General features: G+C 33.1%; 1 protein-coding gene across 1 annotated transcript; it reads right to left on the reverse strand.

Moving 5' to 3' along the window:
* Window positions 1–35,675: 35,675 nt before the first annotated feature.
* LOC149538099 (uncharacterized) lies at window positions 35,676–41,281 on the reverse strand. Its single transcript, XM_089802419.1, has 9 exons — window positions 41,056–41,281; window positions 38,930–39,728; window positions 38,607–38,689; window positions 38,359–38,367; window positions 38,112–38,200; window positions 37,922–37,995; window positions 37,475–37,525; window positions 37,267–37,343; window positions 35,676–36,912 (listed from the first exon to the last, which is right to left on the reverse strand). The coding sequence occupies exons 1-9, from the start codon at window positions 41,279–41,281 to the stop codon at window positions 36,053–36,055; spliced, it is 2,268 nt and encodes a 755-aa protein (XP_089658545.1). The 3' UTR covers window positions 35,676–36,052.
* Between the last annotated feature and the right edge of the window lie 30,808 nt (window positions 41,282–72,089).

Raw genomic sequence — 72,089 nt, forward strand, 5'->3', positions numbered from 1 at the left:
CCTCTAACAAGGTCACATTTAATAGTGTGTTGTAAGCCTTTAACAGGGCAGACTTTTAATAGGGCATCACTTTAGAAGAGTGAAAATCAAGTAGCATGTTACCGGTGGTTTTTTCCAAATTGGGTTTCCACATAAATCATTGTGTTATGTGTTGATCTTGCATGTTTTATCCCTGCATATTGATTTACTGTAATTTGCTAAGATGATTGATTTAAGCTTGGATGGATGAAAAGTTTATGGATTCACTATAATTTGAGAAAAAGTATTATTAGGGCATTTGGACCTTCAATAATTGATTCACCCCCCCCCCTCTCAGTTATTCTAAAGAATTCTAACATTTTATGCCCATAGTAATTAGTACTTTGGTGGTATCTATTGTGGGCCTTCCTATTAGGACCTCCTTGATTTTATAATAATTAGGAGTCAAATCCTTAGTGTTAGAATGTGGAAGATAGATCGCTATGTGTGCAAGCAAGTCCTAATGTTGGTTCTTCATAATGAAGGTCAGTGGTTGTGCATCACCTGTAGGTAGCTTAGGTTTCTTGATGGATTTTACTACCACATACATTCCCTCCTCAATAGTTATATTCAGCTACCTCTTTTTTCAAACCATGATCTCCCTCTTTAGCCAAGAAGGTGTAGTGCCCATTAGAGAAATATATTTGACTGAATAGGGGCTTTGCACTGCAAGTCCCTTTCCCTTATTAGTCCTCTCTGAAGTATTTTCTCATTGAGAGAGATCACTATTTTAAGCCTTTGTACTTTCTTAGGCTAAGGTCCTAGCCTGAGTATCATGAGGAGTTTGTTGAGGTTCCTCGTGTATTTTCTCCTCCTCTAATCCTTCATGAGCTTGAAATTGTTGGGGCTCTTCTTCCTCCGCTACCTATTCTTCCAAGTCTATCATGGGAGGAAGTAGTGTTGCTGAGCTTTTGTCTAGGAATGAAAAATCTTGATATGGTAGTTGTGGTAGGCCTAGAGGTACTTGAGGCAGGGGTAGTAATTGGTTCTAGTCCTCTCCTAGGGATCGACTCGTAGGAGCATCTCATATCTTCTCCCCCACCATCTATGTGCCCACTAGCATGAAATCAAAATTAGAGAGGTCAAAGACATATGTCTTTTGACCCTCCATGTTTGTGATCCACTATTTTTGCTCACCCTCTAAAGTAGTCACCTAAATAGGTTCTTTTGGAATCAATGGTGGAGTTACAGTGGACCTTCTTCTTCCTTCCTCTTCTGTGGCCCTAGATGAGTGAGTCCTTTTACTCAAGGGGACATATTCAATTTTTTCCCCTTCTTCTTCTACTTCAACTTCAGGAATGGTCATGTACCTATCAGGGAGGAGTATTATTTTTCTTCACTCTTCTCCTACGTGTCCCTCCTACAATAGTCTCAACCCTAGCCATTTTAGGAGCTGAGGAGGATGCTTCTTGCTCTTGACCTATTTGTGGAACCCTTTGTTCTTCCTCTTCTTGTTATGGTTCATGTTCCTATACTGGTGGAGGCACTTGCTCTGTCTCTTGGACTTGAGTTATTGGCTCATCTTGAGGCTTCACTTGATCAATATTTTTTTGTGGTTGTTGAGGTGGTTGGATCTATGTTGTTTTTTTCTTACACTTCTCCATTCTCTTCCTTTTCAATCCTCTATCTTCTTCAAAATACTGAACTTTCCACTCATGTTGATGATTTTTTCTAACCTCACTAGTTATTAAGCTAGGAAAGTTGGTATTGTAGCTTTTATACCTTTGCCTTTAATAGGTCATGTTGTGGCTTGTAGAGGAATAACATATGGAATAGGATCAAGTTTGAAAGGCTTTTTGATCCATTCCCTCATATGTTGGACTATGTAGCAAGCTCTATTGTTGATTTCTGCATTCTCGTCCCTACTAATCTCTGCATCCATGATTGGTCTATCGTAGATTTTATCACAATTATATAATGGATCCAATATGTCTTTAGTGTCATTCTTAATAGCATTGAGTAGGATCTTCATTTTTAAGGCCTTTTCTACTAGATATAGAGTCATTCTATGGTAATCCCTTACTTGGATATCATAGTTGTGTATTAGATTCATCTAGTGGTCCTCCAATGCATCTTCATGTATGAACTGCTTCCCTTCTAGATGCATGACCATCCCTATGTTCTCAAAATAAGGGCAAGGGGAGTTTTACACTTCTAAGGGATTTGATCCCATTCAAAATCCAAGGTCATGATGTCTTGCTTCTACTTTACCTTGAAAAAACCTATGGTTATTGTTAATACCCATGTCTTCTTGTGTTGTTTCCTCACTGTCATATGTAGATGTGAGTTTCATGAAAATCTCCAACAAAATGTGCCTATATGATGGATATCTTGGGCACTTCTTCAAGTTCACTTGTATGCCTACAACCTTGTGGTATGTAAATATTTTCAACTGAATGTAATAGACATCAATCTCTATGATTCCAGTTAGTACATCTACTAACATACATTTAGCATAATCACCCTCTATGAATCAGATGACTGCAAATGTAAAGTTGTCATCTACTATCCTAAATTATTTTCTCTGATCTAAGATTTTGCTTCTTCACCAGTTGAGGATATACCACATAGGGCCATGTATTAGCATTTTTTATGCTACCTTTTTTTGTAAAGTCCTAGGTAATTGGTTGTTCTTTCCACCAATAAGTACACCAAATATGATGTCATATAGAATTTAAGGTCAACATTAATAGCTACTAGCTTCTCATCTAGGTTATCACTCGGCATTGTAGCCCAGTCAATTGGTATCCTTGTCATTCGGATGGTTTCTATGAAATGGACCATCTAGATATTAAGATGTCCGACTATAGGTAGGCCCATGACTCTACTTAAAAGCATGATGGCATATCCTACATCATCCTTCATGTATCCCTGAGTCATGTCTACTTTGTCAACTATGCAGCCCACTAGTGTTCTATCAATCAAAAATGATGATTAAATTATCTCTTTGGATTCCATCTCATGTTTCTGATACCATCTTTCTACTCCTTCATAAGATTTTTGTACATATTGATTAGCTATAGGCAAGTGGAAAACTTTCTCAATATTTCAAGGTCAAAAGTTTAGGACTATCTCGCATCTCACACTCTTGACAACCTTTTCTTCAGTGAGATAGTTTTTGGTGAGAGCCATGATGAGTTCTAATGCAGGAGTGTCTAGAGGAATAAGGGCAATCTTGTGTCACCCAAAAAAAAATGTACTTAGACTTAGTTTCTATTTCATGTATTTTCATTTTTGGATACCCATTTGGGTCAAATAAAGGTTCCAACTCTCACAATTCCACTATCAGTGTTCTAGGTTAAAGTATTTGAGCACTCTGGGATACATGTAAATGTCAAAAAAATAGGACTATGTAATTGAACCATAATTTTGGTGGATTAGAAGGTTTAAATTAGAGGGATAATTAAAATTCTAATTTAGAATATTCCAGAAAAAGAATCAGGTCAAAAGGGCGCATGGTTTGAAAGTTATCGCAGTTTTTCAGTTTTTGGAGACCTCCTAAGAATGCTTCAAAGTTAGGTTCTAGGAATTAAATGACCTTGTATAGGGCCAAAAAATGGGGGATGAGAAAATCACATCATAGGGCTATAGAGCACATTGAGATCTTTCCAAAAATGTAAATGTTTCGTCAATCAGAGCTACGGTTCAAAAGTTATGCCTCTCGAAAGTTCAATTACAGTTTCTAGATTCTTCTAATTTTGCGCCAACTTCTAACGCGGCTATTGGAGCCTTCTATTTGGTCGGTGGATGTCAACTAGAACTTTCTAGAATGTATTCCTAATCCTTAACCCTATGGGGTCTATTTAAGGACATTTTTGGGATTGTAAAAGGCAGTTCGGAGTGGAGTTTAAGAGATGGTACTGGGAGAAGAAATCATCTCCAGATTTATGCTATTGTATGCCCATAGGGCATGTTTTGGAGTTTGTTTCTCTACACTAAGTGTACTAGCATATTTTCATAGTTAATAAAATTTTCCCTTTCCTATTGTGTCCATTCTATGCTTGGTTGTGTCCCCATCAAGTGGTATCAAACTGGGTTTTCCTGAGTGTGTAGATAGAGCGTCAACTATGAGGCAGTTTGCACCAGGACTGTGTGGTTGTTGGTTTGAGTTAAGAACATGCCTCCATGAAGAGAGTGTGGTGGAAGGGTTGGAGCTATTAGTCCTAAGGAGGTTAGAGCCCTCTAAAGGTAGGTTCAAGCGTTGCAGGAGGAGCTTCGTAGAGGAATAAATGTTACTGCAGGTGACGAAAGTGAGGATGATTATGAAGAAGAAATTGGACCAAAAGGGGAAGTTCTGAATCAGGTAGAGGAGAGGCTTTTTAGGGCCATTACTAAGTTTGGAAAAAGACCTACAATTGATGTGGGTGTATTTTTAGGAAATCTAAAATTAGATGAGTTGATCGACTGGATTAATGAACTAGAAGAGTACTTTGAGTATGAGGATATTAGGGATCTAGATAGGGTTAAGTTTGCAAAGGCCAAACTAAAAGGCCATGCCAAAATTTGGTGGTAACAGGTTCAATTGGAGAGAAATAGAAGAGGAAAGGAGAAGATCACAAGGTGAGATCGCATGGTGGACAAACTAAAGAAGCACTTCATTCCTGTTGACTACGAACTTGATTTGTTTAAGAAGATGCATGGGTTAAAGCAAGCAGGAAAATCAGTCCAGGAATATACGGAGGAGTTTTATCGACTTCTAATTAGAGAAGGGCATGTAGAAGCAAATAAGGAGAAGGTTGCTCATTATATCAATGGGTTAAGACCTAGTATCCAGGAGGAATTAAGTCTGGTAAGAATGACCAACATTGAAGAGGCATACTAGTTTTCCCTACAAGTTGAAGAGAAGCTAAATAAAAAGTTTGAAGGGAGACAAAGAGGGCGCGGTCAAGGAGGAAGGGGCAATGGTAGGTCATCTAGAGGTCAAAATGAGACCCAAAATAAAAATGAAGATGTGCGTACTAGAAAGAACCAGAGGAATGAGGATTTCAACCACTCCCGTGATGAAAACTTTGGAGATTAGAGACAAAGAGGTAGAGGACATGGACAAGGTTTAGGAAGAGGAGGTTTCTGTGGTACCTATTTCCATTGCAATGAACAAGGCCATCGTGCCTTTGAATGCCCTCAATGAAAAGAAAGAATAGATAGGAGAGCTAAGGGCCAAGCTAGGGTTGCTCATGTGGATGAGGATGCATAGTCATCACATTCAAAGGATGTAGAAAGAGGAGAGACTTTAGTAAATAAAAGGGTTCTACTAAGTGGGGAGATTGAACTGGGACAAAGGAGGAGTCTATTTCATATCATGTGCAAATGTGAGAATAAATGTTGTGATGTGATCATTGATGGTGGTAGTACTGACAACTTGGTGTCAGAAGAGATGGCCTCTAAGTTGAAGCTCAAGAGGGAGAAACCCCCCCATCTCTATTGGATCGCTTGGGTGAAGGATGATCATAAGGTCCTGGTAAGTGAAAAATGTTTAGTGAAGTTCAAAATTGGGAGTTACCATGATGTTCTCTATGATATTATTCCAATGGATGCCTGCCATCTATTGTTGGAAAGAATGTGGCAGTTTGACAGGCATGCAGTACATGATGGTCATGCAAACAGATACTCTCTAACAAAGGATGGAGTTCATCACAAACTGAAGCCCATGGTAAAGGAAGGTGAAAAGGTATGCAGCAGTGTTGGGATCTCTCTTGTTGATGGAAGAAAAATTTTAGATGGCATGAAACATCAGTGTATGTGCTATGCTTTGATTCTTAGAAAAGATAAGGAAGGTAGTAGTGAAATACCACTTGAAGTTTTAGATTTATTAAGTGAATTTGGAGATATCATTACTAATAATGTTCTAGAAGGACTGCCACCAGTAAGGCAAATCAATCACTAGATATATTTAATCCCTAGAGCTAGTTTACCAAACAAGGCAGCTCATAGGATGACTCCTACTGAAACTAAGGAGCTAAATAAACAGGTTCAAGAGCTATTGAAGAAGGGTTTGATTAGAGAGAGCTTGAGTCCATGTGCAATACCTATAGTACTAGCACCAAAGAAGGATGGAGAGTGGAGAATGTGTATGGACTCTCGAGCTATAAATAGGATAACCATCAAGTATCAATTTCCTTTGCCAAGAATGGCTGATCTTATGGACTGCTTGAGTGGAGCTTAGTACTTCACAAAGATAGATCTCAAGAGTGGCTATCACCAAATACTGATTCAAGAAGGAGATGAGTGAAAAACTACCTTCAAGACCAAGGAGGGTCTTTATGAGTGGCTAGTCATGCCCTTTGGATTGATGAATGCCCCAAGCACCTTAATGCAGCTTATGAATGAGGTACTTAAGAAGTTCTTGGGAAAATTTGATATTGTCTATTTGGATGATATTTTAATTTTTAGCAAGACTTTGGAAGAATATTTATTGCATATTCATAGTGTCTTTGAAAGGTTAAGGGAAGAGAAACTATTAATTAATCTGAAGAAGTGTATCTTTTCTAAAAAAGAGTTAGTCTACCTAGGGTTTGTTATATCACTTGAACGTCTCAAAATGGATCCAAAGAAGGTAAAAGCCATCTTGGAATGGCCTACTCCAAGGTCGGCTACTAAGGTGAGATCATTTCATGATCTGGTTAGTTTTGAAAGGAAATTCATTAAGAATTTTAGTGGCATATGTGCACCCCTAACTGACACAATAAGAGGGGATAGAAAAGAGTTCAAATGGATTGTGGCAGCTATGAGAAGTTTTGAATTGTTGAAGAAGAAGGTGACAGAACAACCTATGTTGGCACTTCCTGATTTTAGCAAGGTGTTCTAGGTGGATTGTGATGCTAGTGGCAGCGCTATTGGGGTTGTATTAAGCCAAGAAGGTAAGCCTATTGCATATTTTAGTGGAAAATTGAATGATGCGAAAAAGAAATATTATGTTTATGATCAAGAGTTATATGCAATAGTTTAGGCCTTAAAGAAATGGAGGCATTATTTATTGCCAAAGGAATTTTTTTTATATACTGATCACCAGGCATTACAATATCTAAATAGCCAAGGTAAATTGAATCAGAGGCATATGAAGTGGGTACAGTTCTTGCAGAGCTATACATTTGTGTTGAAACATAGAAGTGGAAAATCTAATAGGGTTGCAGATGCATTAAGTAGGAGACAATTGTTGCTTACAGTAATGCAGGTTGAAGTAGTTGGGTTTGCTGAACTCAAGAATTTGTACCCTAAGGATCTTGACTTTGCTAAGGCATGTAAAGCTTGTAAAGAACTTGTTGCTGTAGACAGAACTAAGTGGTTAGACTATCTGATTCAAGATGGTATGTTGTTCAAGGGCAATCAATTGTCTATTCCAAGGAGTTCCATGAGCGAAAATTTGATTAAGGAGAAACATAGTGGAGGGATGGTAGGACATTTTGGTTGAGATAAGACCATTTCCATTCTTAGAGAACATTATTTTTGGCCTCAGATTTCATAGAATGTGAAGAAGTTTGTACAGAGTTGTTAGATTTGTCAAGTGGCCAAGGGATTTAGTCACAATACTAGAATCATCAGCCATTACCTGTCCCATCAAAGCCATGAGAGGACATAAGTATGGATTTTGTTCTTGGATTGTCGAGGAAACAAAGGGGTAATGACTCAATATTTGTGGTGGTTGATAGGTTCTCCAAAATGGCACATTTCATTCCATGCCATAAAACTCATGATGTTGTCCATATTGTAGACTTGTTTTTCAGAGAGGTGGTAAGACTACATGGCCTCCCAAAGAGTATAGTTTTTGATAGAGACACTAAATTTGTGGGGTATTTCTGGAGAACATTGTGGAAAAAGTTGAGAACAGACTTGGAATTTAGTTCCACACATCATCTGCAGAATGACAGCTAGACAGAAGTGGTAAACAGAAGTCTGGGCAATTTGCTAAGATGTTTGGTTGGGTATAAGCCCAAAGGATGGGATTTGATTCTACCACAAGCAAAATTTGCTTACAATAACTCTATTAATAGGAGTACTAGTAAATCACCATTCCAAATTGTATATGGTAGTAGCCCAAGGACTGCACTAGAATTGAGGAAGATGGAGCAAGGGGAGAGGACAAGTGATAAAGTAGAAGAGTTTGCTAAACATATCAAGTGCCAACATGAGGAGTTCTAGGCACACATTATCAAGATGAATCAATAGTATAAAGCTAGGGCTGATCAAAGGAGAAGACATAAGGAGTTCCAAGTAGGGGATCTAGTCATGGTACACTTAAGAAAGGAGAGCTTTCCAGTAGGTGCTTACAACTAGCTGAAGATGAAGAAATTAAGCCCCTGTAAAATTCTAAAGAAACATGACTCAAGAAATGCATATGAGGTGGAGTTGCCAAATGGAATTCACATTTCTCCTATCTTCAACATTGCAAACTTGATAGAGTATTATGATGATGGTAGAGATGAGGATTTGATGTTAGAGCCATGTCCAATTCTCGCTTCTAAGAAGGAGGAGATAGAAAAAATTCTAGATCATCGTGTGGGCAGGAGTACCAAAAATAGGCAGTATGAAGAGTATCTGGTTAAGTGGAAAGGTCGATCAATTGAGGACTCAACTTGGATATCAACAGCTAAGGTTTCTCATTTTGGATTTCCTCTACTATCCATAAAGTGAAAAGGCCACTTTTCAATCTACCCTGGGTGTCTGATGCAAGAGCATCCAGAGGTATAAGGGCAATCCTATGTCACCCAAAAAAAAAATGTACTTAGACTTAGTTTCTATTTCATGTGTATTAATTTTTGGATACCCATTTGGGTCAAATAAAGGTTCCAACTCTCACAGTTCCATTATGTTCTATGTTAGAGTATTTGAGCACCTTGGGATATGTGTAATTGCCAAAAAAATAGGACTATGTAATTGAACCATAATTGTGGTATTTTAGAAGGTGTAAATTGGAGGGCGGATTAAAATTTTAATTTAGAATATTCCAAAAAAAGAATTAAGTCAAAAGGTCACACAGTTTGAAAGTTATCACAATTTTTTGGTTTCTGGAGACCTCCTAAGAATGCTTCAAAGTCAAGTTTAGGGCATTAAATGACCTCGTACAGGGCCAAAAAATGGGGGACAAGTGAAGCTCATCCATAGGACAATAGAGTGCTTTGAGATCTTTTTGAAAATGTAAACAGATCGTCAATCGAAGGTATGGTTCAAAAGCTATGCCTCCCGAAAGTTCGGTTACCATTTTTGGATTCTTCTAATTTTGTGACGACTTCTAATGCGGCTTCTAGAGCCTTCTATTTGGTCGGTGGATGCCAACTTGCACTTTCTAGAATGTATTCCTAATCCTTAACCCTTTGGGGTCTATTTAAGGATATTTCTAGCATTGTAAAAGGCAGTTCGGAGTGGAGTTTGAGAGAAGGTACTAGGGGGAGAAATCATCTCCAGATTTATGCTATTATAAGCCCATAGAGCATGTTTTGGAGTTTGTTTCTCTGCATTAAGTGTACTAGCATATTTTCATAGTTAATAAAATTTTCCCTTTCCTGTTATGTCCATTATGTGCTTGGTTGTGTCCCCATCAAGTTCTAAATATTACACATAACTAGGACGTGACATTACATGATCTAACCCTAACCAAATGAGTTTTGACACCATTGCAGGTCTTTCTCTTGGCTTATTGTAGATCATGACAAAGGCATTCCTATCAATGTTTCCAAGCTCAGTGTCTCTGATTTCGGAGTGTCCATCTTGAAAGTGAGATTTCCTCAATGTGTCTTGGTATTTGAAAACTACAAGTTTTGGAGAAATCTTTTTTGCTAGTGATGATGATAAAGATGACATTTTATCTACACAAAAAAGGAGACATTAGTTTAGAGAGGTAAAATTGACCAGAAACACAAACCCTAACTTACAAAGACATAGAAAAAATTCCCCAACAATAGTGAAAAAACTATTAATCCTACCTATAGCCCTGATATGCAAAATAGTGCATCTAGTGCACCTTAATAAGTGTGCTAGGTGCACTTAATGGATATTTTAATACCATTTTAGCACAGTTGCACACCTACGCACTTGTGTACCTAGGTGAGCTGTGCACATGCGCATGTGTGCAATTGTGCACATGTGCTATAGCAAGTGCTTTTTGAGTAGGGAAATCAACTAAGTCTTTATTCATTTAAGTGCATAAAGGGTGTGCACATGCACACATTTCCTTAAGTTTCTTTTTCTTAGTCTTTAGTTTCAAAAAGGTGCACACATGGGCACCTTGAATAGGTGTGCATGTTTGCACCTTTTCTTGACTTACTCTTATGTGTAAGGTTTTTTTTTAGATTTTAAATGAACAAAGGTGCACACGTGCACACCTTGAGGAGGTTTGCATGTGTGCACCTTTAGTTTCTAACATTTTATTTTTCTTGCTAGTATGCAGGGACAAGCACACCTTTAAGGGTGTAGAGATGTGGTTGATTAGGGAGCATGAAGATAAGTGAGTTAAGGGAGAGAGGTAATGGGTTTATATAGACCTATACCTAGGGTGTGCACCCTCCAGAGGTGCACACCTCTTCAGAGGTAGATGAATGCACACTTGCACACCAAGCACACCTACACACCCTTTTTGGGTATACATGTGCGCTAGTGTGCTAGTGCGCATTTTTGTATTAAAACCTTCAAAAAATCTCCAATTTCTCCCTAGCTTAGACACCCCAAGCTTTCCTAGTCAGAGACTGAGGCTTGACCCAGACTCGTGAAGAGCTCCAACATGACCCAAGTCCCAGACCAAGGTTATGGAAGACAAAAAAATTACTAGGGAGTCCCTATGTCTAGGAGAAATGGGGTGTACGTTGTGAAACGACAACACTTACTAACTACAACAATCAATGTTTATTTATATAATTAATTATGATTAACTTAATATCTAATTACTAATCAATAAATAAATCTAATCAAATTTAAATTAATTGTAGTTCTATGAAATACAATTTCATTATTATAATTATTATTATTATGAAAGAAAGTACAAAGCCATTACATGAGAAAAGAAACTTGTTAATACTCATCTAGTAAATTTGATCCATCTTATGAATGATATTTTAATTTTACACTTATTCATAACTATTTATTATATTTAATTTAACGTGATAACTATTAGATTATAATAAATCAATTTTGTGTAGTGTATCTATTAGGTATGTGTAGGATCATGATCAACCAAACTATGCCCTTAAGTGGCAATAAAAAATCAAAAAATCAGCATTATGTCAACTTGACATGCAATATTCTACTTGTTATTAACTTTATATCAAAAATTTAAGAGAAAAGAATCTCTAGAAAATTGAATCTAGTTTCTAAACTACTAGGACTTATCTCAAAAATATAAAAATTGATTAGTCAAAATTTTGAATTTTAATGCAATATTACAAAAACTTCAGAATAAAAATAAGAAGTAGACATTGTTTGACCACCTTAATCAAAATGAAATGATAATATATTTTAATAATATTCTAGATATAAGTAGTAGACTCATGCCTGGGTGTGACACATATTTTTGGGTATTTTTATTCTAAATAAATAATTAATAATTAATTTTTGACTTTAATATTTTTGGAATAAAAAACTCTCATGCCTAATGACCTTAACTAATTCAAAAATATACAAAATTCAATTTTTCATTTTTTTTCCCTATAGTAGAAGAAACATAGAATGTGATGGATCTTTTGGATTTAAAAAAAGTTGTACCATTTGAAAGTTATAGTTGTTTTTCAAGTAGTGTGTCAGTCAACACTTTATACATAACTCCATTAGAAAATAAGTAATAATTACTTACTAAACTCATAATTTGACAAACCTTACATTTATGGATTTAAATAAGAACATTCTTAAGAAACCCTTTTCATTTCATCAATTTTTAGTGAAAAAAAGTCATCAACTACATGTTTGAAGTAAAAATCACATAAAAATAGGCCAAAAGCACATTTTTATGTTGTTTTTAAAGTTGGTCATAGAGGTTTGGTATCAAAAGATATAGTAGACCTTATAAAGATATTAATTGTTTTCATTTAGTATTAGGGTGGGTGGGAAAAAAGTTGGAATAGATTTTGAAATTGTTTGAGATATTTCAGAACTATAGATTTTTCAAATCGCCACTTTTTGGCACACCATGGTCCTGCACATACCCTATTAGGAAAAATAAATCAAAACACTTCAAAACTCTTCTAAAAATTTCATACATAGCTAGTATATATAATCACTATTCATAATTATGTGGTAAATATCGTAGGTATAAGAGACATTTTCTTCATCTATAGTCTACAAAAAAGGGGAACGAACTGAGCACTATTGGATCAACAAAGGTCAATGTCTTGAGATGCATTTTAAGTTGATGTTAGTGACACTCAACTTTTTTCAAAAATTCCCTTAGAGAAATGATATGTGGCATACACATATTCAATGTACCTAATCAATATTGATAATGACCTAGTAAATATCATAGGGATATGCAACATCTACATTATCTAAAGTGTACAAAAGAGTTTATGCATTGAGTCACTGACCATCATTGGATCACCAATGATCAATGAGTATAGATGTATTTTGGTCCAATTTTTCCAACACTCGATTTGTTTTTCAAATGACTAGGAATAGGGTATTTATAGGATCATGTTCAACCAAACTATGCACTTAAGTGGCAATAAAAAATCAAAAAATTAGGGTTATGTCAACTTGATGTGCAATTTTCTACTTGTTATTAACTTTATATCAAAAAGTTGAGAGAAAAGAATCTCTAGTAAATTGAATCTAGTTTCTAAGCTACTAGGACTTATCTCAAAAAAATAAAAATTCATTGGTCAAAAGTTTGAATTTTAATGCAATATTACAAAAAAATTAGAATAAAAATAAGAAGTAGACGTATGTCCAATCACCTTAATCAAAATCGAATGATAATATTTTTTATTAATATTCTAGATATAAGTAGTAGACTCATGCCTAGATGTGACACATATTTTGGTGATTTTTATTCTAAATAAATAATTAATAATTAATTTTTTTACTTTAATTTTTTGGAATAAAATAGTCTCGTGTCTGACCACATTAACTAGTTCAAAACTCTATAAAATTCAATTTTTCATTTTTTTTTCCCTTATAGTAGAAGAAACATAGAATTTGATGCATCTTTTGGATTTAAAAGATGTTGTACCATTTGAAAGTTATAGTTATTTTTCAAGTAATGTGTCAGTCAACACTTTATACATAACTCCATTAAAAAATAAGTAATAATTTCTTACTAAACTCATAATTTGACAAACCTTACATTTATGGAAAGATAAGAAAATTCTTAAGAAACCCTTTTCGTTTCATCAAATTTTGGTGAAAAAAAGTCGCCAGCTACATGTTTGAAGTAAAAATCACATAAAAATAGGTCAAAAGCACATTTTTAGGATGTTTTTAAAGTTGACCATATAGGTTTGGTATTAAAAAATATAGTGGACCTTATAAAGATATTAAATGTTTTCACTTAGTATCAGGGTGGGTGGGAAAAAAGTTGGAATAGATTTTGAAATGGTTTGAGATATTTCAGAACTACAAATTTTTCAAATCACCACTTTTTGGCACACCATGATCCTGCACATACCCAAAGATGGTATGTATATGGCATCAGAGATGTCCCTTCACAAAAAAAACTTTGACTCTTCAGAAAGTAGCAATAATTATAAAAGTTAATATTGAATACATCACACATTTCTTCAAGAATAAAAATTATAAAATTTATAGTTCTACTAAATAGAAGTAACAAAAATTTAATATTAAACATAGTCTTGTGTTTGTATAATTTGTAAAATTTTCTCTATGTGTAGACTATAAAGTTTTGTTTTCAATGTTCAATCTTAGATTCATGTGTTTGAGTTCTACCTGTATATGAGCAATGCTAGTATGCTAATAGAAACCAAATTTAAATAAAGCTTCTACAAACTAAACAAAATTCATAAACTTCAAGATAGACTAAGATGAGCTCTTAATTGAGAATATGAGTCATTAATGGACTCTCTCAATAAGAAGCTCTCTTGTTGAGTAGCTTTGTCTAAATGGATAGGATGTATGCTCAATATGCTTCCAAAGGCTTCAATGGATGATTGTGGATTTTTGGTGTGGATAGATGGCTTTAGTATGGATTTGGCTCTCAAAATAGCATTATAACTTTACTTCATGGATTGTGTTATTTTGCAAAGGGGAAGGATCCAATTTATAGGCAAGAGGCTTGAGGGTTTGAGGGCTAAGATGCAAGGATGGGAAAAAGCTTATGGAGGGCTTAGATTGCATGAGAGGAGAGCACATGGATTGTGCTTCCTTACAACCAATCAAGGAGTGACACATGTCACATGGTGAGAGGATGGAGAAAAGGGGAAGGATGAGTTAACAAAGGAGGCTCAAGGGATAAAATCTTCATAAAGACCCTCATAATGACTTGTAAGAGCAATAAAAGGGCTTGTAAGAGTCATTTATGACCTAGTGGACTTCATAAAGTTTTATGGTTGAGATATTTTGAGGGTGATGAGAGAAAATTCGACTTGGACTTGATTAGGAAGGTCTTAAGCTTGCTTAGGCTTGTGCAAATGATTAGAGGATGGATTAGGATGGTTTAGGATTAGCTTAGGGATAGGCAAGTGGATGGCATTTAATGAGGGTGGGTGAAGGAGGAGATATTTGTTAACTTTGGCTTGGGTTAGTAAGTCTTAACCCATGTTTAGGGAATGTGACAAGGTTAGGAAGGGATTAGGATTAGGTTTAAAGACATCTTCTAGAAGAGTCTAGACTTTGGATGAGGATAAAGACTTTCTAGAATAGTCTAGAATTTCCTAGGATGAGGATGAAGACTTTCTAGAAGAGTCTAGAACTTCTTAGGATGAGGATAAATTAGATTTTTAGGAAATAAATAAAGTTTTATTTATTTCAAGGGTTTGGGTTGAGGAGATATTTATTAAAACTTTTTTAATAAACATGAGGATTAATATTTAACTTTAATTAAATATTTTGAGTTGGGATTAGGGGTAGGAAATGATGGGATTAGCCTTTAATCGAAATTAAAGAAGGATTAGAAGATTTTGGAAGAGGTTATTGGTCTTAAGGAAATTGGCCAACTTTTGGGCAAAAAATAATTTTTTAAATTTATTTTAGGATTTTTGGTCAATTTATTAATTAAATAATTAATAAATAAGGAAATAATGTTTAAATAAGATTTAAACATTTTTGGGAGGGATTCCTTAATTAAATATTTTTAATTAAGATAAAAGGATTTAATGGCATAAAAATTAATTAATTAATTAATTAATGATGATGTCATCAGGAATTTTTCAGAAAATAAAAATACTTTATTTTCTAAAGGATTTTTAGGTGTCTACACTACCAAGATTCACTAAAAGTAGTGGAGCATCATAAAGGGGTTACAATTTATGGCTTCTAAGTTGAGGTCCAAGGAATGAAAAATAATCTATAAATCTTCTAAGATACCTCTTACTTATAAATTTGAGTTTCAACTTTCTTAGTAAAACCTAAACAATTTTTTCTCACCATATTTTCTTACTATATGTGTACTATTGAATTTATATTTTAGGGTTTAATTTTTAATTTAACATGTATTATAAACCTAAATTATTTCATTCTAGCAACTAGATAATTTTATAACTAAATTATAAGAATTATAATTTAGGGTTCAATTTTTAATTTGTCTTGTATATTATAATTTGTGACTATGTGTAGTTATTTTAATTTTTTGAACAATGATAAGAAGATACAAGAGGAGTGAAATTTCATCCCAAATAAAAATATAGGGGAAATAGATAATACACTTCCACAAAGTGGTTAAATCAACATGTTTTACTAATGAATTCCACTATATTTACTATCCTATTATTTATGGAAAGAGTATCATGGAAATTAGAGTTTCACTTGAAAATAAATGAAAATATCCACAAAAGGAGACAAAATTTATCAAATTTAATAGTATGATAGGGTTCAATAAAAAAAAATTGCACCGTGCATTGTTGGATTGGCCCATATAATGTTACATTTAGTATTCCCTTGTCCAAAAGTTGTTACGGTCTATGTTGAAAAGTATGATGAAAATAGAAAGGAAATTGTCAATAAAAATACATAGTAGATAATTTTTTTGATAACATATAGTGAACTTTCTAGTCTATTGGACCTAGGCTCTGAAGCACAAAACTTAACCATGCACATTGGCCTTAGAAACCTGGTAGAAACATATGAGAACTTAACAATAGATGATTAGTAGACATATGCAATCTGGATTCTTATCGTAAGTCTCATTATGATTTTTTATATTTTGTGCAATGGATATAGGATAGTATATCCTTTCTAGCAATGTGTTCGATATTGGAAAGTAACCAAGAACTAGGTGTCACCATTCTGGAAATTATTAAATTAATATTTATTGTGCAAAAAAATTAATAAGATGTAATTTTATTGATAAAATTATTCTTCACATGCAATAATAACTATTAATTATTAAAAGAGGTTCATAGAATATATTTAGATTCATGTCCTGTGTGTGCTATCCTCTACTATCAAAGCATTGTCTAATATTTGAAATGAACAAGCTTCTTATTAGTGTTCATAATCCAATATATGAATGGAAACCTCTAATTAGGATGAGTGATAACATATGGAGCTACAACTTTTTTGTAGACTTATCTTTGGAACCCATGTATCAAAAAATTATAGGAACTTTAATGCCTAGATTACATGTACCTAGTAAAGATTGAATTCAACTAAGAAGTCAAATAAAATTGGTTGATTTGTATAAAGAGTGCATTGTATTAAAGTTTTATATTTAATTTGTAAAACCCTACAAAGTTCCAATACATGTGAATGGGGTATTTTTAGTATTGGAATATGTATGGAATATGGAGAGCACAAAAGTACTCTTTCATGGTTAGCCAAATAAAGAAATATTTCCTTCATTTCCCTTCTCATGTAGGGGGTTCACATTTGAGAGAAAACCATTCAAAGTGACACAATATTTTTTTACAATTTTAAAATTTGATGTTGACAGTCACTAGTAGTATGATCTACTAAACATAATTAGTACAATACTTATACAAAATTGGAACTCTATAACTAAATTTTAATATGAGAGTATTTCATTGATTGAAAAGTTTAAAAGTATAGACTCCTGTGAAGCAGCCAAAAAAGAGATGGTTAAATACACCAACAACAAAAAAATTAATAGAGGAATTATCAACAAAAATTATAGAATTACACCAATAGAAAACAAAAGTATAGCTTAGGGAAAGGACATCCTACAATTTCTACCAAAAAATAGATCGTTCACCTAAAATACTTATTCTAGATGCCATAAATTAAGACTATGAAGTTGATCATTTGCTCTAAAGAAAACTTATAGATTTTTGGGAAATGGGAAAGAATCTTGGCGAGTGAAATACTTTTGTAGAACTTAATTTTTTGGATATGGATATAATATTTAGCAAAAATGTGATAATTAGCATCTAGGTGAGTCAACAACACAATGCATTAATCTTGAGGATCAAGATAATCAGTAAGAGGCTTCTATAGATCTTGTATCCATTAGCACTAGTTCCACTTCCCAAGCCACTTCAAGTACATTTTCTTCACCATCTATTGTACTCAATAAGGATTCAAGGGAAGATTACAGAAAAGAAGGGAAAATGGTTATTCAAGTGGTTGTGGGTTGGTCTCAAAAGGTCAAGGAATTGGTATCCACCTCTCGCAATGGATCCACAAAAATATGTTTATAAACCATTTATTGGAGGTGACTCATTAAGTTCAATAAAAAAAGGTAAATCCATGTTAAGTTGACAAAATTCTAGAACCCAATGGTTAATATTTAGAAAGTTTTCATTGCTAGCAAAAAGGATATAAGAAAATGTTAAACATAAGGACATAATTGAGAAACTATCAACATAGTGTTATCCAAAAGCTTAAAATGTTATCAGAATCCTATTAGAAAGATTAAAGGTTATTGACAAATGAATAAGGTTATCAAAGAAGATAAGGAAAATTTACAAATCATTTATGGAAATATTGAGAAACCCTAATTAAGTTATGACATGGGAAAGTGATATAGGTGAACATGAGAGAGAGAGAGAGAGAGAGAGAGAGAGAGAGAGAGAGAGAGAGAGAGAGAGAGAGAGAGAGAGAGAGAGAGAGAGAGAGATGAAAAATAAATCCATGTGTATGGAATAGTCACTTGCATTAGGAGGGAAATACATCAAACCATCAAAAGGCGAGAAAACAAGCTATCAAAGGGAAGAGTAGAAAGTGCAAAACAAAGAGGATCTATCAAGTAATAAAGGGAGACTTATATAGGAAAAAATTAATTTTGTTTATACATAACAAGTTTCTCAACAATATTGTTAATTCCTTTAAGAAGGTGGTCTTTAACAAGACTTAGTAGTTTTTGTTTTAAATTTATTGTAAATCCTTTAACAAAGTGACCAATATATTAGTGGGATTAAATATCTTAACAAAGTAGTCTTTGATAGGACTATTGATACTCCAAATAGGATAATAGAAACTTTTCATAGGGTTTATTTGTTTAGAAGATGACACTATCGTAATCTCTTAATGGAGCACCTTATTACTATAGTGATTATTTTTGGATCTCATACCTACCACATTTTTTCCTATGACCAAGTATTTTTTGGGAGACAAAAATATCGTGTTATGTGTTTGTGATTTTGACATTTGTTTTATTTACTTTACTTTTCATTATAGTAAAAGAAATCAATAATTCCTACTATAATCACTTTAACCAATAATTCCTTTTGTAATCACTTTAACTGATAATTCCTACATCAATACAGATCCTATCAATATAGCTATCAATTACATTAGGGATTATCAATTAAAGTGATTAATAGTTTATCAATTTGTGTTATGAAAAGTGTTTAAAAATAAGATTTATGAAGTATGGACTCAAACCCACACCCCCCACCACCACCACCCCCTCGAACTCCCCTTAGGACCTTACTTGTAACTTACAAAAATTAGTATGAAAGGATCTAGTTCTTATATGTCTAACAACTTAATTAGGTTTAGGACAATGGTAAGATACAAGTATAAGAAGGAATTAGTAGAAGCACTAGAGCATGCTAATGAAAAAAAAGGAATTAAGGGATAAGTTGGAAGCATCCTTAGTAAAAGGAAAATAACTAACTAAGAAGTTATAAATGACTCTTCATGATCTAGATAGATTATTAGAAGATAATATCAACTTTGAAAATGATGATGTTGCAATCAAAGATCTATTAGAAAAGAATGACCTAGATTACAAGAAAAGAACATAGAATTGTAGGAAATGATGACAAAAATGAAGAAGGAACATGAAAGTCGGTCCATTGGAATGACTAATATAATGAATAGAATGAAAACTTTTAAAGATGACAAAGAAACTCTTTAGGTTAAATATCAAGAAGTTGTAGAGACAATTGATGGAAAAGATCTAGTCGCTGAAAGTTAATGAAATGAAATTTAGGCATTTGATGATCTATAAATGGCCTAACTAATATTCTAAAAGTGGACAAGGAATTGAAAATAAGACTTACAATTTTTGAAAAGAGTATGCTGAAATTTGATAAAATCCTAATAAGATAAAAGGAATGGTTGGACACTATGAATTTGGGATACATCAACAATAATACAAAAGAGAATTTTGAAACCTCAAAATTGGAACAACCAATGTCTGAAGATGATGAAATAGGGGAGATGAAACATGACCTTATATATCACTATTCTGGAATGTATGGTTAAACACAAAAAATATCTATAAATCCAAACAAGAGACTAATGCAAGAAGAATATCATTCAAAGGTCACTTTTATAATTGTAACTTATTTAGTCAAAAAGCTCATTAGTGTAGGTTTGAATCTTATTGCAAGACATTTGAGAATATTTTTTATGGATATTTACATAGGTGCAATCAATATGATCACAAAAATGAAGTTTATAGAGCTAGATCACCAAGAAATGGTAAAATAGGGTACTATTAGGAAATTGAAGTTAATGATACTGCAAAGTGCTACAAATGTGGAAACTTGGGAAACTTGAATACTAAAGGAAAGACATATTATTCGACCATGGGAATCACTTAGAAAACCATGTTATATATGTTCATAGTATGGGAACTCTTCCTATAGCTTCAGGTATCAATATTTCACTAATAATGATTAGAAAGGAAAAGGGAAAAACATTGTGGACAAAGAACAAGTAAGAGAACAAATTAAGAAAATATGTGTCATAAAGGAAGAATACAAAACTACAAGTAAATAATATTTGTCAAATGGAATTGGTGCTTCATCTACTAACTAAGAATGTTAGTAAATTCTTAGGAACATATAAATTTATCAAGCTCACATATACATAAGGTCTCACAAATCTATAAGTATTGAACTATACACTAGAATACTAAGATATAATGAAAGTTAAAATAAGTATGAATATTTTGTTACTAAAAAGGTAAGTCTATTATTTTAGTTATTGTTAGCATGCAATAAAAGATTTGGTAAAATAGTTATTGTATAATTCATCAATATATATAAAGAGTATTTTTCATAAACTAGTCACATCTGAGAAAGATCAATTCTAGAGAAGAAACTACTCTACGAACTACATACTTATTAGTTTGCAAATCATAAACTCAATTTATATAAAGATCTTGAGCTATAAAATGGATTCAATCACAGAACATTATGGAAAAATATAAATTTGTTAATCAGTAGACAAAGAGGAACTTGGATATTAAGTTGTGCTTGTTGAAGCCAAAAGATATAGCTAAATTAGGATCCCCATTGAGAATACTAAATAGAGTAATGTTGATTGGGGATGTGATTAAATTATTGATAGAGAGAGAATTGAAAGTGGAAATGGAGAGATAAGATTAAAATGTGAGGAATTTTTCAAAGGAAAGGAACCACATTTAAATGATGAGTATGGATTATCTCATATTGCACATATGCTAAAGAACTTTAAAGAAGATTGGATCAAAATTGATTTGAGTAGGGTACATGGATAATATTTATGGATGGAAAATTACAAACAAATAGATATTATTGGATCTATTACATTACTACCATAAAGTTTCTATAAATGCATAAAGGAAATGGACCCCAAACTACAAATTGGTAGATTGGTTGGATATAAAGAAGATCATAACACTTCTATTGTGAACAATATTATGGTTAGATGGATAGAGTTTGTGTCTATCATTATTAGATACAATATTTATTAGGTAAAGAAATTGGACAAGGTACCAAGAGGAATTGTATAATTTTCATATGTAACCATCATGGAAGGAAAGTAGATTGATTTGGCACAATTGTCAAGAGATGACCTAATGATGAATATGAGAAAAACTAGGAAATAAGGACTAAGGTATGGTGCATTACTGGTAGGTATGGTGCATTACTGGTGGGTATAGTTTTTTATGTACAAAATTACTTTCCTAGAATTGGCATAGTGATTTAGACATTTAGACATTCTATTGTACACTAGATTAATAGGTATATTGGAAGGTTAGATAGGAACTTCACTACTTTGATGTCGTTTTACTTTAAATAATTTCAAGAGAAGGTGAGTAGAAGGAATCATATTCCATCTTATTTAGTGGATAAATACAAGAAAATTTTAAGCTTTCTAGTTAGCATGCATTCATACCTAGTGAAATTAGTGGAGCCAAGAACATCTTGGCTATTATTATTTGGCTACAAAGTCACTGAAGGAGAATAGATATTGGATATAGAACATTTTTTAGGAGAACAAATAAATGTAGAGGTTAATTAGTATGGAACCTGTGAACAAATTTATAAGAGAATAATATCTAAAGAAAATAAATCTAAAGGTTAAGGAAGTAGTAGACAAAATTCAATTGATGCACCACTAACATGGTGGAAAAATATTAAAGAGCTATTGAACACAGCCTGAGAAGGAAAACACTATCAAGAATTATATAGGCATCCAAAAGAATGAGTGAAATTTCTAAAGGAGCAAGGCCTAGAACACAAAGAAGGAGGAATGACCCTCAACTAGCAATGAAAAAACAAATACAAAGAATAGAAACAATTGTAGAAGACTTTGCAAAAAATATAAGAAACTTAGGAACTAGTGTACATATCATAATTGAACTATATAAAAATGAACTAAAGAAGAGAAGAATATTGTAGAAGAAGAAATAATGTTTTTAGTACAAAATATTTCTTAATTTATAAGTCCATTAAAATGAAATATTCCAAAAAGTTACTTCATTTATTTTTATTAAAATGGAACAATGCAAAAGAATTGGAAAAGCAAAGTGGAGAAAGAACATCAAGATACTAATAAAGCCAAAGGAAACTCTTGCTGACATTGATAGGTTGGTATAAATTGATGCAAGAAAATTTTTAATCAAGCACAAAATAGTGAAGATCATGGTAGGTTTTGTTAGAGTAATAAGATATTGCCTTATTAATTAAATTATTTTGATTTAATTATTAAGTCAATTATCTCTAATTTACTTAAGCTAAACTTTAGGCATATAATAATTAATTCTTTTATTAATTATTATTATGCAACCTAGGATATTTACCTATTAGGGTTTTGATCTCCTTTATAAGGATGATCTCTCTTTGTAATTTATTAATTCACTTTTGATAATAGCAATCTCTCATTTTTCTCATCAAGAATGTCTCATCTATGTATCTAGCAATTTTAGCCTCTTAACTTTTTGCTTCTCTCTTCTATGACAGGTATTTGCATGCAAGTGATTCTTGGGAGCTATGGGGTTAATCTTTCATCAACTTCAACATAGTATTAGAGCTTCATGTCTTCATGCCCATGTTCTATTTATGAGAGGTTTGGCTTGGCTTTCAGATTTGTACTTTTACGTTTAGAGGGTTTCATTGTTTTAGAGATATTTTGTATTGAATCTAGGGGATCATTGATTTCTTGTATCACTTTGAGCCCAAATAGACATCACCGTTGAGCTCATAGCACCCAAAAACCCATGTTTTCATATAAAATTTGTCTAATTTGGAAATAGTTGCAATCTAAGAAAAAATAATATTGCTTCTAGCTTGGGCATGTTTCTCAAGGTGATGAATTTTTATTCTTTTGGCACATTTTCTTGGACATTAATTTTCATATTTTTTTGCAAAAATTGATATTTTTGTGCGAAAATTGATATTTTTGTGTTTGAAATATGATATTTTGGCACATTTCTTGAGGCAATAATTTTCTCAATTTTCATACGCAAATTGAGATTTTGCGCATTCCCTAAGGTGGCAATTTTATGATTTTTGGAATAAAATTTGAGAGTTATAGGGAATAGAAATCGAGATTTTTGGCCATGCAAATAAAGATTTTTTTGGTACCCAGATCGAGATTTTTTGTATGCAAATCAAGATAATTTTGGTACAAAATTGACACATGTCCTAAGGTAATTTTTGGTACTAGTGGGCACACTTTTTGAGGCATTTTGGCATGGATTCTAAGGTGGTAAAATATATTTTTCCCTTCTAGCACTTTTTTGATCTACATGTGGTTTTCTGGCCATAACTTGATCTACATATTGTTTGATAATAGCAATCTCTCTTTTTGCTCATCAAGAATGTCTCATCTATCAATCTGGCAATTTCAAGCTCCATAACTTTTTGCTTCTCTCTTCTATGATAGGTGTTTGCATGCAGGTGATTCTTGGGAGTTGTGGGGTTGATCTTCCATCAACATCTTCAACAGGTTTGTTGAAGATGTTGAAAAAGATAGTTTAAGACTATGGAGCATAATCTTTCATCCTATAAAGGCTACAATAGAAGAATCAACACCTATCATACCAATGTATGAACTATATGAAAGAATAAAATAGAGTGAACACATTGATCTAGACAAAGAAGAAATATTTACAAATATTGGAAGTGATTATTAGATGCGATTAACACACACAAATGTTGAGCCTAAAGAAGAAGTTGAAGAAGATGAACAATCAGAAGAAAAGAGAGAAAAAGTTCAAATCAAAGTTATGGAGGTAAAACCAAAGAAGATGCACCATCCACCAAGAAGGACCCTACTACTAGTGAAATGGAAATCATAGCTATAATAGAAGAATAGACATAGACAAAACAAAAGTTGTAGAAGACAGAGAAGAATTGTTGGACATCCAAGTAGCTAGAATGCCATGCAAGACATGACATTAGTAGAAATAGTGCAAGAGAAATGGAAGAGAGAAAAAGATGATGAGGAGTAAGGATTGAATAACAGATCTAAACTTTTCTATTTTTGAGATGATTTATACAAAGCTAAGTTCTGAAGAATGAAAACGATATGTCCAATGACTACAAGAAAGAACTAAACTATTAAATAGAATGGAAGATAAACAAGGAATTTTGTGCTTGTAAAAAGAACAATAAGTACAATTTCTATTTATTTCCTAAGGTAATGATTGATAAGGATAAATCAAGCTATAAATATTTTCAAATATATAAAGAGATAATTAGTAATAATCAGCATACCAACAATGAATTGAAGACAAAGTTGTAGAAAATATCAAATCAAAAAAGGTTAGTAGAAGCTACAGAAACATTATAGATAAAGAAAAGAGAATTGAAGGAATCAGTAATTGAAGGATCAGAACTATTAGAGCTAATTTTTAAGTAAATTAAAATCATCATTGAAGGGTCATGTCAACTATAATTGTATATGGGTCTTATGCAAAAATAGTTGAATAGGATGGAAATACTCCTCAATATACTTTAGTTTATGAAAGAGGAAGATATTGTTGACAACATAATATAGGTAAAGAGTCACAACACTAGCATCTAAATTTTAATGGATGAATGGAGTTAAAGTTTTGATGAAATTTTATGTAAAGTAGTAACATATACCTAAAGATAGAGATAGCTTTCTCACTTTGGTATTGTTGCCAAAGGGGGAGAAGTAAAGATAAGGAGAGTATAAGGGAGAGAATGTATGTAGAAGAAAAAAATAGATAGAGAATGTATGGAGAAGAAATATAAATAAGGAGAAGTGAGAGAAAAGGGGGAGATTGATAACTTGACAAAATCCTAGAACCCTATGGTTAATATTTTGAAGGTTGTCATTGCTAATTAAAAGGAAAAAATGGAAAAAGTTAAACATAAGATCTCAATTGAGACACTATTGACATAGTGTTCTTAGAAAGATTTAAGTTGTTTTGGAACCCTATAGGAAAGCTTAGAGATTATCAACAAATGAAGAAGCTTATTAGACAAACCAAGGAAAAGGTATAAATGATTTATGTTAGAAACATTGAGAAATAGTAATTAGGTTATGAAATTGGAAAAGGATATAAGTGAAAAAGAAAAAAGGAAAGAAAAAGAGAGAGTAATGAATAAGTGAAGAAAGAGTGATGAAAAAAATGCATGTGTATAGAACAGTGACTTGCATTAGGAAGGCAATATAGAAAATTGTCATAATGAAGAAAAACAAGCTAGTAGAAGGAAGAGAAGAAAGTGTAGAACAAAGAAAACCTATGAAGAAGGAAAGGGATGTTAGTATAGGTCAAATTTTTTGTTTCTTATACTTTAAAAATTTTCTCAAAAATATTTTTAAATCATTTAATAAGATGGTTTTAACAGGACTAAGGAATTTTTGTTTCTAGATTTTGTAAAACCTTCAACAAGTTGAACACTATGTTAGTGGGATTAAATATCTTAACAAAATAGTATTTGACAAGATTATTGATACTTATAATAGGGTATTAGACACATTTAACATTGTGTAGTCATTTAGAAGATGACGATATTGCAAGCTCTTAACATGGAACTTTATTATTGTAGTGATGAATTGTGGGTATAATCCCCATCATAATTTTTTTCTCTAACCAAAGGTTTTATGTAAGACCAAAATATTGTGTTATGTGTTTATAAGTTTGATGTTTGTTTTATATACTTTAATTTACATTTCTATAAATAATATCAATACAAAGCCTATTGGTAAATCTATTGGTTACAATATGAATTCTCAATAAAATTGATTACTAATTTATTGATTGGCATTATGAAAAGTGTTTAAAAACAAGTTTTGTGTAGTATTGATTCACCCCCCACATCACACCCCACCCTCTCAATACCTTACATGTAACTTACCAAAAATCTATTCCAACATTATTCATCCCATCTATAATTCCAACTCTACTTTTTTGAAACCCTGAGATTTCATCTGAACCAAGTGCCACTTCCACTACCACATGTGGGGATGAAATGGGTAGTTCTACTAGTCTAAAAGGGACACAAAGAATATATGGGATCTTATCCAACAATGTAGTGCAAAGAAGTAAATTTCATGGATAAATTTCCAATGGTGAGTCCAACAATCTCTAGTCCAAGGTAAACTTTAAGAAACCCCCTTCCAAAAAAAGATATAAAATATTGGCAAATCTTTCATTATTTTGAAAAAAAAAATTATTTCTATTGGTAAATCTCTCAATTTTTTTGTTTGAAATATTATTTATATTGGTGATTATTTAGCAATTATAATTTTTGTGTAGAAAATATTGGTGAATCTCAATAATAATAAAAGTTCATTAATCACAATGAAATATTACAAATCAAAACTGAAAATTTTTTTACCTCATGAAATATTATGAGGATCATTACATTATATTTTAAATGAATAGTTAAAACTAAATATTGGTGATATATCCCTAAAGTAACTAATAAATATGATAGTTAATGATAAATTAATTTTAATTCCTCCAATAATATATAATATTTAGGTGAATCAATTCTAATCATGTATTGAATATTGTGACAATCTTTGAGTTTAGGATTTTCAATAAAATAAATTATTAAGCAATTTTAAATATTTTAGATGTAAATTTTATAAAAATATGACGATTTAGGTTGTATTATATATTAAATTATTAGCCAAATTACCAGTTAGTTTTTTTTAGAATCAGCCAACTGGTGAATATTAGCCACTAAAAATACCATGATTCCCATAGCTAATCCAACTCCAACTCTAGTTCCTTCAAGAGAAAACCCTTAGGATAGTCCAAAAAATCCACTTATTGGCATAGGTGGAGGCAAGAACAATGATGCAAGTTCTCTTTCTCCCTGCCAACAACATGTTATGTTAACAAACTTATATTTTCATTTCAATGATCTTTTGTTAAAAAATTCAAGAAACCAAAAAAAAATGAATAAACAAAATAATAAGTCATTGATGAGGGATGTACAAGTCACATCTCATTTTGCAAAAACTTGCATTGTGTACATTATTTCCCATATATGGCCTAAATAAAGAAATGTTGAAGTTCATGGTTATTGTTCCCCCACTGAGAGATAATAATCCACCACAAATTAAGATAAATCAAGTTGATTTTTATGTTAGCACCCTATCAATGGATTTACCCAAAGTAATAAAAAGAAATGTGGACAAAGTCAGTGTGGATAAAATGACAAAAGTCATGGTCTACAGCTTATTATTCAAGGTAGAGAGAGTAGGATAAAGATAAAAAAAGACTAGAGAAGGCATTTGGAAAGTTACAAGAGAACCTGACAAAGAAGAAGGCAAAGAAGAAAGCAATAGATAATAGGTGTAAATATATTGAGAAAAGAATTTTAAAAAATTCCTCTCAAGAATTAAAAACAAGAAAATATGCTGGTATAAATGAAAATTTTGAGGGAATAATTAGAAGAAATAAACACGAAACCAAGTAATGTAAATATGGAGAGAGAAGTAGAACTCAACAAGGTGAAGGAGCAATAAAAATTTAATAGTGTAAATGTGGAAGAAAAATAAAATTGGAAGATCTGAGAGATAAATTGTAAGAAATCAATGAAAAGATGGATTCTACTACACAGGAAAATACTAGTTTAGATAATAAATTAGAGACTAAGAGAGAAAAAGAACACTAGTGAGGAGGAATAAAGGAGAAAATAAAGAATCAAGTGAAAATTAGTTATCACAATTGGTGCAAGAGATGGGTAAGTGCAAGAAGTTGGGTCTCACTTTTGGGAAAAAAGTGGAAGTGTTTTTCCTATTTTTGAAATTTCTTGTTGATTGATGTCAAAATTCAAGGCATTTAGAGATTGAATAAAAAAAAAATTAGAAATAAAAATTGTAGTGCTCAAAATCTACTTTTTGAATATGATAGATTTCATTTTTGGTATGGATCTTTAAAAACCACTTTTTCAAAATACATGTTTCAAGACCATGCAACACTCGTGCATGAACACCATAATTTGACACAAATAAAAGAAATTTTTGTAAATCCTTTTAAAGGAAGTTACCTAACATACCAAAGATTCATGAAAATATTTTTCCTTAATTTTTTATTCAATAATTTTATTATTGTTAATTTTAAATTGGCTGTAAAGGTAAATTTTAAAACCTCTCATGTACAAACACCATAATTTGTGTTGGCATTAAGTCATATTTTTTATTAGTGACAACACTTATTCAGACTTTGTATGGTTACCAAGCTCTTTGTTAAGTATTTAGTGGTTACCAAGTTTCACAGTTCATATCGAGCATTCTAGTGGTTACCAAGTGAATTCAAGTAGAGTGAAGTCCAGCAGTTTAGACCCAGTAGTTCAGTTTGTACTGAGTGGTTCAATGGTTACCAAGCTTCATAGTGTCTACCGAGTCATCAGTTCTTGTAATGTAAAGTTAGTGTTTACCGAGTGCAGACATGGTAAACATGGATTTTAGTTTCTACCATGTGACACAGTATCTACTGAGTCACCAGTGTTAACCTAGTTTGAAGCTATGTTGAAGTGATTAGTATGGACCGAGCCTCTACTTCTACCAAGTGCATGAAAATGCCAAGTAATTATAGTGGATGTTGTGTATCAGAAATCCACCAAGTTAGTTTTAGAACCTGAGTTTTTACATTTGGGCTGACTCAATAATATTGGTGTTAACTTGTGTATTGGCCAACCTTGTAATTATGTTAATTGGGTTGGTATATATGTAATGTATTGTATCATACCCAAGTGTAATTTTTTGAAGTGATTTTGAGAAGAGTGAATGTGAATGAAATGAAAAGCATGAAAAGGTGAATCAACAGCAAATTATTGCAAGGTCTAATCAAGAGCAGTCAAGTTACATCCATCACATAGAGGTGATCAGTATTGCAAGGATCTTAATCAGCAATTCAGTTGTAAGTCAAATCTATTATTTCATCCTAATAGGTGAATCAGCTTCAAATCCTTTAACAGGGTAGACTTAGCAGTCTTTCTTTAAATCTATTTACCAAGAGCATACTTCATTGTATGTTTATAAAACCTCTAACAAGGTGGACCTAGCAATCCTAATTGCTCCTAACAGGGAAAATCATCAGAAGTGATCATTGTAAGCCTTAACAAGCTAACTTTATATTGAAGTTTTGTGGGTATGATCCCCACCCTAGTTTTACTCTCTATTTGGAAGGCTTCTAGGTCACCAAATATTGTTTTCAAAGTGTTTTATGCTTTCAGTTTCTCATGCATGCAGTAGATTAGATCTATTGATGATAATTGGATTATGTTATTAAGTGCTCAATTTTTCAAAAGTTTTGAGGTTGATGATTCACCCCTCCCCTCTCAGTAACCTATCTAGTCTTGATTATTTCCAACAAATTTGATCAAAATTTCACTTTTATCAAAAAAAATTAACTTCAAAAGAATTTTATGTAGATTGATGACATATAAATTAATTTAAAAAAAATTGTAAAATAAAAAAATTATTAAAATTTTAGTGAACCTTGCTATTATACATTTAGGTACCACCTTTGATTAAAAAACTATGCAAAAATAGTAAATAAAATCATAACACCATAATATTTAAATCTCTGGAATCAGGACAATGAGAACTCTAATGGGTTTTTGTTTTGTGAAAAATTGTGATCGGGATGACCCTCTAAAAATTATGGCAAGGCTTGAATTTATCATTTTAATGTCTTAGCAAAATCTTGAGAGGTCAAAGGCTTGGTCTCACCAAGCCTATCCTGAACTGAAATCTGAGGTAGGAGAAAAAAATCCTACCTAATGTAAGAAATGGGTGCATCCAAGCCTAATATGGGTGCCTATTTTTAAAAAATTGGTGCCCATTTCTAAAAGAGTATGATTTCAATCTACGAACTTCCATGGATTTGAGACCCAACTTCTTGATTCTACCTAGATACAAAAGGAAAATAAAATAATCACAACCTACAAAAACAAGTTGAGTAATTCAAATGACAAAATTAAAAATTCAGTCCATAAAATTGAATAAAATATGTGGGAAAATATTATGGAAAATGTTGATTAGTTGTGTGCTTGGTTTAAATTGCATGGAAGTGTTAGACCAAAGAGAAAGTTTAGAGGAACAAATACCTTTTTGAGATTGAAAATACTATAAGATATGTTATAAACATGATCAACACACATAGAGATAGGTATTTGGAAAGCAACAGAATTCTTGACTGTGTTCATCCAAAAATATTTAAGATAAAATCTATCATGCAAAAATGTCAAAGAATAAGGGAAAGAGAGGAATATGCAAAATCATTTGTGAGAAATATCACCAAGATGAATGACCAAACAAAATCAATGATAATTTTTGGTTTTTTGACTCCTTTCCCTAGTAACTCATCAACAAAATTCATTGGAAGGGAAGCTTACCTAAAAGAGTTTGAGGAGAAAATGAGGTATGAAGTAGTCAAGTTTTAGTATGACACAACTCATGAAGGCATTGTGAATTACATCAAATCATTGGAAAGTATGAATGCACTATCAAATGTGGCATTGATTTCATGTAAATATTTAGAAAGAAATATGGATTTATGGAAAAGTTGTAAGTCATTTAGTATAACAAAACAAATCTTCAAATTCTAGATGAAGAACAATTGAACATTCTAAAAGAGATGACAAAATCATCTTGTATGTGATCAATTAGAGTATGTAAAACTTTGAAAGTCATTTATTCATCTTTATAGTGTATATTTTATTTGTATTTCCAATGGTTTGATATGAGCTAAAAGTGTGTACTTTATTTCTTGAACATGATAAGCATAGAAGAATCCAAATGTCAATTTGTTGAAGAAAACAATCAAATGTAAAATTATTTGTGATACTAAATTTGATGCTACTCTTCCCATGAGGAAAATTGACCAAAATATTTTGTTGCTACCTTAATTCTATAAAAGGGGATTCAGGGTAGTTTGTTAAATCCAATGGTTGTAAACTTATAGCTTATGGTTATGAAATTGGGTATTGAAATTAAACTTTTGCAAAATAAATTCATTGAATTGTATCTATTATCATGTGTAAATAAAGTAATAACAATTAATATGAATTTAACATATGAATTACTATATTTTAATAAAATTATTTAAAAACTACAAGGATTGTACCATAACAATGTATCATATGAGTTGAATAATGCAAATAAAAATCAGTAATAATTGTAAAAGTTGAATGATTCATGAAATTATCTAACATAAAATGTATATTTTTTTTGAGATTAGATATTTAGAATATTATATAACTTATTATGCATGATAGATGATGAGATACAGAGAATAATGTCCAAATTTGAGAAAGTAAAATATAGTAATTACTAATAAGTAATAAATTTCAGAGTTGTCATACCATAACTATTAGAGTTTCCACATCTATTCATCCAAATCTTTTTATTCCTCATTCAAAGAGTCCTTCTTATGCTCTATGTTTTCTTCAGTCTACATACCTTTGCTTACCTGCATCTCAAGATCCTCACCTTCAAAATTAATGCTACCAATACCATTAATTGAGTTATTGATTTCATTGTTTGAAATGTTTCCCAACCCTCTTCTTTGGAATTTCTTAATCTACAAATTTAGTGCCCTTTCATGAAGAGAATCACTAACTTCATATATGGATGTATATAGCCTCAATAAATTCTCCAAATTCTTCTCTAGTTTTTTTCTTACCTTTGACTTTAGGACCCCAAAGCACTAAAATATATCTCATCCTCCATAGACCCTATTATTATGGTTAGATATAAATCAACAAAATTTGAAATGTTTTGGTTTTGAATCCTTCAATACTTTTCTCTCAACTAGATTTTTCCGAAGTTTGGCTGATGCTTCTTCTATGGGGTTTTACATAAGATCGTATTGTTCCTTCATTGTAAAATATGATTTATTTTTCAAATGAGATTCATCTAAAATTCTATTTATAGTTTTCCCATTGATTACTTTGGTTTTGCAACATTTATCTATCAAAACTATTAACTTATCTCTAAAATCTTTGAGATTTTTAAGATAAGCTAAATGATCCAAGAAGAAGAAGGAATTGAAAAGTAGAGGAAATACAAAAGAAAAAAGTAAGAAAAATGATGTTGAGAAAGAGAAGGAAGAAAGAATAGAGTCTAATAAGGAAGTCAAACATTTTATGGAGAGTGGTAAGAAGACTACACCAACAATAGACTTCATTGCTAAGGATATAACGAATATTTGTAGAATGGGAACTATGACCAGAAGATATCAATTATATAGTGACAAGGACAAGAAGAAGCTAGAAGAAGTAATCATATTTAGTATCCACTTGAGTTTTGTTAGAGACCTAGTGAACTATGCAGCATATTACTAAAGCAAATTTATTAGTTGGTTGATGCAAGATGGAGTGTTATACTTGCAATGAAAAGAGAAATCATGGAAAGAGAACTAATGCAAGTAACACCCAATTTGGATGTTTAATAAATCAAGATAATGGTGAAAGAGAGATAATCAAGGATAATAATAGGAGATACACAAAATATTCTTGATGAAATAAGAGAGATATGAAAGAAGATCATGCAAAATCAAAACGAAAGAGAAAAAGAAGCAATTGAACAACAAAGGAAAGGTGAAGAACAAGTTTTGGTCTAGACTACTACTCTAGCTGAGATAATTGGAGAAGTGATAACTATCACACCCAAACAAGTCCATGTAGCTAAGATAATTGGAGAAGTGATAACTATCACACCCAAACAAGCCCATGACATTCAACATAAGAGGTTGGAAGAATCGATGTAGAGATAGTGATTAAGGAAGACATGGCATATGAAGAGGTGGACCACACACCTAAGGTTCAAATAGTACAACCAGCAGTTGGGTAGATAAGGAAGAAGAGAAAAAGACAAAGGAAAAACTGGTGACTATTAAGAGGAAGGTGAGTTTAGGAGAGGAAATTGGAGAAAAGAGGATAAAATCCATCATAGAAGCTAGCCCAATAAAAGAATAAGAGGAATATGAAGAAGAGATGCCCGAACTACTATGGACATTGTAGGAATGAGACCTAAGGAGTTATTTGTACTATCAGAAAAGATAAAGAAAAAGGAAGAAAACAAAGATAAGTTGAGAGCTAAGAATAATAAAGAATGAGTATTGAAGACTACCAATTATATACTTGCACATCTTGTTCCTCATGTAGTGCACAACCCTAAGGAAAAAATTATTGATCAGAGGCATTTCATGATCAAGGCAATAGTAGGAAAAATATGTAAATTGGAGATTACAACTATGAATCTAGCAAATAATAATTACATGTAAAGAAAAAAGGTGAAAAGTTAATGTGAACCATAGGAAGAGATAGGAAAAAAATTGGATAGTTACTAGGTCAGATAAATGATACTTTAAACAAATTTCGTTAGCTACTGACAAAAGTGTCAAAATTATCATATTTCACTAATGAGGAAGAATACTAGAGAAGCACAAAAGAACTTAGATGCATTGGTTGAAAAATTCAACCCTATTACAATCTCTATAGTAGAGTTCAGTTCCAACTTGAAAACAGTCACACATAAAGTGAGGCAGTGTAGAGATGACAGGGGGAAGAGGGTAATCACTCCATTGGAGCTACGATCCTATTTGGCCCATACAATTGAAGTCATGTAGCAAAGTTTTATGACTGAAGAAATCCTAATTAGATTACCAAACATGAGTACCTTGGACTCTATGGAAGAGATGAAAGCATATCTTCATTGAATGTCAATCATTTCCATGACTAGTTTGAATAGATCATGGGAAAGGTCACTGGACTCAGCCAACACAAACTTTAACAAGGTAATTGATAGGATGTAAGTTAAAGAAAAGGGGGAGTGTAGTCAGTTACCTTTGTCATTTTTGACAAAAGTAGGAGAAAAGTAGAAGTGGCATGTGAAAATTCAAGGTAGAAAAGGAGAATATGTTTAGTTGAGTGGTATATTGTGTTAGGGTGAGTTTTTCTCTAATCAATGGAGAGTGGTTTTGACAAGTTACCTTACCTATTTTCACAATTAAAATTTTCATCAATGCTCAAGGGGGATTGTTGAAATTATGATGAGCAGCGATCAAATTAGTGAATTGGTTAGATGCAATGATGGATTTGGTTCTCACAAAAATTGAGTGGAGAGATCGATAGGCTAAGAAGATCATTGGTAAGCAGTTATCCAAATTAGATGAAGTGATGGATTTGGTTCTCACAGAAATTTAGTGGACAGATCGATAGGCTAAGAAGATTATTGGTAAGCAGTTATCCAGATCATCACAAGGGTAAATAGCTAAGTCTAGTGGCTAATAGACAACAAGACTTAAAGTGTAAGCTTATTATGGTGGCGATCGGTATGAAATAAGAATCAAGTGGTGTGATCATAGGTACATCATTACATGATCAAAATGATGAAAGGTGAGTGAGCATCATAGAAGCAGATGAAGTTAGAGAATGAAAAAACCATGCCCATAAGCTACCAATCTCAAATAGATTATCAGTGATTGGTACAGTAGTCTAGTGAGAGAATGTTACGATGACGTGTCTTAGTCATCAAAGATATGTTGAGGTGGTAGTTGGTGACCAAAGTGCTTAGGAAGAAGATTCGAGAAGTTTGAAAGTGGTCAAACACTATTTTGACTATTCTGAAGGAAATCTTATGTAATCCCTAATATCGATCGATGAGATCAAGATAAATGTATTATGGCATCAAGATATGTGAAATGAATGTGGTGAATAAGTCCCAAGGATGGAATTGGAATAAAGGGTTAGGATTATTATTATCATTATTAGACATGAGAGCAAGGCTACCTAATAGAGGCACAAAATTCGTGAACACGAACAATTTTTTCTACTTGTGCTTTATCATGAGATCTCTTTTACTAAGAGCCAAGATATCTATTCCCTAATTTCATTATTCTCTGATTTCATTATTATTTTGTCATTAAAACCTTTGCACATTAAAATAAATGAACTTCTAAAAAACTATTTTGAATAAGAAGACCATGTTCTCAGCCTCCTATAATGTTGACTTAAGACCATAAATAAATAAGAATAGATAAACTATAACAAATATGTCATTGTACATAGAACTTTGAATTTAAGGTGCGGCTACATCTCATGCTTACAACTCTAGCAATTAATCTCCCCAGTAATAAATATCTCAATTATAATATGAAAAGAAACACATTCAAGATTGCCATAGACCTCTTCATAGATTAATCATTAATCTGGTCTATAATGAGTTTCAAATACCATTTATAAATACAATAATAAAATTCAATCTCTCTTTACACAAGTTAAACATTAATTAAATTTTCTCTCTACTACTGAAGTGATATATATGATATATGTTAGAGAATTAGAGATATATTATATCTCATTTTAAAGACTGAAAACAATCCAATACGATAAAATATTGCTTTAGTACCTGTTCAAAATGCACTGCAATTGACATGAAGTAGTCTAGTATAGTGAAAAGTTTTGGTCTCCCTTTTACTGTGATTGCGTTGAAGGGAGAAAGTACTTTATTAGTATATCAAGTATTTGAATATACAAAAAGAAGCAGGAAGCCACCCATGGTAAACTTGTGGCTCTGGAGGACTTCTTATGAGCTACAACAAACATTCACTTCCTGATTTCAAAAGCCTTGTTGCTAACAAGTGAAGGTAAAGCTCTTGTAGACCTCCATATAACCAGTAAGTAGAAGGCCTTAGACCCTTTCAAAAATTGTCAAAATAAGGGTCTAAGGTGTTAGATTTCACTATACTTCCGCATATTAAGTAAGCAATAACAATATATTAAATTAGTATGTACTAAGAATGTGTCATGATCAGTGACCTACATTACTATGTGTCACTCCAAACAGTAAAAACAGGAGCATGACATATTGCTAGATTAGGTTTAGATCCCAAAGTCTGAAGAGAAGGTGTCATCCAGTTGTTGTTGCACGTTAGATTCTCATACCCAACTCTTCCAAGCTGCTGCTGAGTCAAATAGTATAGGCCTCTTCCTGATGGATCTATAGACATCATGTTTTCATAGGTCGATCCAGCTTTGGAAGCAACTGATCCTTCTGAATTGTCACTGAAGTGGGTGGCAGAAACAACTGATGAATTGGCAGATTGTGTTACAGAAGAGTTTTGCATCATCAACCCATTTGCTGCTAAAGTGTTTGAGATGTCATTGTAGATCTCAGCAGTTGAGCTATTGGCTTCTGCAGACTCCAAGCCCATGAGATTGTGCAAAACAGTGCCATTGGCTGCTAACATGGATGGGTGAAGATACTTCTGATGCAACTGTAATTGATAATCTTGCTGTGTTTGGTTGTCATTTGCCTGTTTCCACCATAGGCCTCTTTGCTGATATGCTGCTGCCATTGATGGGTTTGTTTGCTGCTGAAAAGCCAGAAGAGGCCATTCATGTGCAGCTTTAGCTGCAGCAGAGGCATTTCCATAGCTTACAGTATCATGTGTTTGGGAGCTCAATGTGCTGTCCTCATCATGAACAATTCTGGGTCCCTCCACAGTCCTCTCAAGATGAGCTGATTCTGCCTCTTTGATGCGCTTTGCAAGTCCTCCAATGGGCAGTGCACTGTTTATAATGCTCTTCACATCGTACCTGCTCATGTCAAAGTTTGTGACAGCATTGAGGCCCCGGAATTTAATGGCAGCAATGTCATACGCCTCAGCTGCCTCTTCTTGTGTACCTGTAAATCCAAACAGTCAATGCAATTCATTCCGTGTTATAGCCCATTGTTTCCATGTTCTTTGAAGATTTTAATGTCAACCAATAGAAATTTAGGGTTTCCAAAGGCCACCTAAGAAATGGTTATTTAGTCATATCTATAATCCAGAGATAAATGATCAGTAAACAGTACTTTTCTATCTATGAATGCATCATTGTAAAATATTACAAAGTCACTTAGTTGTTTATCCCAGGATCTCACATTTTTATGCATTCTACTACATGTCACTTTTGTTCAACCTACTATGCTAAAGAAGAAAAAGATTCATGTATTTACATTCTATGTTACACAGCACAATGGGAATAGTGTACTCACTAAATGTTCCAAGATACAAATCTTTATTGCCAGCAACTCTTCCAATCCGAGCTTGCCACCTGCCATGTTGATGGTGTCTGCAATAGATTCACAAATGCACACTGTTTCATGAAATAACATTTTGTAAAGTTGTTTTAAACTCAGTATCGACACTCAGATTCTAAATGCTTTAGAGAACTGAAAAATTCTAATTCGATTAAAAACAAACCTTGTTACTCCACGGTAAATAGATGCACCTCTGGAAAACCCACTGCTTTTCCTGTGAAATTAACTATTTGTTAATGCCTACGGTTAACAGGAATGGAATAAAACTTGTAGCAAAATAAATTTTGTGGTCTAACATAAGCTCTTTTGGCAAAATCAAGAACTACCTATTAACGCCTTTATTATATTATGAATTCAAGGAAATTCCAAACTAGTGTAATATGCTACATTGGAAATTAGAAATAAGATTTTCTCTTTAATGTGCTGTTAGGGTTTTCGCCCAGGAACAACAAATAACGAGTCAATCGATTTCATCAAAATGAAAGCCTTTTTTCTTCTTGTTATGATTAATGTATACATTGCCATCACACAACTTCAACTACATACAAAATCTCTATTGCACTGCAATTACATTCACAAAAGTTAAATGTAAGGAAAGTCAAATCGGTACCTTCTGAGAGAAGCAACGTATTCTTGCCTGGACATATGTTTCATGTCTTCCAGCTCCTTCTCGTAATTGGCAATCTGCATTGGACATTGGCAAAACCAACATTAAAACTATGATACATATAAGTACAGTACATATATAAATTGTGCTGAAACCACAATGCAAATAACAAGAAAGTAAATTTGTGTCATACGGGAAAATTTGTTGTGGTGGATGGACCCCAATATTTGAGAGCTGCCAGATCATAAGCTCTGGCTGCTTTATCTTCCTTGTCATAACCACCTGGATTTAAATTTCAACCATCAATTCAATCTCAGAATAACCCAAATTTTGTAGAGTGAAATAAAGAAAATAACCAAAGGTAACTAGCAAAACCAAAGAGAAGCTAGACTTCAGGCCATTAATAGATGACAAAACCAGTCAGGAAGATATCTACTCACCCAAATACACTGTAGAAGATTTGAACAATTTGTCCAGAATTCATGATCAAAATGACAAACAAACATTATTATGATCAGTTTACATAAAAATTATAAAGTTTGACAAAGCAAATTAAAATAGCCCTCTAGAACTGACCCCTAGATCAAATAAGTGTCCGAAAAAGGAAAATTGATTCAGGAAATAATTAAATCCTTACAAAGGTCATCAAACCCAATTCAAAATGCCCATTTAGATTCTCAATACTCACCTTGCCTGCCCTTTCGGGTCTGGCCATCCCTTCTGCAGCTGTTATCCCAGAGATGAGCTTCATATCTCCCTGTCCATCTATGCCTGCAATGGTGCCAAGAAACTACCTTATAAAAACCAGCTTAATATCATTGTTTCCATTCTATTTAAGGTTGTTTACAACACCATCTTAGCGCCAAGGATTAACTGTGTCAGAATACCATATAACACATAAAAATATGGACAAACCTAAAAATACTGTTTACAGTATCCACGATCAAGGATCAGTTAGTCTTCAAAACAGCACAACATACGAAACCTTGTATATATGATATATTTAATTACCTGGTGACTCCACGGTAGATTGAAGTTCTTTGCCCAAATGTATCAAGGGATTTCTTTGCCGCGGGTTGATCCACTGGTACAATTGCCTGATCCAGACTTCTTTTCTTGCTCTCAGATGAGGGGCTTATATCTTTATTAGAATTGTCCTTCTGAGAAGTAGTACTTGCAAGAGCTCCTGAGGGAGACTTGGACTGAGTAGTTGCAGGCACAGCCAAAGCAAAACAACCTTTACTTGCAATGGCTTCTGTCTCAGCTGGAGCACTACTAGTGGGAAAACTGTTGCCATTATTGTTCAACTTGACTTCTTCAGATGACTGGCTTCTCAACCATGTCTTGAAATCTGAGAGCTCATACATATTATTGTTGTTGTTTACTGAACTCTGAGAGAGTTGGAGGCTGCAGTCAGAAAACATGTTGTAGGCCTCCCCACTGTTATTGTATAAGTCTTGCATTGCAGAAGAAGCATGAGCTTGGTCAGACAGATCCTGAGAGTTCTTAGATGAATCAGTGGTCAAATCTGAGGCTCCATTGATGTGCACATGATCTCCCACAATGTTAGTTTTCATGGCTGAGCCGTGATCTGAATCTCTGCTGTACACAGGAGCTTTTCCATATATCTGATCCAGCTCTGAGGTGTGCATGTTATGAGCTTCTGATTCCTCAGAAAAATGAACACCCACAAATGACCCTCCCAAGAAATCTTCTAGCTTAGGGCGTTTCTGATCATCATTGTTGACATTGGTCATTATTTCAGTTTTCACCGCTTCTGGCTGACAGTTCAAGCTCTTCTGATGCCATTCTGCTAGTACAGTGCAAAACAAGCATTAGGATCCATTTGTTTAGGTACTGAACACAACCCTTTTTCTATCAACTCAGTTCTAATAGTTAATTATCATCATTGAAATGTACGGGCATTCCTAAGACCAGTAATGATGATCAATGACCCACATGGAAATTTACAAGGTTTTGTGCCAACATAGATAAATCATCCCGTGCAACAAAAGTATAAGAGACAGTTGCACTGTAGAACTACATATGGATTATGAGTCCTATACATGTTCACGGTATTCAAACAAGAAAAGAAAATCAGTTTAATTGTCTGTAGTTGTACAATGAGTTAGGTTTTCTATTAGCTAAAGATCAAGGCCTGTTCATGCAAATGTATGATGACTATAATAGCATCTATAGATCTTTAATCAGAGTCGAGACAAATCCGATCCAGCGAAATAATTAACGACGAAATACATGAACCCTAGATGCAGGTGACAAAAAGACTTTTTTCAAGGAACTGGGAGCATTATAATAGTTTCTGGAACATAACCCTAATCCATCAATTAAGCGTTTCGGTATTGAAACCCTTATACCATTGACACAATATTTCATTCAGCATTCTAGTAACAACCCATATGTGAAACGCAAAAATAGCATTCCACACCGTTTGCAGTAAATCATAGTGCAGATGCAGCCAGAATAGCATCAATAGATACAGAAAAACATAAACCTGAAACACATCACATTGTTTGTACCGAAAGGCATCTTATGAAAAATCCTATTCATAAGATTTTAAAACTTTTGAATAAAATAAAATCGCCGCATAACAGTGCAGCTACACACCATAAATCAACGTATAGATCAAAATCACAAACCTAAATTCCTGTCATTTTGCCTGCACTAGGTAGTACATAGTATGTTAAATCAAAATGAGACTATGAAGACTTTTGTAGGAAATCGAGTCATTGTATAAATATGTAGTCACACCCATAAGAGAAATCAGTTACAGCTACCTATAGATCAAAATACGAGCTTGAAAACATGTTACATCGCCCGTACTATCATATTCAATGATTAAATATTTGAAAATTTATCAAATCTTTGTATAACAGTATAGCTACGCCCATTAGAACAGTCACCTATAGCTACTCAATGATCAAATAAAAATAAACCTAACAATAGCTTGTCCTACCATATCCTACAAAGAGTCATACCCATAAAATGAAGCATATATCCATTTATAGATAGGACCCTTCACTGTACAAGACTATTCTGAGATGATAAGACCGCCATAAAAATCACCATTGAATCAAAATAATATATGTAAAAACAATCAAAACCATATATATAAATACCTGTATTATGGGTTCGATTGATAGCCTCAAAAAGGCACAAGGACCCATTATCAGACCTCAATGAGCCCATGTCCAAAGATTGGCTACTTGTGTTTGAAGGGAGCTCAAAACCAGTGGAACTGCAACTGCCATAGCCATTAACATCAGGCTGAGAAAAGTTATTAAGGATCATATTACTTGCATCCACTCCAGACTGGTTTGGGCAGTGTTGTCCTTGTCCTTGCATGTTATCCAAATGAGAAGCCAAGGAAAATGCTAACCAATTATTCATAGATCCCATTCTCCAAACACCCAACAACCAAAATTACTGATCTACAATACCTATATACCCTATTAAACCTCCTTGATTGGAACCAAACAACCATACATATAACGAAACCAAAACCAACTGCTACAACACCAAGCCTAATGCATATACTCACTGTATATACATCTACCAATCCTCCTCGGCTACTTCCTATTTGGAACAACCACCAAAACCAACTCCTGCAACACCCAGCCTAATGCATATACTCACTGTATATATATGCATGGGGACACACAAGCCCCACCCAAAGGGACTACTGAGGACTAGAATCAAGAAATATATCTATCTATCCCTTTCAGTAACAAACGAGGAGACTCTGCACCGTCTTCTTTGTGCCGTGGATGCACGGTTTTAGAGACTTAAGAAGACAAAGGTACACAAGAACCGAGGGGAAGTATGTGGCATTTTGGAGGGTGGTGGTATATCTGCCATTTGAATGCAAGCAAGTGTTCACCTTTTAGAGGAGAAAATAGCGGCTTATTTGACTATTAGCCCCGATGCCAACCCACCACCTCATATGAGTCATACAACCCCATGCAACTACGTAGACATTATTCCACTATTCTATTAAAATCCTTGCACTCAAAATAGGAAGCAGGAGAACACCCCTAAACTAAGGGTATTTGGCCAAATTATTATATGATCATCACAATACTTTATATCAAGAGGCCCCAAAACTTAGAGAGTTTGCCTGGGTGAGATGGCGCAGGAATCTGTTTTTTAGTTTATTTGTGTATTATGAGCATTTGTCCAGGGACGTTGTATTAAAGTAGTAATTTATTTCAAAATAAACTATATTTTGGGGATTGTCTTGGAGAAATCATAGCATATCTGGCTTTGACTACAAGGAAATCTGTGCAAGCACCTTGTGCTGTTTCCCTTTCTTACGTTGGGCAGTATTTCCCCCCTTGTTGGGATTATAAAAAGGTGTGAAATTGTTTCCTTATTTTAATGTTTTGGACATAATTAAGAAACTGCCAAAGAGATAAGTGCAATCCAACTTTATCAAGCTCATTTCTTTGGCCAATTGGGCGTTTGCCTCTTTCATCTTTTCTTCAATTTATGAGGGGTCAGTTATCAAAATAAATATTTGATTTGTTTAAAGTCTATATATAAGGCTTCATTTTCCCGTCATGGGGTTTTCTGTTTTTGTATTGTATTGCTCTTTAATTATTATGGTATCTTCACTCTCTAATTAAAAATAACATTGTAATTATTATTTGAATTATAGGGGAGAGGGGTAATTACATATGGGGTAAAGTCTCATGGTGCAAATTTGTTAACAATATGTTTGAATAATAATAACAATAAATAATAATCTTCTTAAAATAATTATATAAAATTAAATATAGAAATATTAAATTATTTCAAATTAATTTTTATATACTAAAAGAGATTATTGTATGCATTATGTTAACTATATGGAGAGGTCAAATTACAATAGAAATAAAGTGTAAAGTGGCATGGTGTAAATGGGTTGAAGATTTTTTTAAATGATTTAGAAATTAATAAGAAAATAAAATGTATGATCCACATATAAAATTTGAATAATTATAATTTATAAAATAGTTATTCGAAACAAGAATTATGGAGTGGAATGGAGTAGACTCTTCTGATGGGGTTGAACAAAGTAATTATTAAAGGATAGAGATTGGTTTGAATGGCTTTATCCATGCTAGATCATAGGTAAGCAAGTAGAGAAAAAAATTCACATTTTGTAGTATGAAGCTCAATAACAATCATTGAATGTAGGAAGACAAGTTTGGTATTGCAAGACTTTCTTGAATATATCCCCATTCTACCAACATCTTTAAGAGTTCTAGCTAATCTGCCTTGTCCAAAGAAATTATGGCAGATATAAAACACGAGAACGTTATGCAAAAGCCTTGCTCAGGGAAACATGATGTAGGATTTTGGATAACAACTAAATATTGTTAATTACTTTATAACTTGCATATGAAAGTAAACCAACAATGTTGAACATTAAATATAACCACATGCAAAGAGAACTCATAACACCATTATTCGTTAACTAGGGAAACCTTGGCCAAGGGAAAACCCCGATAGGGATGATACCCACTAGATGATCCACTAAAAAATAGAATCCTATTAAGGATATTGACCTTGTTAGTTGTCTATAAGTACATATAGTGTCTCGAGTCCTTGTTAGGGGACTAGGCCTTGTTAAAAGCCTCAACCCTGTTAGGAGTTGGTAGATCAAATACAATGTATGCAAGAAGAGCCCACTACCCTAACATGTAATAAGCAATAAAGTTCTTCACAAGTATAGATATACATACAATACTTTCTCACTGTTGAAACTCACACTTTCTCTAATCATACATCAGATCTTACATCACATAAGGCTCACATATCTTTCAAGCTATCTTCATAATAGTTTGCATGTCATACATCTTACACATTATCTGCGCAAGATAAGATATTTACTTATACCTTGCACAGTAATAAATCTCTTCTCAGTCGGCCTTCATATCTTCACACGCTTGACATAATATAAAATAACTTATGCATTAATATCTACAATGTTGGTTCATCATGACTTAGTAATTATTTTGTCACCTAAATAATTCTTTAAGTTGTACAACTCATATTTTTGATATGTTCTATTTTGCCCTATTAAATACATGAATTGGTATTTTAACTATAACTTGCATTGTATTGTCCATGCACATCTGCACACTGACTTACATCATCATGACATTTTAATAAAGCTATCCTCAACTACACATGAGCTAAGTCGAAGTGTGTCATTTGTACACATCACATTTGCCTCTGTATTGTTGCAAATTGTCTAATATTTAGACATTTTTCTATATGTAAATGCATACATGAAATGTTGAATACATGTTGTCGTAAATGACAACTCTCTAGACATCTAACTAAACATATTTCCAACAACCTTCTTATCCATAGAATCATGGAATAATTCATTGGGGAAAAGAAAAAAATAGTCTTTCTTGATACTTTTCTAAATACCATGGTGATATCACAAAATGATTTGTCTATGCCTCTAAAAGGGTCGAGGTTAGGTGAAGATCTAAGGGTAAATTTTTTAAATACAATCAACAACAAAATCATTCAATCAGAAAGATATGGGGTTTGAAATCTCAAAGAACATAAGAGGAAGAAGAATCAATGAAGGAAATCCTTCAAAGGAAGCAAGAATCAAACATTGGACTTAGAATAACCTTGTCAAGGGAATCTCTTCAAGTTCAAATACATGATCTCCATTTGTGAGCTCATGTATGTAACTTTTGGAATCTCTCCCTTGATAAAAATTCATTATTCAAGTGGGTAGAAGAAAACTAGATTACATTCAATGAGGTTTTCTTTAGTGAACAAAGCCTAGATTAATTTTAAGGCAGACTTTTTCTACTAAGGAGATGAGAGATTAAGTTCAAATTAAATTGTGGTTTCTCAATAGTTCTAGTATGCACATATGCAAATTTGGACACCAATTTTAATCTTGCTTCCAATATCATTAACTTCATTCCCATGTGGATTCAACTTCCCCTACAATAGAGGGAAGTAGACATTTAAAGGTGTTGGAAAATAAAGTGGGAATCTTTCAAAATTGTCTCTATCTTTATTGAAAATCCAAATCTTCCTATTTGAAGTTTTATGTTAATAGATAATACAAAATATATTAATTTTGTGTTGAAAATTTAATCTAAAATAGAATTTCCAAGATCGTTGATTAGTTTTTGAAGAACTAAATATTATTTGCAATATTTGTTACCATTCAAATCACCTTTCTATTGATTCCCATATTTTTGTCTTATCAATTTGACACACTTGGAAATCTCATCTATCTCTCTTTACCATAATCCCTTCTATGACTTCTCTCTCTCCTAAAACAAGTTTTATGTCCATGAATTGTTACCAAAACTAGAAAAGCTCACCTCTAGATTTTGAAAAGATTGTGAGTTTTATCTGAAACGGGATATTTTGTTATGTGGAACCTAATCAGACTTAGAGGTTAATCTCTCCTTACTTCATTTGGCATGATTTCCCCCCTAGATTATTCTACAAGGATTTGGAGGCAACACCCCCAAGATGGGGTCGAGTGGTAGTGCCCTTTATGGGGTCTTGGGTCAAAGCCCTAGGTGCACTCTTATCACAGTACAAGGTGTGTTTGAGGGAAAATGCCCCCTTGGGGGTTTTGGGGGCAAGCGCCCCTAAAAACTAAACTAACTTTATTATTGTAAAAGGCATCTACTGCTATTGTTTTATTGGACGACTTATTCTAGCCCAATTTTGTAAGCAATAAAAACCTTGTATAAAATGTCTTAGGGTTGGGGATTTCATAATTTTTTGTGAGAATGTAGCTTCTTGCAATAGTATTTAGTTGTAAGGGATTATAGATTGTAATCATGTTGTTATCATTGGCTAATGAGAATATTGGACTCAATGTTGGTGGATGTAGCCTAGGGATTGGGTGAACCATGTTAAATCTTTATGTCTTGTGTTCTCTTCTATCTGATTTATTATTTTTTGATATTGGTTATATTTGCATGTAACTGTTATTTCTATCTCTTTAATCCTAACAGGATAGTTTAGTTGAGAACACATATGATACTAAGAGAAGGGGTCAAATGGCATAATCCAAAAATATTACCTAAGTAATAAAGTGTCAACATTAACCACCACACAACTTATTAAGAAAATAAAGAACTTAAATGAAAATACATCACCAATATTTTTTTATGTGGAAAACCCAAAGTGGAAAAAACCATGGTGAACACTTTCTCACAAAGATAAATCATTGTATATATGATCTTATTTCAAATATAGCAGGAGCTCATTACCTTAGACTTTCAACCAAAGGCTTACTTCCAATACAATACTAGATATAGATTGAATATCATTTCTCTAGACTTTCAAACAAAATATTACTACCAAATTAGAAAGATATAGAAAAGGATATATGTCCATATAAGACAAATTATCCTAGGGATGAGTTATATAGAAATCTCCATAAAATCTAAAGAGAATTTATCTTGATAATGTAGTTGTCTTACACATCTTTTCAACCTTAGAAACACATTATGCTTTCTTTTATTTATATGTCATGGTAAAGATTAGATACTACATAAATTAAACTCTACTTTCTATAATTCTACTCAAAGACATTCACTCGCTTATGCTTCATTTAATATTTCTGAAAGTGCACACTATACTTATTAAAATATAGGTCATTAGAAATAAACAAGGTTGGCAATCCCAAAATAAAATTACAAGTCAACCATGTCAACAACAAAATATAATAAGGTTCATGCCTATGATAATAAGTACCAAAATATAGGTCACACATAATATGAACCTATTTGAATAAGAGATAAACATTAAATGCAATACTCTAACCAAAAATTGAAGTAGGATCCAATCTAGGAAAGAGCAGTGACCACTAGTACAATAAAAAATTTCTAATACTAAATCTGAAATAACTAGAACAACTTCCATAGGGGTCTTACATGTGTAACATTTCACTTCCCAAAGATGTGTGTGTGTGTTGGAAGTCTATTGGGAAAGTAAGATACTAAGAGGGGGGGGGTGAATCAAGATCTATAAAAATTTTAACCTTTGAGACAATTATCAAACTAATATCTTTCCTCGCTAACCCTTATCTCAATAAATATATGGATCGCATACACAAATATCCCAATGATGTATTTAATCTAATAGATTATCACATCCATAAACATGGATCAACACATAACACAAAGATTTGGTAACCCAGAAACCCTCTAAGGCGAAGGTAAAACTGGAATGGGAATGACACCCACAAATCTTCACTACTATGGTCACAAAGTTTTCCTTTTAGGGATACAAGTTTGATCACTTATTATGATCTACCCTATGAGGGATCTACCCTATTAAGAGTAAGAATTTTCTTAAGGGAAAAATTCATCTAGGAACTAAGAATTCAAACACAAGCACAACTGTAGACCAAGAGAGAGAGTATGATCAAAATAACAATATATTCAATATGTCATGTTAAGAGTACAGTAGGAGTGCATGTATATAAAGGCCTCTGAGATACATCTAGAATGTCTCGTAATCAGCTACATGATATGTCAATAATCAAGCACATGTCCATCAGATATGGTTATCCTCCATTAAGCACGAAAGTAAGTGTGGTGATGAGAGGATAAGCCTACAAAGGTGTGACATGCAAATCAATGTTGTAGACACCATGTGCTAAAATAGAGTTGCATACACCTATGTTGTCAACATGACAACTCAAAAAGGTGCACGAACTCCTAAGTGTCTCACAAATAAAAATAATAAAATAATGCATTAACCTAAGTGAACTTAAGTAAGTGTAAATAGTGAATAAATGGATGGATGGAGTAATCAACACCCCCCCCCATTACAACATGCATCCAGTATATACATAAGAGAATGAGAGAAGGAAGAGAGACAGAATAGGCTCCCCCCTCCCAAAAGAAGAATGCCAACAAGTGAAAGCCGCTCTGATGAAGAAGTTGGTCCAAGAATGTAGAATGGTGTTCCTCCCCTTAAGAAGAAACAATGGCCCAAAGGTACAATCCTGAAGATGTATGGTGGCCCTTAAACCTGCTCAAGTATCCTTGTACTAATGTTGATGCTCACCCCTTCCAACTCTATTGAAAAGAATGAATGCATATCTAGAAAGGATGTCTATTGAACCTATTCCACTAAACCATCTGTCTCCTTTATTGACAAAGAGACCTCCGCTAATTGTTGTTCATAAGGATCCACAATTGTGCCAACGTATAAAGATTGATCATGTAGAGAATGGACATGAGGGTCAGAGTGAGCCCTCACAACAACTATAGAAGGATCACCTTCGTCAATGAGAAGATGTGAATCCTCAAGTCTATCTCCCAAGTCAACTAAAGTTGGAGCTAGAAGATGAGATGTACCATTCTCTGATGGACCTTTCACTGTGGCAATGTAAGCATGTGGACTAGACTGATGATGTGACCTCTCACTACAACTATCAATAGAACCCCATGTGTTTGAACCTGTTGAAGCATTATCATTGGTGTCACTATCAATTTCCACTATGTATGATGTACAGAGAGGATTGCAGGATAAGTTGGGTGAACTTTCCTCAAAGTGAACATCATTCTCCACAAAGATCTCAAAAGTCTCGAGATCCATTAGTCTGAAAGCCTTTGCATTGTCTTCATAACTGATGAAGGTACAAGGCCTAGGTGTCGGTGCCTTACAAATCCTAGAAGATAGGTTAGCCCATGCTGGACAACTAAAGACTTTGAGGTGACTAACAACTAGTTTTCTACCACACCATGCCTCAAAAGGAGTCTTTCTGTCTAAGGCATTATGCGGAGACCTATTAAGTATGTGAGTAGCACTACTAATGGCTTCAACTTCTAATGTAGGATCAAGAGACTTGGCCTTTATCATGCAACTTTCCATGGTCTTGAGAGTCCTAATCCTCATAGTTGCAACATCTGTCTTATGCAGACTGAATGTTGGTGGGTTCTGAAGATCAATCCCCTCTATTCTACAAAATTCCTTAAGTCTTTTGTCTATGTATTTGTTCTCATTGTCCACCTTAGTACCTTGATGGCTTTCCTTGACTTGTGTTTAACATGAGTCTTGAAGTCTTGAATCTTATGAACCACTTCACTCTTATGATGAAGGAAAAAGACCCAAGTGAATCTTGAAAAGTCATTAACAAATGTGAGGATGTAGTGGCCTTGGCTAACTGAAGTTACTGAAAAAGGGTCCTGCTAAAACCATGTGAACTAGCTGAAGAACAACTGGGACTTGAGAAGACTTCCCTTTATCATACTTCTCCTTAAGATTCATATCCACTAAACAAGATGAACATTCTCCCTTAGAAAAGTTGATATTTGGTAGACATTTGACCATGCATTTAGAGAAAAATTGTTGAAGAGAGCAGAAGTCAAGGTGACCAAACTACTCATGCCATAAGTTGTGTTGTGAAGTAGAGTGGGTCAACAAGGCTTGAGAAGGAGACTTAGGCACAAAGTGGGAAAAGGAATAAAGCCTCGTTTCATCATTGACTTTTCCCCCGGCAACCAATGAATCATCTTTTAGACTTTGCACCATCACTAAATCTGGAAGGAACTCAATTTTATGACCAACTGATAGGATATTGGAGCTAAGGTTTGGAACATAGAGAACATCTTTGAATTCCCCATTTTCCACTTCCACATGTCCTTTTCCCTTAACTTCCATTTTGCTATCATCTCCCATGAACATGTGCGGTACCTTTGATTGCTTCAATGAAGAAAAATCTCCCTTTGAAGAACGAAGAACCCATATGATAGGAGGCACCTAAGTCAAGTATCCATTCCAAAGAAGAACTTGTATTTTCCATAAGTGCTTGGCCTTTAACCTCTGAATAGGTTGGAGTTGAATCCTTGGAAGCCTAGAACTTGAATCTTGTTCTTCCTAAGTAGATTTTCTAATGAGCATTGATTCTTTTTGTCTTGCAATGATGCTCATCATGATTTGGCTTTTTGTAGTATGCACAAAAGAGTTCGTCCTTCTTTTCATTACTTCCTTTCTTGTTGGAAGAAGAACCACCTTATTGTGAGGAGGATTGTTGTGTCTCAAATTGTGTTTTCTGACTCCACTACTTCTTCTTCTTGTTGCTTTTCCCTTCTTGACTTGATTGGTGCTCATCACTAGCCACCAAGGCTTTGGTCTTTGATGACTTAAGAAGTCCTAAATCCATCAAGTGAGATTGTTGAACAATCAACATCTCTACAAATGCATCAAATGAAGACTTCTAGTAAGTAGATCCCATGGTCAACCTGAGTATTAAAACTTGAAATGAAGGAAGCATACTCTAAAGGTAGCCTCTTCAGGATGTGATGAATCAACCTGTCATCCTTCATGGCATTTCCACAATCTTTAAGAAGTGCACTATACTCATTGGTTTTTATGATGTAATCATAAATTGTGTCAAAATTCTTTGGATCCAAGAGAAGTAGATCATCTTCAATCTAAAATCCCTTTTCTTCATCCACCTTACCATATAGTGATTCAAGTTTATCCCAAGCTTCTTTGGATTCTAAACAATTTTTAGAGTGAAAGAGAAGATCCCCATGTACACAACTCCTAATAACTCCTAAAGCCTGTTGGTCTTGAATTTTCTAATCAATGAGTTCTTTAGCATCAATAGGTTTAGTAATTTTACCATCAACATAAAGACTATATCCTTTTTCCTTTAATCTACTCCATGCAATATCTTTCCATGTAGAATAGTTGTGTGAAGTTAGAGGAGGACATTTAAAACCCATGATGCAAAAATGAAAAGAGCACAATAGAGAGACACAAAAACATAGTACACATGCCCCCCCCCCCCCCCCCTTTCATTCAATCAAAATACCCCCCCAAAAAAGATGCTTTTGGCACTTTATAAGTAGTGCATGTACAATGGGCCACTTGTCAAAATGAACAAAGTGGACTTTCTAATTTTTCTTTTACAACTACCTTATGAGGCTCAAATTTGTCACTAAGCATTGTAGTTGAGATATACAACAATTCTAAAAAAGAATCAAAGCTTTATAATGTCGAAAAAGGCCTAATTTTTAAAGTGAGATTTTGGTCCACACAACCCTAGAATCTAACTTCAGATCTAGAAAGTAGACAAAAAAAATGCACTTTTAAAAAAATAGAACTTGAAAAGGTGACCAGATGTGCTCGTACGAAGCTTTTGAAGTTGCAAAATGTAGGATTATGCAAGTACAGTCACCAAAAAATGCAATTTCTGCAAAATCTATGCACCAAAACCAGAAAACAACATCGCCACTAGAAAATTCAAGAAATTGTACCCAATTTCAAAAATAATTGCACCTAAATTAGAGTCCAGATGTCCAAGTTATGGGCTCGCAAAGTCAGGTTACCAAATTGAAAGCAATCTGGAGAGGGGTCTGGAGCAAAAACTATGAGTCTATATTTGACAGTCAAACAGCTATCATAGCAGTTATAAAAGCCTTGGTTTTGACTGTCAGATGGCTATCAATTTTAACCTTGAGAAAGATGATGTCAGCAAAAAAATAGGCCCCTAAGCTGATGTGGCAAGATGACTATGTAGTCCATACGCTGACATGTCATACGAATTGTACAAATCTTACGACACTGGCACGTGGTAAAATAATAGCCAAATTCCACATGACGCATGGCAATTTCGAGTTGACTATGCAACTGAGTTGGCATGGGTGAATTAATTGGCACCACGTGTCACAATTTTTGAGGCCTCCCTATGTTTGCATGGGTGAGAAGATAGACAAGGTTGCATGGCCAAAGCTATAATGGGCTTTAATTTGAAATAGGGTGCCAATTTTTGGAAACCATGTGTTGGAAAATAATACTACCGAAGGATTTTTTTGTCATGCTCAGAATACTGAAAGTCATGCTGAAAAATCAAAAAAAGTAGTGGTCAGAGCTAGAACAATTGCTAGAATGCAGAGTGGTCATGGGCCGGTGACTGCTAACTATTGTGGGTTGCCAGAATGACAACAGGGTGCCAAAAAATTTGAGCATAATCACCGGGAGAAATAAATTTGATGCAAGTAGCAGGTGGGAGTAGTTTATACATTCGTCAAAAAATTGTTGAATATGCGTCATGGATGGATACTTGTGTCTACGAGCGTCGTGGAGTTAAACTCGCCGAGTTTTGCAATACACTAGCCAGACTTTATAATAAAATTCCCACATCGTCTGTGGGGATACACCTTTGGGTGATTAAAAAAGAAAGTCTGCACTTACCAAACCAAAGTTGCGGTGGTGGAAGTGGTCTGCTCACCGGTGAGTTTGGTGCCACCGGTGGAGTTTGGTCTTGCTCATCGGATAAGGGGGGCTATTGCCAGATTGTATAATGCAATGCCCCCTGCAAGTAATTAGTATGGCCACTGCGATGTGTGCAGACTTGCCAATTTAAATCAAATAAGTTTTCAAAAATAATAAATTTCTCCAAATGGTAGATTTGGGGTGTCACTACCCAGGTCTACTAAAAAAAAATTCTCTACTAGGTTCCCAAAGGGAAAATAAAATTTCAAAAAAAGTAGTTGAAAAAGTAGAGAAAAAATATAGATCCGAAAATGAAATGAATTAATAAGATCTGTAAATGACCATACCCAAACTACAAATCGAGGCCTCTAAGTTTTGATTTGCAAAAAAAAATTTCCTCACAGTTGACTTTGGTCCAAGGTAGCCGAATTTATAGTCGATCTTCACCGAATCAGCATTCTTGATGCAATGGTGAGGTTAGATCTGGCTCTAGATGCTCCCAATTTTTGTAATACTTCATATTCAGGCTGAGGTGCTAAAGTAACATGTCTCGAATGGCTATGTGATGAGAAAATCTCCAAGATCTGATACCATGTAAGAATTTTCATAACAGGAAAATTCACCTAGGAACTAAGAATTCAAACACAAGAACAACTATAGACCAAGAGAGAGAGTATGATCAAAATGACGATATATTCAATATGTCATGTTAAGAGTACACTAGGAGTGCTTTTATATAAAGGCCTCTGAGATACATTAGAATATCTTGTAATCAGCTACATGATATGTCAACAATCAATCACATGTCCACCAGATATGGGTTATCCTCCATTAAGCACAGAAGTAAGTGTGATGATGAGAGGATAAGCCTAGAAAGGTGTGACATGCAAATCAGTGTTGTAGACACCATGTGCTAAAATAGAGTTGCGTACTCTTGTGTTGTCAACATGACAACTCAAAAAGGTGTGCAAACTCCTAAGTGTCTCACAAATAAAAATAATAAAATGATGCAGAATAATAAAATAATGCATTAACCTAAGTAAACTTAAGTAAGTATAAATAGTGAATACTTATTTACACCAACAAAGAGATGCAAGACTTATTCAATCTACCTTGATTAAAGGATTTAAAACTTACAAAAAAGTAGGCACTCTATTAGGAGATTTACATAGGCTTGTTAAGACCACTTTGTTAAGAGATTTATCCTGATTCACTTTTTCTAGAGTGTATCAATACTTGATCCTTCGATTATCACTCTAACTCTTGATTAAGCATATCCTCTTTCCAAACTCTAATCCTCTCTTTGAGCTAATATAATTGTTATCTACAGTTTACTATTATTCTCAATCTCTATATCTAATTCTATTTTAGACATATCTAATCTCTATATTGTTCCTTCTTTTATAACCAACTAGAGAAGGTTCTAGATCCAAATCAACAATCCAAATTTCTACCTTCTTCACTTAAACCTTCCATTTTTCTAATTGGCTAAATAGCTTGAATATGGATTAATGATCCAAAATAAAATGTGTAATCATTTCTTTGAATTACTCCTCGATCATTAAAACATGCATTGGGTCAACCAAAAATGGTTTACCTCAGTGTTTGTGAAATTCCAAACAAATATGTAGATACAATGTCTTTCTTGACACATGAACACTCTGGCACTCGGTCATGACTAATCTTCATGTTGTCCTTCAACTTTTGTATGCTCATCACTTATTGTATAACATGACATGAACTAAATTTGTATAGTTTGGCACATACTTTCCTCTATCTCACTTGAAATAAATAGACTTCTATGTCACTCACTGTATATAGGGGTACTCAGCAGCCATAGAATTTTTTGGTAATAATGATTGCTTAACCCATACTGAAGTAAGAACAAGTATATATAGATTACTCAAGCTTAGTAGGATGACTCAATTGCAGTGATGACTGACCAACTTTTCCAACTAAATGACTAAGTGTTTAACACTAATAGATAACAAACTGTAAGGATCAACAATCTCCCCCTTTGACATTAGTGGAAAAAACACTTTTCCATGATTCAACATTACATCCAAAACTAAAAATATAGTACTCCCCCTTAGACTTTGGTTCAATCTTCAAAAGACTTCACTATGTACAATATTTATACATGACTTCATACATACATACATACATACATACATACATACATACATACATACATACATACATATATATATATATATATATATATATATATATATATATTCCCCATTGTTTTTTTCACTCATGGCTATTGGGGTGAAGGGGTCAAAGAATACTTCTCCAAAAATGGTTTTTGAATTTTTATAACCATTTTAAGTGCACTATCCAAACTTGATCTAATAGATTCCAAAACTATAATCATTATCTCTAGTTGAGCAGCTAGGTCAACTAAACTTTTTGTAGTAGAGAGATGTGAATCTCTTTTTGCTATCTCCTTTACAAGTAATAACTCTCTCTGTATCACCTCCAAATGAGGTATCAATGTTGACTACATGGAAATTAGTTTATCTCTCATTCTTCCATCAGTGGCTTATAATTCAGCCAATCTTTTTTGATAAAAAATTTATATGTTATAATAAATAGAGCTTGAACTTGTATCCATGCTCAAAAAATGTCCTGCAAACTTCATATCTAACAATAACTTCTCAATCTAATCTTGAATATCTTGTGTAAACCTTGTTACATCACATAAAGGTATATACAAATTTTGAATATTTTGTACCACACCTTCCACATTATTTACAAGGTTTGATAGTTCAATTTTCCTTATAGAAATCTCTATTGACACTTTCTCCAAAACTTTCTTCTTGAATTTCTTCTTAGATCAGTGCAATAACTTCTCATTTTCCTCAATATCATCATTGTTTATCTTCTCTACAATGTGCACTAATTAGTCCATAATGGGAACTTTCTCATCAATATCTTTGATATCACATGCATCAACAAAAATATTTTTTTTCTTGAAGTACATGTCTTTGTTGATGTTCCCTTCTCACTTCTTCCTACATGGTCTTTCTTGCTAATAAATCTTACAAAATTTTCATATGCTCATATGTCAAGTGACCAATATCAAACTTGAGAATCACTATGACTTTTTCAAGTGTCATTTCTTTGCCAAGTGACCTTGCCTTCTTCATCAATTTCTTTTTTGGTGTATTTTTTTCTTGGCAATAGTAGTTGTAGTGAGTGTGATGATATATCTACACTCATTCTTTTTTTCTCTTATGATCTACTAGCATAAATGCCTACTAAAGTTGACTCTTTCTAAGTTAAAATCACCTATTGTTCAAATGTGCCACTTATCTAAGCTTCAAATTGTGTAGGAGGTCCTACACTCAGTCCTATCTATGTTTCCTCTATTGCATTTTTTTGCTGACCTTGTTCGGTGATCATTGCATCATCGTACCTTTGTCTCTTTAATTCTCTCTATAAGAGGTCCTAATATTGGTGCTTGTATCTCACCAATAGTAGAACTATCTACATGTGCATTCATCCCATCAATCTAACCCTCTATGGTCTAATATACCTTAGTAGGCTCTTCACCTCTCTTCTCTTCAACTATCAATCTATTTTGTTCCTCAGCATCTATGACTAGTGTCTTCTATTACATTTGTTGAAATTGTGTATTAAATTCAAAAATAACAATAGTTTTTTTAGCTATTGATGTAGTTACTTATTGATTTGTTCCTTTCGCTCCAATCTTCAAATATTTCATCATTTGAACAACAATTGGATTTGATGTATCACTCAAAGTGTCTTTTATGGATTTAGGATCTTTCTCCCCTTTCTCTTTCTTAGTAGACACTATCTTCTCTAGCTCAGTTGACACTAGAGTCATATTGGGCAAAGTACTGTCAGGGGTTTCATCCTCAACAATGATTGTCTCTATTTGGTTTTCCTTCTCATGAACCATTTTATCCATTGTTATATAGATGTTCTATATTACCTAGTTCTACTTTCTCATCTTCCTTTTCCTCTACCATTATTGTCACCATTAGCCCACATAATTCCTTCCCTACATGTTTTCTCTCTTGTACTACTTCCTTAATTTTGTATCTCAAAATTATATATGCTCTAGTTTATGGTACAAATTTCTTTGCAAAATCTCTTAAGGAAATAGACATATGAATCTTTCCTAAATCTGGCATATTTTGGGCTAAAATTATTTCCCTTATTTGTCTTTATGTGCTTAGTGATCATTTCCATTTTGAGTCCATTTTGAGTCTCCTTGGCCTCTGATTTCCTCTTCTTGGGATACTTTCCCTTTGTTTTCCTTGTAATTTGCAGTGTTCCTTTCTTTGGCTTGACAATTGCATGGGTAGTTTCCTTTGATCCTTTCCTAGTCACTTTTCTTTGAGGTGTAGAAGTAGGTGATGTAACCACTTTCTTTAGACTCTTCTTTCAACCTTAGGATCAAAAATTACAATATTCTTGCCTTTAGGTTCCTAAGAATTAGAAATTGCTAACTCTTTTCCCTTATATTTATCTTCTTCATCATCTTCATCATCACTCTCCTGATCTTCCCCTTTTACTTTAGTGATTTGTAGTGGTGCTTCTCCAATTTTTCCTTCTAAATCTTGTATCATTTTCTTTCTCTTCCTATCCATCTTTGGTACCTTTGTCTACATCATCAACTTAATATTTTCAGTATCATATGTGACAAATGGCTCAGCAATTTTGTCAATCTCCTCTAACAATAGTGATGTTATTACTACAAGCATTTTATCAACATTAACTTCATAATAAATTGACGTCAAACATTCAACCCTTGGTGTAATAGCTTGAGCATAGGTGTAGTTTGTGTCCACCATGAAGCATGTGGTCATAATAATGAACAATGACCAACTTAGGGATTCTCAACCTATTTTTCATTTTTCTCTTAAATTCATAAAAATATCCATCCAATATTGTCTCAAAATTGTCTCCTAATTGCTCAATGTAACCATTTGTTTTCTTAGTTACTGATCTAGTTTTATCCCGCACAATATCTCCACTAGTAGGAAATGAATTATGTACACAAAGGAATATGTACAATATGAGTGAGCCAAACTTACATGAAGTATTCTTTCCTTTTCTGATGGCTCCCATTTTCTCTACCAGTTAGATCAAGTGCAACTTAACTAAGTTGTAGTTATGGTCCTTCTTGACAATCTTATAACCCAATTCTACTACTATGCAAGACACACTATTCATTCATCTTAACTAATAGAATTATTGAGCAATTTATTAGATTGCAAATTCAATATTAGGATTGTCAATTGTAACAATTGACATTCCTAGGCCATTCCATTTTGCCTTGGTAAGTTCTTCAATCACATTTCTTGATTGGCATCGAACTCTCTTCACTTGGTGAAGGGTAGGATAACTAGTGACTTAATGGATGATCAATTTGGTGATCTACATTGGCCTATTTTCCATCCATAAATTCAAGTCATGCATTTTTCTCAAAACTATCATGATCTACTCGACCTTGAAAACCTTAGGAAATTGTAAGGCATGGATAATCCCTTTCTCACAACTACTATATTTTCTTACTTCAAAACTCTATTTTTGCATAGCCTTTCATATGAATTCCTCAGTTCAAAGTCTCCAATTTCTATGATTTTACACATGTAACAAGATCTCATGTATCATTTCTCACAATTTGGGCATTGCTATCCTTCAGTCCCTCCTTCTTTCCACTTCCAAATGTAGAAGATGTCATTTCAAACTAGGGTTTCTAAACTTTAAAAAATCTCACAAAGTAACCAAACTTGGTTCTAATAATCTTCACAAACTTACTTACTTTCACCAATGGCATGCACTAGATCCTTCAGAATTTGCACAAATTGCTCCAAATTTCCTTTGAATCACTCTGCAAACTCTCAAATTGCTAGCTAAATGAAGAAATAAACTCAACATTCACTAAATACCTTCAAACGATCAAAATACCCTTGTATTTAATGTTTTGTACATATAGTAGGTAGATTCAAAATGCATGTCAAGTGTATCAGCTTCCATAAGAAAACTCAACATTCATACTTCCATTCACTAGCTCGATCATGATAACAACTCGATCATAACAATATTTCTACTTCTCAATCATAGATCAGTCAAGCATAACATCTCGGTCCACATAGGAGCTCAATCAACATTGTGACTCAGTCTTAAGTAACTTGGTATTTTCTCTCTTTTCTTGGTCCAAACCTTAGAACTCTCCTAATGCATCTCATCTTATATGGGTATGGACTTCACTACATCACTTGTTAGAAACTAATGTATGATAAATCATTTGAAATATAGTTCCTCATATACCTTTTTGGCTTAGTTTAAGGTAGTGTGATCACATGATCCATTGGATTGGGTGATCTCAACTTTTCTTGTTCCACTATTGTTTCCTTCATCCTTCTTTCTCCATGTTTGATTCATCTCATTTCTTGTGTGTTCCACATCAATAATACTTTTTTTTTTGTTCTTCTCATTTATTGATGCTAGTTCTTAGGTCCTATTATTTCTTCTAGTCAAATTTCCAATCTTATGACATCTATAACAAACTATACTTCCATTCATCCAACTCTTGGATTTTCCTTTGAAATGTGTCTTGATACAATTTTCTACAATATGACCATATTCACCATAGTAATGACAATTGTACCATGTATTTTAATCTCAATTGCATGAGTTGACTTTCTTAGGTGAATTCCTTTGCTTCTTGGCTTTCCAATTAGGTTTTTCCTTTGATCTTCATTCTTGAGCTTTATGTCCATACTTCTGACAGTTGTAGCAATATCCTTCAAATCTAGGTGCTACTGATGTATTGCTAACTTTGGATCTACACTTATGTTCTTGATGTCCTTTCTTATTGTAATTAAAATAGTAGCCATTGAATTTGGGCTTAGGGTTTTTCTCACCACTCGTTCTTCTACAAATATCTATTATATGACCTAGTTTCCCATAATGATAATATGTAGGTTTTCTATTATTTGTCTTTGCATTCCTTTGTTCTCCACTCCTTGATGGTTCTCTTTCCTTGGTAGAAGATAGGTGCTCAACATAGCCTATTCTAGATGTATCATGAGGTCTTCTTTGTTACCTTATCAGCTCTTCATAGTATCTCATAGCTTTGTTGTGTTTGTTCAACCTTTTAATGAATTCCTTTCTAGATCTCAACTCATTCTTCAAACACTCATTCTCAAATTTCATATTTGCAATCTCCACATCTTTCCTATTGAGTTCTTGATTTTCACTTAATAGTTTATTGAGTATATCAAATTTCTTGTTCATAAGTTTCTACATGCCAAATATTCTTTCATCACATCTTGTGGTCATTTTTCTCTTGTCTTCATCAGTCATTATCTTATCTTCCTCTGACTTCTTTTTTGTTTCAATCACTTAACACAATCACACTGATTGGATTCCATCCTTTTTCATTAGTCCTCTAATCTCATCATTCAATGTATTGTTCCTTTCCAATAGATCTACTATTGTTGCATCACTTTCACAAGAATTTCTATCATCAAGTAGTCCTTCAGTGTCTTCTTCTTGATATTGAGTGTCATTCTATTGATTGCCAACTCCTTCCTTCTATTTAAGAATTTTTTCAATTCCTCTCTTACCACATCAAGTTCTTGCAGTTCAATTTGTATATCAATCTTTTATTTTTCAATGATCTTTCCCAACTTATAATCCTCCATCTCCAAGATCTTGACTCTCAATTGGTTATACTTTTGCTAAGAGAACTAGGCTCTGATACCAATTGTTGGAGGTCTATTGGAAAAGTAAGATATTGAGGGGGAGCTTGAATCTAGATTTATAAAAAATTTAACCTTTGAAACAATTATCAAACTAATATCTTTCACTACTAACCCTTATCTCAACAAATATATCAATCACATAAACATATACTACAATGATGTATATAATCTAATAGCTAGTGACATCCATAAACATTAAAGTAAATGATCAACACATAACACAAAGATTTGGTAACCCAAAAACCCTCCAAGGTGAAGGTAAAATTGGGGTCGAAATGACACCCACAAATCTTCACTACTACGGTAACAAAGTTATCCTATTAGGGCTACAAGTTTGATCACTTCTGATGAACTACACTATGAGGGGTCTACCCTATTAAGAGCTACAAGACTTATTTAGTCTACCTTGATTAAAGGATTTAAAAATTACAAAAAATTAATCACTTTATTAGGAGATTTGCATAGGCCTTTTAAGACCACTCTATTAAGATATTTACCTTGATTCACTTTTCTAGTATGTATCAATATATGATCCTTTGGTTAGAATTCTAATGCTTGATTATGGATCTCCTCTTCCCAAACTCTAATCCTCTCTTTGATCTGATATAAATCTGCTATTCATGTTACTACTCTACCCAATCACTCTACCTGATTCTCTTTCAAAAATTTGCTTCAAGCATCCAAACTTCATTTCTCAAGCACACACACTCACCATACTAAAAATAAGGTTTGGATCCTTCTTTTATAACTAATTGGAAAAGATTCTATATGCAAATCAATGATCCAAATTCTCCCTTTTGCTGCTTAAACCTTCCATTTTTATGATTGGTTAAACACCTTGCATAGGGTTAATGATCCAAAAAAAAACATGTAATCATCCTTGAATTAATCCTCTATCATTAAAATATGCATTAAGTCAGCCAAAAAATATTTTACCTTAGTGTTTTTGTAATTCCAAACATTTCAATATTGGCTTTCTTGGCATATAACACTCAAACACTCGATTATGACTAATAGTCATGTTGTCCCTCGGCTTTTGTATTCTTGGCACTCATTCTATAACTTGGCATGAACTGACTATGTATAGCTCGACACATACTATCTTTTTTCTTACTTGATATAAATAGGTTTATGTCTCACTCGACGTATATAGGAGTACCTAGTGACCATAGACTTGCTTGAAAATGATGACTTATTAGCTCATAGTGAAGTAAGAACAAATCTATATATATATTGCTCAACCTTATTAGGACGGCTTGGTCACAATGATGACTAACCAACTCTACCAACTAAATGACTTTTCTTTGACACTAATAGACAAAAAACTGTAGGGATCAACAACACACACGCACGCGCGCGCGCGCGCATGTGTGTGTGTGTGTGTGTGTGTGTGTGTCTGTGTACACACACACACACACACACACACAGATATATATGTTTATATGTATATATGTTTATATGTATATATGTGTATATATATGTATATGTATGTATATATATGTATGTATATGTATTTGTATATGTATATGTAAACATGTATATCTATGCATGTATACGTATACATATATATACATACATATACATACATATATATACATATATATACATATTCACATATATATGGGTACACACACACACGCACGCACACACGCACACATATATCCACATGCCAATTTGAGATCCAAATTCACCATCATAAGCCATTAAAATTTCCATTTATCACCATTTAAATCCACCACAATACATCTCCAAGCCAAAATATGAACTAATCATAATTGAATCACTTGGTAACACTATTTTTTTATCACAAATGAACATCACAACCAAGACTAGTATTTAAAATAATACAAATCACATATACACATATTCTTTATTTATTTCCAAATCTAAAACCTTCTAGAAAATAAAGCTAAACAATTATCATCTTCAACTATATATATATATATATATATATATATATATATATATATATATATATATATATATATATAGTTAGTTAGTTAGTTAGTTAGTTAGTTAGTTAGTTAGCCCCAACAAATAATGTAATAGCTAATGCTATGAATGTATGTAAAAGATTCATATCATTTGTTATATTATCATTAATGTCAAGTCTTAGTTGGCTAGACACTATGCGAACTCAGTAGAGTGTCATATCAATTGATTGATGAAGAGGCTTTGAAGAAAGTATGATGAAGACAAAATTGACAAGTATGGTATTCAATGGCTACTTGAATGATTTAGATAGTTATAATGTAATATTGGTTTGATTTTTTTACAATCATATATTATTGCAATGTATTGAAGAACACAAGCTTAATCAAGTAATATGGTTAATAAAGGAGACTACATGAACACTAAGTAATTACAGAATTTCCCAAGTGATTGGAAAACAAAAGAGAAACACAATATTTCTTGAGTGAGTCTAGTAGTAACTAAGTTATATATTACCCAAGTAAATGTTATGTTTACTGAGTAATAGTTGGATGAACAAGTTTGGAGAATTAGAAGCTAAGTTTTTCTTTTGATGGAAATTTGGAAAGTTTGAAATGGTCTAAGGAACAAGTCAAAGTTTGTTACAAGATCAATAGATGGGAAAATTCAATAAGGATCTGATGTTGGAGATTGAAGAAGGATAAGGATGTGCACAAAGATCTATGAAATTTGTATTTGTTAAGTTTCTAGATTCATTGTATGAAGTTTTGAAACTAGAGATTTGGTATGAACCTAATATTGATGATTGTGATTAAGAGGCAAAAGATGGAAGAAACTGGAAGCTTAGAGATGAAAATTTAAGGAGGAGATCAAGAAAATTTTTAGGTTGTTGGTTCAAAGTTAATTTCATTATACTACTAATTTGGTCAAGCTGGTCTGTTATGTTGTTGATGTTTTTGATAGAATGCAAGAGAGGAGATCAAAGTTGAAGAAGGTGAGAGAAGATAGTTGAGCCAAGAAATTCGAGAAGAGGAAGGAGAAAGAGAAGGTGTAAATAAGCCAATCAAAAGTATAGACTGAATAGAGATTAGAGTGAGAGATCGGGCATACAAGAGAAAGGAATAGTGATCTAAACAATAAAAGATAGTTTCTACTATTAACACATCATTTCTACTATTAATTTATAACCATTGCAGTCAAATGGACCTTGTTAGAATGATTTAGAATAACTAATATGGGTGGTGAATTATTTATTCAAGATCTAAATATACCAATTGAACTTTTAATCACTTCAACTACTTTGGATCTAAACATTCAATAGCTCCATCTCTATAGCAAGCAATCAACAACATAAACTTGCAATTCATTGTCCTAATAAATATTAAACTTGTAAAATGTAAAACATCTCAAATGACATCCACACAAAAAATGACACTAAGATTTAATGTGAAATCCCAATTTGGGAAAAACCACTACTAACATGTCACCAATTTTTTACTCTTTTGAAGTGAGCTCTATTGAGAACCAACCCTATTAAAGGTTGCAAAACACACTTTTAAATGTGACCTTGTTAAAGGATTTAATCACCCTATTAAGAGTGGCCTTGTTGGAGGACTTTATTACATTCCATTAGAATGCCACCTTGATTAAAGGATTTATATATGACTATTAGGTCAACCTTGATTAAAGGATTTCAAAAATGATAGATTGGTTAGAAAGTAACAACAAGTTTGATCTGACAAATACAACTCACTTTGAAAATATAGATCATAGTTTAGTTCACATGTTGATTCATTGATTGGCCTTCATTTTCATCTCTATCTCTAATCTTTTTGGCACTCCTTCAATAAATTAAATTTCAACTCTTCACAACCTCCATCTTAAGTTCTCCAATCAATAACATCAACAACTACTCCAACCTTTGTAGATCTTCACTAACTCTACTAACCTCTACAAGTTTAGCCCTTTTACCTCCTTAAATAGGTAATTATGATCTTTTTCCACTTAAATATCATCATAGATCATAGGATTTTGATCAAATTCAATACGCACAATAAATTTTTCCACCTTCTCATTCACCTCCTTCTCTTCAAAAAACTTTTAAATCAATCCATTGATCTCTCACCTAACCCTTTCCTTGCATCAAATGTTCTAGGTCATCCATCCTTATCTTCAACACACTTTAAATATTCCAAGAAATCAATTGTATCGACTAGAAATCTCAATTTCTTCTTAATCTTTCAAATGGTGTCCCCCAACCAACATTATGTTCTAACACTCAATCATCACTACATTACTCATTTTCTACTAACTTTTCTATTTGGCACATATACTGATGCTCAATCAATACTAATTCTTGGTCAACACTATATTTTCTCATCTTATACTTGCACTTAATCAACACTAGCATCACATAGCTTAAACTTCAAGTTCTTTAATCTTCTACTCATTTTCTCAATCAAGCTTATGTCTTTAGTCAATATTTGATCACTTCTTCTAGGCTTCAGTCCACCTTTCTTCTTCATTTATAGCATGATTAAACAATAATTTTATGTTGTCAAAGACTAACTAATTAAGTGTGCATTTTAATTCCTCTTATAACTTAGCCTTTCCTCTAGGTGATTTTGTTATGTCCATATTCTCAAATCCTCTTCATCACTCATCTTGATATGGAACTCAAATCAAATAGAACTATCTTACCAATAAGATTTGACATCAATGAAAACATAACAATATTCTAAATTGTAGTTTCCAACAATCTCCCTCTTTGGTACTCATGGCAACACCTCTAGTTGCCATGCAATCCAAAACATGTACTACTTTGAGCATCTCCCTCTGTGTTTAGTATCAAATCTTTATTAATATTCTTAGTTTCATTTTGATTTGCAGATCTATGTATCCAAAAATCTCTCTCTTTTAGTTTCGTCATGATTCTCATCCATGCAGCTCTAATAACAAACACATAAACTCCCTCTATCATATTAGAAATCAATCAACTTATTTTGTATTGTTGGCAACACCTTGAATAAATTCTCTATCTTTGATTTTTTCATCATAATTCTTCATATGGTAATTGACATACTTCTCCCTCTTTCTTATTACTCTATGGTAACTATCATATACTCTCCCTCTTTGACAACAATGCCAAAGACACAACATCTTTTACATGCATATTCATCATGTAATATCTTCACATGAGTACATTTGAGTCCCAGTCACCATCTACCATCTGATCTATGACCAATATATCATATTGTTCTTCTTTCTTCACTAATTTAGGAAGTTCCTAAAGTATGACTTTGTGCATTAACTTGTAAGATATTCTAATTAACTCATTTGATGCAGAGCTCCATCTTAGCTTAAGTTTCCTTTTCTAGGGGAATCACCCATAATTTACCTCTTAGATATTCATGAACATCCTTTGGTAAAGCCTTAGTAAAAAACTCATCTATTTGCTACTTAGTGTTCACATACTCCAATCTCACTTCTTTGTCTTGAACTAGCTCTCTCAAGTAATGATAGTTGATAGCAATATGCTTAGTCTTTGAGTTCATTAAAGGGTTCTTTGATAAATTTATAGCACTTGTGTTCTCATAATAGAAAAAAATAGGGTTAGTTATCTCTTCCTTCATACCTTTGAATAATTACTTGATCCATATAATATATGAACAATTCACTACTACTACCACATATTCAAATTGAGCTATTGATTGTGAAATAAAATTATGTTTCTTTCTTGTCCATGATATAAGTCTCTTTCCTATAAAGAGAGCTCCACCACTTGTACTTTTTATGTCATCAACATTGCTTGCCTAATCAAAATCAATGAGCACTTTCATATAAAACTTTTCATTCTTCTTGTAATCTAAGCAATAGTCTTCTACTCATTTCAGATATCTCAGTATCCTTTTCACTACTATCATATGACTCTCCTTAGGTTTTTAGAAAATCTTGCAACAATCAAAATTGTCAATACAATATTAGGTCTACTGTGAACAAAATATTGTAGTTTCCAAATTATTTATCTATATAATTTGTTTGGTTCACATCACTAGAATCATCACTCTTAGATAGCTTATGTGTTGTCGCTACAGGTGTTCTAAATGTTCTTGAATCTTCCATTCCAAAAGTTTTCAGTATCTCCTTGATCATGTATTTAGATTGTATAATGTAGATACCTAGCTTCATCTGATATACTTGTAAACCAACAAAGAAATTGATCTCAAAAAACATAGACAATTAAAATTCATTCTTCATCTCATTTGAAAATGACTTGCATAATGCATCCTTTGCTCCAAATATGATATCATCAAAAAAAAATTATATATCAATATCTCATGGTTACCTCCATTCTTCAAGTACAGATTGCTATTATCATTAGTTCTTACAAATCTAATCTTTACCAAATAATTGTGCAACCTTATATACCATTCTCTAGGGGCTTATTTCAATCCATATAAAGATGTTTTCAATTTTATGTCATTTTCTTCTTGCTGGGATCTACAAATATTTCTTGTTGACCTATGTAGACTTCTTCTTCAAGTATTCCATCAAAAAATGCAGATTTAACATCCATTTGGTACACTTTAAATCCTTTGTAAGAAGAATAGGCAAGTAGTGTTCTAACTCCTTCCAATTTTGCAATTGGGAAAAATGTTTCCCCATAATTAATACCTTCTTCTTGTGCATATCCTTTCCATACCAGTCTAGCATTATTACTTGTGACTTCTCCTTTTTCATTTAGCTTATTTCTAAATACTTACTTAGCTCCAATAACATTCTTTTCCTTTGGTCTAGGTACCACTGTCTAGGTTTTTTTCTTCTCTATCTATTCAATCTCTTCATTCATTTCTTGAATCCAAACTTCATTCTACAAAGCATATTCTACTAATTTAGGTTCAACCTCATAAAGTAAACATGTATCACTTCTACGTCTTTTCCTTGTCATAACTCTGAGTCTTTGTCTCCAATTATTTCTTCAAGTGCATGGTGCCTTCTCACATATTTTCCTAGTGTAGGTTCTTTCCTTCTCTCTTCTTGTACAAGTTCATCTTGAAAATTGATCTCAAGTTCATTTTGTAAAGATGCTTCAAGTTCTTCTTGCTTGAAACTATCTTCTCAATGTTCAACATCTACTACATGTCTCTTCAAATCATTTTGTTGATGTTGGGCACCTCTAATCTATTTCTCAGTAGCTTGCTATTGTAGCTCAACATTCACTATTCACTATTGCTCAGTAGCTTTATTCTCTTTCTGAAGTAAGGTATAGGGAACATCTTTGTCCACATAAATAAATGTGTTGTAATCTTCAAGTTTTTTTCTTGCATTCAACTCCATTATTTTGTGCATATCCATCAACTTTCACATTTTCACTTTCCACAACTTTGTTAGCATTAGAGCTTAAACACTTATAAGCTTTGTTCTTAGTAGTATATCCTAGGAATGTGCCTTCATCACTTTTAACATCACGTTTTCCATTTCTATTATCCTTTAATATATAGCATTTTCTTCCAAAAAATTTAAAATAATTCACATTAGCTAAATACCCATACTACAATTCAAAGGGTGTAACATTTGTACCTTTTTTGACTTGTACTCTATTTAAAGTATCGACTATTATACTTACATCTTCTCTCCAATATTTATTTGACACATTATTTTCCATCATTAGTGTTCTAGTACAATCCATGATTGACCTATTTCTCCTTTCAACTATTCCATTTTGGGGAGGGGTCCTAAGTGCTGACATCTACCTTTGGATTCCTCTATCATTGCTGACTATATTAAATTCATTAGAGTTAAATTCTCCTTCTCTATCAGATCTCAAGCACTTCAGACTCTTACTTGTTTCCTTTTCAACTCTAGCTAAATACCACTTAAGCAAATTAAAAGCGTCAAATTTTTCTTTAAGAAGCATCACAGTCATTATTCTAGAATATTCGTCAACAAATAGAATGAAATATTTGTCTCCAAAGTAGCTTTGTACACCAATAGGTCCACAAAGGTTAGTATGAACCAATTCCAAAATATTGTTAGATGAGTATATCTTGCTCTTGAAACTAGGCTTAGTCATTTTTTCCAATTGACATTGTTACACCATTATCAAGTTTCTTCAATCTTGTAAATCCTCTTACTCTTTTCATCATATTAATGCTTACCAAATTATCAAAGTTCACATGACATAAACTCTTACGCCATTACCATATATTTTCATTTTGTGAAAAAAAACATGTCTCATCAGATAAATCTAGATAGAACAAGTTACCTCTTGTCTAATTACCACTTCCAATCAGTTCATCAAATGCATCAAATATCTTGGCCTTCCTATGATGGAATTCAACTCTATATCTTGATTTTCTCAACTTTGAGACACTCAACGAATTATAGTTAAGTCCTTCAACCTAATAAATATTTTCACACCTGATCTTGTTAGTAAATTGTATTCATCATTTACCTTTCACAAGACATGGTTCATCGTTACCAAATAATACATAACTACCTTTGTATGGCTCCATGATTTCAAACTTATTGTTATGACCACTCATGTGATGTGAACAACCATTATCAATAATCCATCTATCACCTTTACTCACATATGAAATTAGTGTTGTTTTCTCATCTTCATCATAATGTTCTTTCATATAAACATAGACAACTTCTTCATCATTACTTTCAAACTCATTATCAATTTATTTTTCAATAATATAAAAATATTTCTTAACTTTGTCTATGTATTCCTTGTTCCTCCTATTTTCTTGGTCATATATTCTTCCTTTGTACTTTCTCTCCTTTCATCCTTGTCCTCTTTGTTAGGACATCTTGCAGCAATATGACCAAATTTGTTGCATGAAAAGAAAATTATAGGAAGTATACCTTTGTATTTTACTTTGCCTCTTGAAAGTCTTCTTCCTATTAGTGCATCAAGATCATCAAGTTCATCATTAGAAGCATCATTGTCCCTAACTTCACACACTTTCCTTTTCCTTTCTTACTAATAATTAATTATGACTTAAAAGAAGATTCAACAAAAGTATGAGTGAAATTATCAAAATTTGACATCTCAAAAGCAGTAAGCCTACCAATTACATGTTCCAAGGTTGGGTTGTTACCAAAGGTGAATCTCAATTCTTATATTGAAGAAACTCTAAAAACATATATAGGAAGTAGAGTTCTTGATACCTTGCTAATCACAGTCTTGTCCTCAATCTTTCCATTTCCTCCTCTTATAGAATTTACCACTTCTTTGATTCTTCCACAATACTAAACAATATTTTTACCTTCCATCATTCTCATTTCATCAAATTTACCTCTCAAGATTTCTAATTTTTCTCTCAAAACATTTGTGTCTCCTCCATAGATGGTCTATAGTGTGTCCCACATTTTCTTTGGAGTAGTGCAATATTTTATGTCATCAAACTTGGTATAGATAAGGGATGATGCAATCTCCAACATAGCCTAGTTTTGTTCTTTTTTCTCTTTCATATGTTGAGCTGTCAAGGGAAATATTGTTATTGCCACATATGCATTTTTTGTATAATATTTTCCCCCATCTCCAATTCTAGCTAGATGCAACTTCATCAAACTCTTCCATGTAGGGATGTTCTCTTTGTTCAACTTTGGTACCTCCTTTTTGTACATCTTGATCTTCACCTCCAAGTACCTTCAAACTTTCTCTACAAGCACTAATGCTCTAATACCAATTGTTAGAATGATTTAGAATAATTGAGAGTGGGGAGTGAATTATTTATCCAAGGTCCATATGTACCAATTGAACTTTTAATCACTTCAAATACTTTAGATCTAAACATTCAATAGCTCAGTCTCTATAGAAAATAATCATCAACATAAACTTGTAGTCCACTATCCTAATAATTATCAAACTTGCAAAATGTAAAATATCTCAAATGATATCCATATAGGTATGACACTAGGATTTAATTTGGAAATCAAATTTGGAAAAAATCACCAATAACATGTCACCAAATTTTCACTCTGCTAAAGTGAGTGATCTTTATTAGAAGCCAATCCTGTTAAAGGATACAAAATATACTGTTAAATGTGACCTTGTTAAATAATTTCATCACCTATTAGGAGTGTTAGAGGAATTTATAACATTCCATTAGAATGTCACCTCAATTAAATTATTTATATATGACTATTAGGTCAACCTTTATTAAAGGATTTCAATACTAATACAATGGTTAGAGAGTAAAAACAAGTTTGATATAAGAAATACAACACACTTTGCAAATAAAGGTCATAGTTTAGTTCACATGTTGATCCATTGGTAGGCCTTTATTATCATCTCTATATTTGATCTACTTGAACCTCCTTCAAGAAATCACACTTAAACTCTTCACAACTCTTCTCAACCCCTAGCTTAAGTTTACCAATCAATAGCATCAAAAACCACTTCAACCTTTTTAGATCTTCACTAGCTTTGCTAGCCTCTATGAGTTTATCCCTTATACCTCCTGAAATAGGTAATTATGATCTTTTTCCTCTTAAACATCACAATCAATCTTAGGGTTTTGATCAAATTCAATACATACAATGAATCTTTCCATCTTCTCATTCATATCCTTCTTTTCTAGAAACTTCTCTTTTAGATTAATTCATTGATCTTGCTCACCTAACCCTTTCCTTGCATTAAATATTCTAGTGTTGGAAAATACAAGTGGGAAGATTTACTTCTTGGGGGGGGGGTGAAGCAGAAGTAACAATATTTAACCTCTAAAACTTTTTAGTTGAAATCATTCACATGCATCTAGTTCATCTAATAAACATGAAAGTAAAGACATGCATGAAAATAGATAACACAAGAATTTTGGTAACCCAAAAACCCTCCAAAAATGAGAAGGTAAAATTGGGGTGGGGATGACACCCACAAAGTATCACTACAACAATATGTAACTATTCAAGGTTACAAAGTTTGACCACTTCCAATGGTCTACCCTATGAAAGGCCTATCCTGTTAAAGGCTTTACACCCTATAAAAAAATGAATTGGTTAAAGGATTTACAAACACTCACTTGGAATGTTACCTTGTTAAAGGATTTAGTATCTTATTGAAAGGCTTACAACATGGCTATTAAACCAACCTATCATCATAGGATTTTTATTCCTAATACAATGGCTAGAGAGTATTAGAAATTCTTGACATGATGACTTACAATCTTCAATTGCTGATTCCAAATCCTTGTTCTACTCTGTCTACTCTAATCCTTCCTTGATCTGATATATTTCACCAATAACATGTCACCAAATTTTCACTCTTCTAAAGTGAGTGATCTTTGTTAGGAGCCAACCTTGTTAAAGGATACAAAACATACTGTTCAAAGTGACCTTGTTAAAGAATTTCATCACCTATTAGGAGTGTCCTTGTTAGAGGAATTTATAACATTCCATTAGAATGTCACCTCAATTAAATTATTTATAAATGACTATTAGGTCAACCTTTATTAAAGGATTTCAATACTAATACAATGTTTAGAGAGTAAAAACAAGTTTGATCTAACAAATACAACTCACTTTGCAAATAAAGATCATAGTTTAGTTCACATGTTGATCCATTGATAGGCCTTTATTATCATCTCTATATTTGATCTACTTGGAACTCCTTCAAGAAATCACACTTAAACTCTTCACAACTCTTCTCAACCCCTAGCTTAAGTTTTCCAATAAATAACATCAAAAACCACTTCAACCTTTTTAGATCTTCACTAGCTCTGCTAGCCTCTATGAGTTTATCCCTTGTACCTCCTTAAATAGGTAATTATGATCTTTTTCCTCTTAAACATCACAATTGATCTTAGGGTTTTGATTAGATTCAATATATACAATGAATCGTTCCACCTTCTCATTCATATCCTTCTTTTCTAGAAACTTCTCTTTTAGATTAATTCATTTATCTTTCTCACCTAACCCTTTCCTTGCATTAAATATTCTAGTGTTGGAATTTAAAAGTGGGAAGATTTACTTCTTGGGGGGGGGGGGGGGGGGGGGGGGGTGGGGATGAATCAAATTTAACAATATTTAACCTCTAAAACTTTTTAGCTGAAATCATTCACATGCATCTAGTTCATCTAATAAACATGAAAGTAAAGATATGCATGAAAATAGATAACACAAGAATTTTGGTAACCCAAAAACCCTCCAAAAATGAGAAGGTAAAACTGGGGTGGAGATGAAACCCACAAAGTATCACTACAACAATATGTAACTATTCAAGGTTACAAAGTTTTCCCACT

This window comes from Cupressus sempervirens, chromosome 9 (genome assembly GCF_028749045.1).
Source record: "Cupressus sempervirens isolate cs-2001-9-10 chromosome 9, ASM2874904v1, whole genome shotgun sequence".
In the NCBI taxonomy this organism is placed as follows: domain Eukaryota; kingdom Viridiplantae; phylum Streptophyta; class Pinopsida; order Cupressales; family Cupressaceae; genus Cupressus; species Cupressus sempervirens.

Excerpts from the sequence above, each read along its gene's own strand:
- LOC149538099 (XM_089802419.1), bottom strand. The coding sequence starts at position 41,281 with ATGCAAGGACAAGGACAACACTGCCCAAACCAGTCTGGAGTGGATGCA. Across the intron at positions 37,996-38,111 it reads CCACCACAACAAATTTTCCC|ATTGCCAATTACGAGAAGGA; the intron begins GTATGACACAAA and ends TGTCCAATGCAG. Across the intron at positions 37,344-37,474 it reads ATTTACCGTGGAGTAACAAG|ACACCATCAACATGGCAGGT; the intron begins GTTTGTTTTTAA and ends AATCTATTGCAG.